At 41.8% G+C, this 63,851-nt stretch overlaps 3 protein-coding genes and 1 pseudogene across 10 annotated transcripts; 1 reads left to right on the forward strand and 3 right to left on the reverse strand.

Annotated features, from left to right (window-relative positions):
* Positions 1-2,701: 2,701 nt before the first annotated feature.
* On the reverse strand, positions 2,702-22,034 carry epsti1 (epithelial stromal interaction 1). The gene is made up of 10 exons (XM_006805947.3): positions 21,742-22,034; positions 19,459-19,517; positions 19,290-19,373; positions 19,122-19,195; positions 18,808-18,891; positions 14,412-14,485; positions 12,852-12,930; positions 6,683-6,753; positions 6,130-6,287; positions 2,702-4,009 (listed from the first exon to the last, which is right to left on the reverse strand). Exons 1-10 carry the CDS (start codon positions 21,900-21,902, stop codon positions 3,864-3,866), a joined length of 990 nt encoding a protein of 329 aa, XP_006806010.2. The 5' UTR covers positions 21,903-22,034; the 3' UTR covers positions 2,702-3,863.
* Positions 22,035-24,147: 2,113 nt separating this feature from the next.
* Positions 24,148-32,718, reverse strand: idh1 (isocitrate dehydrogenase (NADP(+)) 1). Its single transcript, XM_035914409.2, has 10 exons — positions 32,606-32,718; positions 32,492-32,574; positions 31,834-31,955; positions 28,902-29,193; positions 27,665-27,767; positions 26,877-27,054; positions 26,633-26,784; positions 26,346-26,486; positions 26,076-26,238; positions 24,148-25,112 (listed from the first exon to the last, which is right to left on the reverse strand). The coding sequence occupies exons 1-10, from the start codon at positions 32,694-32,696 to the stop codon at positions 25,019-25,021; spliced, it is 1,419 nt and encodes a 472-aa protein (XP_035770302.2). The 5' UTR covers positions 32,697-32,718; the 3' UTR covers positions 24,148-25,018.
* Positions 32,719-34,032: 1,314 nt separating this feature from the next.
* Positions 34,033-59,852, reverse strand: LOC148098189 (serine/threonine-protein phosphatase 4 regulatory subunit 4-like). 8 transcript variants are annotated; one of them, XR_015716551.1, is made up of 19 exons: positions 58,739-59,850; positions 51,292-51,365; positions 45,800-45,921; positions 45,580-45,702; positions 44,821-44,963; positions 44,612-44,731; positions 44,391-44,468; positions 44,166-44,249; positions 43,930-44,103; positions 43,719-43,824; positions 43,464-43,611; positions 43,239-43,383; positions 43,093-43,131; positions 42,932-43,003; positions 42,793-42,856; positions 42,641-42,718; positions 42,486-42,576; positions 37,065-37,606; positions 34,033-36,833 (listed from the first exon to the last, which is right to left on the reverse strand). XR_015716551.1 is itself a non-coding variant. In XM_087829555.1 (19 exons), exons 1-18 carry the CDS (start codon positions 58,844-58,846, stop codon positions 37,082-37,084), a joined length of 1,791 nt encoding a protein of 596 aa, XP_087685681.1. In that variant the 5' UTR covers positions 58,847-59,850; the 3' UTR covers positions 34,033-36,833; positions 37,065-37,081. The 8 variants fall into 8 exon arrangements, 7 of the variants coding, with proteins under 7 accessions (XP_087685681.1, XP_087685680.1, XP_087685679.1 ...); XM_087829555.1 differs by having other exon boundaries at positions 37,065-37,103; XM_087829554.1 differs by having other exon boundaries at positions 34,033-37,103.
* Positions 47,145-48,477, forward strand: LOC148098190 (uncharacterized; annotated as a pseudogene).
* Positions 59,853-63,851: the final 3,999 nt, after the last annotated feature.

Genomic DNA, 63,851 nt, shown 5'->3' on the forward strand with positions numbered 1-63,851 from the left:
TAGAGTCTTACTTAATACAGCTTATTGTTCATGTTCATTTTGCAAATGATGGTCTACATTAAATCTTTATTTTTCGCAAAGGACAATAAAGTGAGGTATGCTTTGGTGGCGACTGACAAGTTGCTACCATATGTGCATGCAGTGTTCCTTGATTTCTCCTTCACATCTACCCCTTGGCCATGTCTAGAGCCAAAAACTACTTCACAACATGAATTCAGTAGTGGAGCCTACATCTATTTTATACAGAGTCTATCATTTCAAAGCTGTGCTAACATAGAGAGTGAGAGCTAGAATGGCCAAATTGCAATTACCATTCAACCAAACTTGCATGTCTTTAGACTGTGGGAGGAAACCAGCCAAGCACATGGAGAACATACACATACATCTAGGGCCATTGGCCCTAGATGACCAGGAGGATCTCCAACTCCTGGGCAAAATATTTACCTCTTCAAGGGTAACTCAAACAATACCCTTAAAGACGTAATTGTTATATGACTGACTGGCTAATCTGTTTTAGTTACAGTGTATCAGCTAAACACGGAGTTCAGTTGTGACTAAATGTAAGAAACGTTTTGTACATATAAACTGGCCGACCAAACAGCTGGGTAAAATTTTCTCCCTAATTAACTTTCTGTTTTGCTTTGGTGTTTCCCGTGATATTTGTCAAAAGTGTGAATCAACCTGACATGTCTTTGGAGCTGAAGTCATGCACTCTGCGTGCCCATCCATTCATCCAAGCACCCTTCTCTAATATAAAAGTCACGCTACCTTCTGCTTTGGCACTGAATATAGACACAGTTGTTTTCAGCTGTCTGAACGAATGACTAATGCCGGTGCCTTTTTTTTCTTTCTCAAGAGGCCAGTCTTAAACAGACATTAATTCATTGCAGCAGACACAAAGATTGCCCAATACCCAATGTTTCCCTATATATGATATCATAAAGTGCACGACCCTGCAACTCAGAAAAAAACATCCAGTTTCTTTTCCAAGCAGCAGGTTGACTGATTTATTACTTTCCAAAGTAAAACAAATCATTCCACATCCATCTATTTTGTGTTTTGGACTAGAAAACATAACTGTAACTGTAAACGTACTGCTATGATCTGCTCTCTGCTGTTTACATTTGATGTGAGCGAACAGTCCTGTAAGAGATCCACACGAGGAGCCCGAGGAGACATCACCCGATACCTTCCCACACCAGTGTCTCATCAGCTCCCAGATGTTCACTGAACTGTATTGATTAGGCAACATATAAGTGGTGTTTCCCCGCCTCTCACCCACACAGATATAGCCAGTTCATTTCAAGATTTTTCCTGTTTTCTTGATAGTGATACACTCAAAAGGCCTCAAGGCTTTCCAAAAGCATTTTCTCTTACTGTATTTGTGACTGTTGCACATTATGATCTAACCTCATCATTCCCCACCCAGAATTAACCGGCACTCAAACAAAAAAAACTTTAATCCAGCTGTTCCTCTAAGCAGCCTTTAACACAGTCTGCTGTAGAAAACCGATTTGGGGATTAAATAAAAATATGATTGAGTGGTTGCAATTTTTTGTGGTTTTACAAGTGAATTATAACGTTTTGTTAATTAAATAATACATTTTAGGCAGAGCATATTTCTTTCTATTTATAAATATGCGTACTGCAATGCGACACTCGCTAGCTAGAATTGGTGATTCTTTTAGCACCTAATTTCACTGCAGGTGTAAACTTTGCATGTAACAAATAAAGGTTTGATTGATTGATTGATTGTATAGCACAAGGACCGTAAACCTTGGCTGGCTCACTAATTAACATGACAAGTTGTGGAGTTTTTTTCCTTTCTCAGGTTTTAAATTAGTCTAATCACGTTCTAGCGTAGACATATGGATTCAAGAATGGTATCCATTTAATTAGTTTTTTAAAGGTCTTTGATGAAGGAGAGGTCTTAGTAAGGCATGAAATGGTCCGCTTCAGAGGCATTCACACAACTGGAAATACCCTGTGTGGTTTAAATGCTGGAGCTGCCTGGAGAGAATGCTGCAAATATAATGATGCTTGGGCAGGATTTACGTGGATGCATTTCAGGCTTCAACACTCTCAATTCGTATTCACTTTGAATGGGGTGATCTGAACTCACCTGCTGCTGAACTGATCTGGGGATCTGTTGTTTGCTTTAGCTGCTTGCTTAGACAGTGACAAAACATGACCATAGCTACCTGGTTGGAAAAATTAGGCCAGTGCAGAAGAGCCTGAAACTTGCATTCTTCCTGAAATCCACAGGGCAATAGCTATGGTTGCAAAAAAAGGTCTTCTTTCCTTACCTCTGTAAACACGTTGCTGTTAAGTTTATATCTTGGTCACTTATTTTGAATCATATTGAATAAAAAAAAAAATTTGTTTTGTCATATCATGTTTCAAAAAGGAGGATTATCAATGGTATATTACACTTGCTCATTGGCTAATGACTTGTCAGTAACAAGTCATTAGCCAATGTGCCTTGCCATGATTGGATATTCTTACTTTGACAATTGTACCAGCAAAGGAATGTCTGACTAGCTCGCTTGCTAGCAGTAAATAAACTAGAATATGAGCAGCTTTATGCTCTATGTCTCTGTGATCTTCTTTGATATACTACTGAAATGCACAATACAAAACTGTAATATCTGTCTACACAGAAATGAAAATTTACTGACTTTGATTTAAATAGATGAGTTTATTTAGGGGTATACCACACAGTTAATATTTTTCACTGAAATTTAAATCCATCACCTTTATGACTAAGTGTAAAACTGATGCAATAATATGTGATTTCTTGGTGTTCTCCAAAGGGAAGACATTTCCTGGATGACTCTGTAGCACTCCTCATGACTTCATGCTTTAGTAAAAGGGGATTTTCAGCCCCTCGTGTTGAGAGCAACGCCCTTTGTTCTTTTGTTGCCGCCACCAAGTGATAACCACCTGTGCTGTCCAGTTCATTGATGTTATGAGGTTAAATTTTACTGCACCACCAGCAGCTCACTGCCCACTGTGTAACACAGTGATGAGAAGCAAAGGGATTAAATGGCTACAACACATGAATATAAACAGTGATGAACATTCAACCAAACAGTGTTTCCCTGCAGTTCCCTGAACTGAAACTAATAACAAAAAGGCTTTCTACAAAAAACCTCAGCTTTAAAAAAGGATAACTGGACTTCTTTGGAAAAATGTCATTTTTGTATGTGCCTGTTAGAACGTTTCTGTCCCGACTGGCACAATGTGACAGAACAATTTTCTAAAGTCAAAAATGACATACTTAAATATTATTTTTTTTGCTATAGAGGCATTACAAACAACTTTAATTATAAAACAGAACAAAAAGCATCATGCATGTTGCTAGTGCTTTCTTCCATTTGCACACACTGATTTAATCAAGAGCTCCAAATATAAGCTGAAGATTTTGAGTCATTGCGATGACCTTTAACCAAACTGGTGAAAACGAGCATCAATTCTACTCGATGTCAAGACAAAACCACAACATGACTCACTACTGAATGCAGACAGATACACAACATCAAACACTCAGTGATTAATAGCATAATCAAAAACAGATCCCATAGAGCACATATTATGTAGGTATGTTTTCAGAGGAGTCTAATGCATTGTAGTCAGCTCTGCTTTGTATACTGATCTACCATCAAAGTAGATAAACTTTGTCTTTGCCAATTCTCTACCATCTGCACCCTGAGTAAATATGCTTATTTGGCCCATGGCCTAAAGTGTTAAACAGAAAATTAAGGACAAACAGCTCCTGCATTAACTCTTTTCTCTCTAGATGCCTGTAGGAGCTGTTGTAAATTGTTGTGTTTATGGGGGAAAAAATTTATAATACATGAAGTTCAACTCAGTGTGCTGATAAGTAGTGTGGACGCCTCCTCGTAATCCCTGTTACACTGGGTAAGGATGTCCTCTAGGAAGTCTCTGTCACAGTTTGGAAAGCTCTTGATGAGCTTCATCAGGGCCTGGTCATACTCAGCCCGCGGGCCTGGAAAACACACAGGAAAGAATACACATAAAGTTTAATTTGTTGTTCTCTTGAGACCCCGGTGGAAAGAGGGCTCCTTGATTGTCCTGAAATATACTTTCTTTCCTTCTCATGTATAGCTGGAGGCCTTATCATACCATGTTTTCATATTTTCTTTTTCAGCTAGCATCTGTTTTGCAGAACATTTGTACACATGATTGGTTACCAAAAGCTCTAGAACCAATCCCCAAAATGTTGATTTGCTTAGATATTTTGTTAATAATATAGTCAAACAAAGGAAAGGGGGATTCCAATGTTTACAGTCATTTCTTTCAGGCAGCATAGAGACTCTCCTGTCTGATCACTTTAGCAACTATTCCTCTAGAGTCCCCCATCGTTCATTATGATGCTGCTGGGGTATGATGACGCCGATTATCACAGTAATAATAGGGCATTATCATTGTAAAACATAGCAGATTCATGACTAAAAAATTTATATAATGATCTTCTCTTTAATAAATCTCATTGATGGTGACATTGTAAGAGCTTACACGAGGCTGGTTTCTATTCCCATCTGTAGCAATGAATGGTTGTAGACATTCCCTAAATTAATCATTTGCATGTAAAAACACAGTCTGCACCACAAATTATTGGACTGGGTAATAAAAACAAGAGCAAAGAAGAAGCACACTTTCGCCAAACCATTCATCGGCGAAGTCGAGAAAAAGGCGGTGGGTTTTTTTTTAGTTGATGGTCTTTGATGAGTTGGGCTGGCAAATAGTGAGGGACAGACAGGAGAGGCCTTCACCCAAACAGGTTCTGGCAGAGTGGAAAGACATGATCATCGGGCTAGTTGGCAGATAGGGCTGGTGGCTAGTGTTCAGACAGCAATTAGCAAAGAATGAAAAGCAACTGAGTGGTAGGACAAGACACTGTTTACTACCAATACCAGATTCCAATACATCCTTAGCCCTTCCTTTGTCAAGAGCAATTACACCACATACAGATCTTAGCTTATTTGTCCTTTGTTCAAGTTTTGTCATCTGTGCACTGTGGTCTAACTCAAAACAGAATATGAGGTCAACGGGGCATGCATTAGGTCAATCTGAGAGTTTCAGGAGTGCCCTCCAGTGGACCGCTAGGCAAACTACTTTCAACGGAGTGAAAAGTGGCACAGAAGGTTTGAATAAAGATGACACTATTAAAATGGGCGTGTGCTCAGCGTTGTCCACAGACTGTATGTAAAACATGGACATAGCCTCCTGATCTAAAACCCTACGAAGTCCGATTGTAATACGAGAAAAACTGCCGTGTTGCCTGAGTTATGTCAACAAACATTTTCTTGATGCCTTTATGGTTTCAAAGCTCCACGTCTCAATTAATTATTTCATTATGGGGTTTTTTGTAAATTATGATCCCACATAGTTACTCTGTATGGGATAACATTCTCTAACAAATAATAAAGAAAGTTAGGGTGTGACCATCTAATGAGATTTTCTGCGTTCATAACACGAGTTATTCATATCTGCATTGTATCCAGTCAGGTATCAATCCAGAACAATTGTATAAGGGCGGCATTGCCCCTTGGCACATCTGCCTGGCTCCAGGCCTAGAGTCTGTCAGTCTAGCCTTGCTTCAGCGCAAGTAGAGAATTTACCTCGAAGACTGCCAGAATTGTAATAACAAACAGTAGAAGTTTGCGTGTGTCAAGCTTTGATCCTCTCAGTGCCCTGTCTGCTAAGTCACACATTTAAATGTCTTTGATATTTGGCATCATCCGTGCTAACTGCCAGGCAGAAGTGGAAAATACTTTGTTACTCACACTTACAGTATAGAGACACACACACATTTACGGCTCCTCCTTACTAAAAGCACAAGTTTCAGCAGGTTTTGAATGCCCGGAGCTACAGTATCACAATGTACCACACATAGTTTCCTACCTACATTTTTGAAGCATGTAAAGCACCTACACCTAACATAGACTAAACAGGAAGTCAGAGTCCACTGAAAAAGGATGAGGTGGGCAAGTCTTCTCAAATGTCCGATTTAGGTTTGGTTAACCAGTGCTGAGCCAGACTAAAAAAAAAAGGCATTGAGAAACAGAACAATGAGCATTATTTACAGGTCCAGTCTCAGCTCACCAGCTTCTTTTGTCCAGCCGGAGCAGCTCTGTTCTGGATCTGGTTTCAGGTGTGACAACGGGGCTTGACTTTCTGCCTCCTGAGTACTTTCGAATTTTGGCTCTCTCTCGCTCCCTCTGGCTTGACCTTCAAGCTTGTCCAAAAAGGCCGCGTTCACCCTGTCAAAGCATAGTGAACTTAACAAAATGCTTCACATAAAACTTGCAAATGTTCTATTTTACAACTTCACATGCCTGCAGGCTCCAAATGTCAGTGAGCGGGAAGTGTTTGACAGCTTTTTAAACTTCTGTACCCACTAAAATATAGTGGAAGTTGCAGCCACTTAACATCCATCAACCCAGCCAGTCTACACTGGTTTTGTTCCAAAAGGAATGAACAAAAACACACTATTAATCTTACTGAGATCATTCTTGCATGGGTAGTTTGTATTTAGTTGCAACATTTTTTTAATATTGAGTGAGTCTTTCATCAAGTGGCTCAGCACCGTTTCTTCCAAATTGTGTGCTTTTATGTTAACTTTATATAAGATATAAGATATAAAGGGTCTTCATACCTCCTGTGTTCCAGCTGCACTTCTCTCAGATTTTTTGATTCCTTTGTCTGTTTACTCTCCACATCTGTGCTCTGACAAAAAAAAAGGAAAAAAAGAAAATGTCATATTTCCTCCCGCTAAGACTGAAGAATCTGTATTATTGTAAAGGTCATAGGTCAGACAGTTGGGGAAAAAAAACATTCCTCTCTCCCACTGACATCACCTCCTGCTGTCCTCATGGTGCCTCTTTGAGGTGAGGATAATTTCTCAACTCCCACTATGTTGTTCTGCTGTAATAAATCACTTTAAATGGATCTGTGCGGTTGGAATACATACAAAATGTGGTTTGTTGTTATCTTGCTGAAATAAGCAAGACCTTCTCTACACTGTAAAAAAAAAATTGTAATATAAAAGTAGTTTACTGTGTATTTTACAGTTTTGTACTGTTCTTCTAGAATATCATTAAATTTACATAAATAGACTGATTTTACATTTCAAATGTAAATTAACGTAAAATCACTGTAAATGTAATAAAACATAATTTTCTTGTTTTTTAAATGTATTTGTCTGTACACATGCATATTTAGATTGTTAAAATACATTCACAAATGCATCAAAATTTCACAAATATTTGTCTGTTATTTGAAAGATTGAACTGTTAAATTCAAATGTAATGCTATGGAAAAGTATATAAAATGATTTGTATAAACTTTTTTTACATCAAATAATAATAATTATTATTGCTCTTTAGGGCAATCGTGGCTCAAGAGTTGGCAGTTCACCTTGTAATCAGAAGGTTGCCAGTTCGAGCCCCGGCTCGGACACTCTAAGTCGTTGTGTCCTTGGGCAAGACTCTTCACCTACCACCTACTGGTGATGGCCAGAGGGGAATTGAAAAGTGGAATTGTAAAGCGCTTTGAGGGTCTCATGAAGCACTATATGAATGCAATCCATTATTATTTAAACCAACTGTTAACTGTATATTTCTGTACATTTAAGTATTATTATTCATATTGCCGCATTCATTGACCTTGTTTATAGGTAATTTCATTGTTCAATCACATTAAATTGTTCCTAATTTAATGTTTAAAAGCACTTGAAAAAGGCAAAATCCCATGTAAAATTAGGGCAACAAACTGTATTGTCATTACTGAAAATAACCGTATTTTCATGGGAAAGTTCTTTGCTGTTATTTTATGGTATTACTTTGGTGCCCCAGCTGCCAGAATATTACTGTTTTTTAGGACTTTTATTTTTTACAGTGTAGAAATTTAAACTCTGTTTAAATCCTAATGGTTAATGTATCAGATTATCATAAAGCTAGTATGGCCATTGGCAGATTTTAAGATTAGGTAAATACAACCTTAGAACTAAGCCAAAATGCAGAAGCATTGTGTGAGAAAGTCCACACTTACTGCTACCGTAGGCATTAGGTAGCAGGAGTATTAGGAGTCGCAGCTAGGTGCATTTGATCATAGTTAGCCGAAGTAAATAACTGGCTCTTATATGAGACATGCTGTTTATACAACATATCTCATTCACCTATTCTCATACACACTTTTTTTCTACATCTAAGTGCTTTCTACATCTAAGAACATCATCTCCTCCTCCATCCCAGACACCACAGATCCGCTGCAGTTCGCCTACCGATCCAACAGATCCACAGAGGACGCCATCGCCCATGTCCTGCACACCACCCTCAGCCACGTGGACAAGAAACAGGGTAACTATGTGAGAATGCTGTTTGTTGATTACAGTTCAGCGTTTAACACAATAGTGCCCTGCAGACTGTTCACAAAGCTGAGGGATCTGGGACTCAACAGCCGTCTGTGTGCATGGGTGTTGGACTTCCTCACTGGCAGAACTCAGGTGGTGAGGGTGGGAAGATGCGTCTCTAACAGCATCACCATCAACACAGGAGCACCTTAGGGATGTGTCCTCTCGCCACTGCTCTACTCCCTCTACACTTCAGACTGTGTGGCCACCCACGGCTCCAACACCATTGTGAAGTTTGGTGACGACAGTGGTGTTGGGCACCATCTCCAACAACGATGAGGCGGCCTACATGGACGAAGTGAAGAGTCTGGCATCATGGTGCCAGGACAACCACCTCCAGCTGAACGTCGGCAAGACCAAGGAGCTGGTGGTGGACTTCAGAAGGAGTCAGCACAGAGACTACAAGCCCATTATCATCAATGGAGCTCCAGTGGAGAGGGTGCAGTCCTTCAAGTATCTTGGTGTCCACATCTCCTCAGACCTGACATGGTCTGCCCACATTCAGGTCCAGACCAAAAAGGCTAGGCAGCGCCTGTATCACCTACGACAACTGAGGAAGTTCAGGGTACCTTTCTATTTAATAATTACACTCAAGCAACTGTTTGTTAACACAATGCCAATTAGGAGAAATGTCAGTGAAAATTCTACAACAATTCCTTCTTTAAAAAGGAATTGCTACTGCCCATACTTAGGTTCGCAATGCTGCTTTTGAAAAAAAAAAAAAAGCCCCACAAGATTTGCAGAACAATGTCTTTCAGACAGACAAAACAAAAGTGGAGAGTTTGTCCACAATGCACAGCACCCTGTTGTGAGAAAACTAAACATAGCATATCAGCACACACACCTGATATAAACTGTCCAGCACAGTGGTGGAAGGTGATGATTTGAGCATTATTCATTTTGTAGCCGCGGGACCTGGGCAGCAGGTCAAACATGAACTCCTCTGAATACCCAAGTATTTTAGAGTCAAATGTGAGGATAATTTAAATTGGGTTATGCAACAGGACAATGACCCCAAAGCACAGCAGCACATCTGCAACAGAATGGCTAAAAAGGAGTCAAGGTGTTGTAAGTTTGATTTAGATTGAGTTTTACACCGGATGCCCTTCCTGAAAGAAAGATTTGTGTCTTTGGCTAGAATCAAAGCAGCACTCTTTTCTTGCCAAGAAAATACATCAGCCACTATACCACTGGAGGAGTTTACACTGGAGTTTGCTTAATTACTGACAAGAAATGAATTCAACACATTCATCTCACTCGTTTTTACTCTGTTTTTCTTCCCAGGAGAGTTAATGGGTCAGTGAGGGGAAGACGGAGCACAGCCCACCTGTGTCAGCCCTCTGCTGCATCAAAGCTTAGTATCAAATCTCCCACTCAAACACACAAGCACCCGCCTACAAATAGAGGATATGAAGGGGAGATCAATGTGTCTTATGGAGCCAATGCTGAAAGAACAACAGTTCCCAGGGTCTTGGTCAGAACCACATGAAGAAGTTTGCCTTTTGCTGCTCTGTGGCTGCAAGCTTTCATCTCTTAATCTGTGACGTCGATCTGAAAGAGCTGAAGCCTGGGAGTATCAGCAGAAAGAGAGGAGAGGAAAGTCAGGGAAAAGAAAAGAATAGAAAAGAGAGGGGGAAAAAGCATAGCAAGAGCACAGGAGCAGAGAAGATGGGAAAGGATGTGGAATGAGACATGAGACAGGGAAAGGAAAGAAACTAGTGGTAAAAACAGACAACTAAAGAAGAGAAATGTAGGAGACACAATGAAAATTGTGAAAATTGGAGAAAGCAGGGAAGACAAGAGGTGATGACATGATATGATGGGAGAAGGTTCTGTGAGATGAGAAAGTAGAACACCAGGATGAGGTGATGCTTTGATACTGTCTGTGACCCTACTGTCACAGACAGTATCAAATCATCTATTTATCATCTATGTATCCGGTCTGTTTGTTTCTGTGTGTATCCCACCCTAAAATAGAGACTCCTTTATCAGAACTGCTTTCTGTGTCTTTCTGCACCAAGGTCTGACCTACAGTCTCCTTTTCCCAATCTCTCTCACCACTAATTTTCCTGGTGAAAGATTTGCATCAGCTCTACAAGATTCAAAAAGAGGCAGAGAGAACGTAAAACAGTGAGAGAAGCCCACAAAGAAAACATTTCCAAGGTTATTCCTCACGAAAAAACTGCTGCTATTTTAGGAGGAAATGAGGGTCTCTTTCTCAATGTTTGGTCCCCTTTGCTTTCTTATTTGCCAAATGATTTGTCCCAACTGTTGAGGGGGGGTGGTTGCGATTAAGATGTTCTCAGTTAAATAGGAAGTAAGCGTAAAGGACAACAATTCACTCTTGGAGTTTATCTTTTTCTCTTTCTAAATCTGTGGGTAATTGAGCAAAAATATGTTTGTTTGTTTTTTTGTTTGTTTTTTTCTCTCTCTCCTCTTTACCCCATATGTGTATTTGTACAGGTATATAATGACTTTGACTTTTTTTGCCTGCTTTGTTATGTTTTATGATTTTCTTGATAATGAATAAAAACTGTTTAAAAAAACAAACAAACAAAAAAAGAAGAAAACATTTCCCCGCTTCTTCTCCTGTGTAACATCACTGACAGGCCGGGTAGAGAGCACGCATGTTATTAGCACTATGTTTTACTTTCTGACAGAAGCTTTCAACACTTTGGAATAAAAGCAGAATTTCTGAGCTAAAAATAGCCTTGAATTTTCAGAGGCTTACAGCATCTACTTGTTGTAAGACATTAAGCCATTGCCCCTGCAATGATTAAGAGAAATGGTATTTAGAGTTATTTATAGCCAGAGTAAATGATCGCCTGAGGACATTTTCAAAGTAGAATAATTATGGGATAATTTTATAATTACCATTCAGAATTATGTGGTCGAAAGGTAATTTTATTTTTCTATCTTGTATTGAATTAAGTAGCCCTGCGGCACACATGTGACCTGCTCAGAGTGTCCCCCGGCGAAAGGCGGGGTACACTTGAACCACATAAATGGAGGAAAGATGGAATTCATTCAAAAATACATGGATGGAATTATTGATTTAAATTACATTTTTATATAAGTTTGGAATTTTTTCACTATTTTTTTTAACTTAATGATCTTTACTTACAAAGACAGTTTTGACATGTTGTTTTGTATTTGTTTCACGTTTTACTGTTTACTCACAATACTCAGATGCTACATTAAAAGTTTGATGTGCAATCTTATGACCTGACATTATTATTGTGTAATTTTTTTAGCCACTACATCAGTCTTATAAATTTATAAATTTTTGGACACTTGCATTTTTGGTATAATTATCTTCTCTTAGTGACTCAGAATTTACACATAAGTGAAAATGTATTACTTTTTATACCATTTATTTACTTTTATTTCAGAATTTAGCTTTTTTAAACCTCAGTTTTGAATTTTGTATCTTCTAATACCGACTTGGGGAGTCAATGTTTCAAAGTAAATATGTTTTTTTAATCTGCCATTTTTATACACCCCCATTTAAGTGATTGTCTAATGATTTATGTCTCATTAGAATGCTGGTCATTACTTCCACCAAGAACGTAATGACTAGCTAACTAGTTATTCGTGTCTAGCTGCCTTGGCAGAGGTTTGCAGTCTTTGAGCATTTCTTGTTGGTAATCTGGAAAGGAAGGAAATTGTTTTCCATTCACATTATTAGACTGACAAGACAAGTGATCCGTTAGGTAGGAACAGGTTTTTTTGGTTTTTATTTTTCCCTCTACATACTTCTTCCAGCACACGTTATACAACCCTGTTCTGTCTTCTGCAGAAAACCTTGCAGTCATGTCATGTTGTGTCTCTGTCTCTGCTCAGTGTGAACTCTGGGAAGTCCCTTGAACTTTCCTAGCCTTCCACCACTTCCCTTCTAAGAAAACCAACATTCAGAGAAGAGAGGCTGAGAAAAGACAAAAGGAAGCAGACATTTAAAAACAACAGAGGCTCAAAGAGGTAGAAAGACAATACTGACAAGTAACAAGAATATAAAAAAACAAACAAAACAAAAAAAATTATAGGAAACTCCCCCAAAAACACTGGCATATTTATCGGTGTATTTTTTTCCTTTTACTCATCTGTGATCTTACTGTACCGGTGTGTGCTCCATGTATGACCAGTAGATAAGCGTAAGCTCCCGACTCCTACCCGACCTACATGGGATACAGTTTAATATCCGTGTGGCCTCAGACGATGAAAATTCTGCACCTAAGGGTATTTACTCAGAAAACAGTCTACAAATGTAGATCTACTTGTGTGAAATACCACACAGATTCTCTGACGCCACACATATGAGAGTTTGCACTGACTCCTAGGATGCATAGAGCACATGCATGCATAGGCCCACTGCTGCACAGAGTAAGCAAAACATATGATTTGGACACCACCTTACCCTGGATGACGTGCGTATGGCAGTGGTGGACGCTGATGAAGCTTTCCTCTCGAAATTCTGAAGAAACCTCTCCTGTGTTCTGCAATAGATAAACACTTTATTTCCTCTGTCGTGCAGCAGACATGGTCACACACACACACACACACACACACACACACACACACACACACACACACACACACACAGAAATAATAAGGCCTTAAGTATTATTTTAATCTGCAAGACACTCCACAGACCTGAAAAGCTGACAGTCTGACAAAGGCTGACCATGTTTGTTTGTCCCCGTGTGACACTGTCCCGACTGTGCACAGAGCATCTGCTCTGCTACTCTGTCTCCATTAGCCCCATTTCTAAATATCATCATTGTTTCTTCAGTTCTGTACACTGGTCTGCTGTCTCCTGTTTTTGTTTACCTTGTAAGGAAACCAGGGATGCTACTTGACAAGCAATTACCTTGGGAGTCAGCCAGGGATCATATTCCAGTAACATCGTGGCTGTTGGGGTAATGGATTTAAAGTGGTCAGACAAAAAGGAATGAAGGGGCTGTAGTTACAGTAGATGCTCTGAATCATTAGTCTGTCTATATTGAATAAACTCTCATGACTTTTTTTAGAGAGCATGGAAAAATGTTTCTGTTTTTCTCGGCTTTAATTTGTAAGACATATTTTGAAAGGAAAATATATATTAAAGTCAGGCTAGGAAGTATGTGGAGCAAACCTTACAGCATGTTGTAATTCAAGATGTCTGAGAGAGAGAGTCCTTTCAGAAAAAGAAAAAATTACACTACATTAAAACTATGGTGGCACAGAACTTTCACCTGCAATTTTGGGGTTTAAATCCTGTACCAAAGGTTTCCACTGGCTTATATTTATTTAGTAGTTATGAGAAGCATGCTCTGTCTGTGCTTGTGTGCTGGGAGACACTGAAAAACATTTTGACACTTTCTTCACTTTCTCTATTATACCCTCCACAAGTACTACTGTAATTTGTGGAATTTGACAGGGCTGTTGTTTTTCTCCAGCTCAATGCTTAAGCTGCATCAACCTTGCAAATGTTTTCCAGTGCCGTGGCAACCAGAGACTATAGAAAGTGAATGACATTCAGCAACTTCAAGCAACTTTGGGCCAAATAACCAATGGCAGCAGGAAGTGGGCAGGACCCAAGATAAACCTTTAGGTCAACTTCCAGACAAGTGATTTTAGTTGCTACCATTGAGAGTGCAGAATACCATTGATTGATATAACCTAGTAGTGAATGGGTTAGAGCAGTGATTCCCAAAATGTTGGCTGGGGCCACCTGGTGGGCTGTACTGTACTGTAGTTGTACTTTTATTATTGAATTGACAGCATGCTGCCTCGGTGAATGCTCAATGTCAAGTCATATTTTACTGGGACACATATAGGAAATTAGACACATATCAGCACTCCGCCTGCTCGTGTGACATCTGATGCTGAATATAACTGACAGAGATCCATGTTAGAGCATGACAGAACACAACACTGCACACAATACCAGAAGGCAACAGCAATGAAACCCAAGCGACCCCGATCCAGGGCTAACCTGAGGCGGTCCTGCTCAAATTCCTCCCTCCTCCTCTGATCTTCCTGCCGCTCCTTCTCCAGTAGATGCTCAGCCTGCAATACATCACACTCAGTTGTCGTGCCACGAACCTGCTTTCCCCCAAATGTGCAAGTGACATTAACCAAAGTGACTAACGGAGCCATTACATTAGAGCAGGCTATATGGACTGTAACATTCATGCATACACATGCTAGTCATGCTTGTTGGGCACGAACAACATGACACAAGTTCATGATATTTTAACAGTAAAATCCACTGTACCATCTTGTGAAGATTAATTGATGATTCATTTTACAATATTAGAGGTATAAGTTGCAGAACTGGAAGCTTATTTTACTCTGAAGAGGTGAAAATAGGGCTGGGCCATATTATACCGTTCACGGTAATACCGGTATAATGTTGGGCAACGATAAGAAAATGAAACGTCGCGATAGAATATGGGTAAAACACGCATGCACAGTGCCTTTGTTTTCATATGCACATGGCGGAAAAAGCACGGCAGCAACAGAGAATGAGAAGGGCGAAAGCGGATCATTGAATGAAACGGATGAACCAGAATTGGTTTGTAAAAATGCTGCAACTTCAGTGGTGTGGAACTGGTTTAGCTTTCGTCCGTCAGATACACAACAAAAGACATGCAGACATGGAACACATAAGCATGCTCTGTTTTTGGTAGAGCATGCTAGCGGGCCATCGTTATTACCGTGTTTTTTGGAAAATACGGCACACTTAAAATCAATCCTTTGATTTTTCTGAAAATCGCCAGCGCCCCTTATAATCCCGTGTGCCTTATGTATGAATTCTGGTTGTGTTTACTCACCTCGAAATGATTTTATGTGGTACACGGCGCTCGGAATTCTGTCAAATGTTTTAGTACGACTTTGCTAAGCTACGAAGCCGCACCGCTTGATGGATTGTCGGAGCATTACGGCTATCGTAGGCAGGCGCCTTGCAGATTGATACGTACTGTGCTTCAACGTAATATTACCGTATTGCGTGTGTATAACCTCTTTTTAAGTTTTGTGGATATTATACGTGGTTATGCTGAGGATATGTCGGCCAATTTCCACTGGAAATGCCTTTTGGTTAAACTGTCAGCAAGAAATTTGCACTGTAAAATTTTTATAGAACTTTAATGCAAAAAACAGCTGCTTGTTTAAGTGAAAATACATTGACGGGGGTTTTTTTTGCATTAATAAAGTTGTGGAGTTGTAAAGTATTTTGTCTAGTGTCAATTATATCGTCAGTTATATCGTTATCGCAAATTTTCAAATGTATATCGTGATAAATATTTTTGGTCATATCGCCCTGCTCTAGGTGAAAATCCCTCCTAGTACTGTCTATTTTAATTATCTTTTTCTGGCATCACAGATTTTATTTTCTCGTACCATGGTCTTACTGTAAAATAGGACATGGTGTGCTGTTTAAGATAAAGAGGGTGGTGGTGAGAGTCCAGAGACAGGGGTGAAATGTAGTGTGACCCAGCATGTTGTTTTATATGTATGTATTTATTTGCTGGATTACCAATACTCTGTTCTATGTTGTCACAGAGGTCATGGCACAACAGACAAAGATCTGTGGAATACCGGCTTGGTCTTTGCCATTAATCAGCCTTTCGCATTACTCTATCACCATTATTGGAAAGACAGCAGGGCCAAATGTTGAGTAGAACATGTCTGAGTGTGAGAGTTTCTTTGGGGGCTGAAAACCCCAAAGTCCATTAATCTGTTAGTTCTCACATAGCTTTAGTGCCAAGTGTGTGTGAGAGAAACTCTCGCTACAGCTCATGTTGATGCTTGTCTCTACTGACATCTGCAGGGTAAGCACGATATTACTCCTCACTAAGGGAAGAAAAATTAGTTCCATGGGGTAGATTTATAAGCTTCTAAGCACTAACATAACAGTAATAAAAAGTAACTTGTCATGCTCACTGGTGAGGAAATGTGATTGATTTAGCTATATGTCTGTGAGTAGGATTTGCATGGGAATTTCACCAAAAATGGGGTTTGGACTTACTTAGAAGTGAATAACTCTATGGTGGTGATACTATTGGATCCAGGAAATCAGTTTTTACATGTGGATGGAATTGGTAGAAGAACACGAGTTCTTGCTGTTCTCTGCCTGCTCTAGTTTACAATGTGCTGTGTTGTGTTTTACCTGTTTGCATCTGTTGTTTTAGGCTAACCTGGGAATACAGTACCACTGTAGGCAATGGCCTCAGCCTTGTATTCACTCTAATCAAATCCATCAGATCTTTTGTTTTTAGCATTAAAGCATTACAAATGGTTTGCTACAAGACATTAGTACATACTAGAGATGGCACAATACCACTTTTTTATGTCCGATACCGATATCATAAATTTGGATATCGGCTGATACCGATATGAATCCGATATAGTGTGTTTTTTAATCAATAAAACTGTTGTTTTTTTTTAAACATCGACATTGTATAAGTTCAAACTCAAGTTTAAAAAAAAAAAAAACCACTAAAGCTATTCTGTTATACCTGTATGCAAAAAACACACTGCACCCAAAATATTTCATAGATCAGCAACACTGATCAATCTAATAAACTTAGACCTACTCCATCCTCCCTATCCTGGTATTTTAAAGAGTACTTAGCAGAATTATTAAGCAACCTAACTAATAGGGTTGCAAACTCCCAGCAAAAAAATAAATAAAAATAGTGAACCACCCTCCACCTCATGATGCTTAATTGACGTAATCAACTTTAATTTGATGCAGTGTGAAAAAAAATGCACAGAAATAAATTATTTTTTAAGAATAATTAAATAGATTCAACATCTTTCTTCAACAGAACTGCAGACTGCACAGATGGTACCTTCCCAAAGGAAAAAGTACTAGCTTGCTAGCATATATTAGACTTAATGGTTACTATATACAGTAATGGACTTCTATACATTTTACATTAGATTAAAACTTTGGGTGTAAGATTCAGATAATTATTTATTAAAAGCTAGACATTTTATATGAGAATAAGAAAGAAAAGTATGTCTTTGTGCCCCCCTTTTCCCTGTTCATGCCCTATCGGCCCCCCTGGCTAAACTTTGCTAGATCCGCCCCTGCACAGTTACCAGCCGTCAGCTACGTAGAAAACGATCCTGGTGTAGAAAGTAATATTAAATAAATTCTAACAACAGATTATCAAGGTTAAACTTGCTGCTGTTGTTCAGCCGCTGGTTTCCTCTTTCTGGTGCGAAGTGGGCGATAAACAAACAAGAGATACGGACTCGCAACAGAAAAGCCGATCAGCTGATCATTAATCAGTTTCATGATTGAAGTAGCAGCAAGAAGAGGCAGTCACTCCATATATTGGTTGTTAAGCTTAATGCTGGAATGCTTTACAAACATTCAGAGATGAACTTACACACTTGCTTTACTTCTCTCTGGGATAACTTCTTCGGAGATGAAATGCCGGTGTTGTGCCAAAAAGTGATTGCCTGCCAAAAACTGATTTCCGATGTTTCCTTGTACTTTTTATGTGTAATATCTTTACGTATGTTGGTAAATAGACTTCGGTGAACAGCGTTTACAAAGGGGTTATATATAGAATTAAAAGATTATCTGTTTTTTCAAGTATCTTTATAACTCTGTGTTATTGTACTCACATTATAACCAATCCGGTCCTTTATCCCCACTTAAAATATTTTTACAGAACTATTGTAATATTTGCTGCCATTTCTGCTGTCCTCCTGGCCAGCTTACTCTTACAAAAGACATTTTTAATGTTAATGAGATTTTATTAACTGCATAAATAAAGGTTCTATAAAAGTCGCTGCCAAAAACTGATTGCGGCTTCTACCTTGTTATACGAATGTTGTTTGTGGCTCAATATGACTTTGTGTCATCCATGAGGGATGCATTTGACATATGTTTCACATATTATAGGCCAACAAGCTACTTATAGCAGTTTAAATACAAGCAATCAGTTTTTGGCAAATACCGGAAATCAGTTTTTGGCAGACAATCACTTTTTGGCACAACACCGGATTGGTAGCGAGGCTCCGAATGCTCAACCAGACAACAGGTCTCACACGCCACAGCCGCTCTATCACGTGACCACACTGCTCCGACGTGCTACGGTTATGAGCCGAGTTACGCCGTGTCGCAAGTTTTGTGAGGTGCTTTTTTGATATTTAATGGATCGGATTACATTTTTTTATTTCTCTCCGATATCCGATCCAGTAATTTAGGTCAGTAGCGGATACCGATACGTAATATCGGATCGGTCCATCTCTAGTACATACCCTTGATTTAATTCAATTATTCAGCAACAGTTACCTTTACATGGTAAACTAAAGACAACAACAATAATCTGATAATAATCTGCTTGATGTTTTGATCTTATGCTTACCTTCTCCCTCTGTATTGCTTTCATCTTCTGCCACTTTTCCTCCTGTTCTTGTTTCCTCCTCTTGTCATCCTCAGCCTTTTTTATCTAGAAAGAGCATTTGAAATGAAATATTTTATTTTTGGACGAACAGGAGAGCTAAAGTAGAAATGCATTACTGCATCTCAAACATGGCATATTTTCATGCACTGTCTGCTTTTTTTTATGGCAGCAGACAAAAATGGTATGTGTAAATAATTTGCTGTAATATTTAGATATATGTAAAGCTCCACAGAAAATAAATGGATGGTTTCCAGAGTGAATAACTTGGCATGTACTTTCTTCTGCAGTTTCATGGATTGATGATTTATTTGCTGTTTTTGCCTGACTTCAGCCAGTGTGACATCACCACCTGGATAAAAGATCAGAATGCCAAATGTCAGTAAGTGAGGATGTGAAGATAAATATAGAAATGGTGAAGGTAGTAGAGGGTAAGGACAGATTACCAAGCCTCTCTGGATTCACACATACAGAGGGGACTCTCTGTGTTTCTTTCCATCTGTTAAGAGCCTCTTCTTCTTTTTGAGCAACTGCAGCAACAACAACAGACCTCTCATTTCATTCATTTGGAGAGAAATGTCAAATAAATGAAGATCAAATTGGTGTCATAGTTACTTGTTTTCATCTCGTTTCGCTTAGATTCATTTGGTGGGATAATGGTGTATCCATCTGAGCTGAAACAAGGACAGAGACACAGTGTGACTGTTGGTATTAAGGCAGGAGAAGAACAATGCAAAACCTGAGTGCTTCTGGTGTCGAATATTTCCTTTGTTCACTTATAATGAGGTATTTTGAAAGTATTTAGAAAACGTTGCAGTTTCACCTCCGCTAACAAATTAATTTAACTTGATCAGTAGTTTAAGTTTATTCATACACTTCATTTAAGCTTTATTAAAATAATGTACTTTTTTTTTTTAAATAGTATAGGTAAAATATTGTCAATAAGGTATATCCAAGTACAGTTTGAGTATCTTTTTCTCATCAGTGTGGTACAATTTGCAATGCTACACTGGTCTAGAAATTATTATTATTAATACTAATAATAATGTAGACTGCAGTGTAATGAGCACTATGCAGAACACAGTGATGAAGTCTTAATGTCAGTGGCTCCTTTAGCCAGCCTTATTATCCCAGCAGGGTACCTGATCACAGGCAGAATGTAGGTGTTGATAGCCCGGATCTTGTTTTTACCATTCAGCTGACTCCTTCAGGACTTGCCTGACCCTCTGTAGGTACTTGGTGGTTGCAGCTTCCTAGCCGCTTTTCGTGGTTCCCATTTGCTTGTGGGAATCCCAGGTATTTGTAGCTGTCTGCATTGTTGCTTTCTGGTAGCTCATTTACCTCCAGTCTGACTACCTTCCCTCTCTATGTTACTATCTGACCACACTTCTCAAATCTGAATGACATTCCGATGTCGTCCTGGTGGTTTGGATCGGTGAATCGATATCTCGTTAACTCTTGGCATACAGCTTGATGTCATCCATGTAGAGGAGGTGGCTGACAGTATCTGTAGCCAGTCTTGTCAATGACCTCACTGAGGGGATTCAGGCCTATGCAAAACAGTAGTGGGAACAGCGCATCTACTTTTTAGATCCCGCGACTTGACAGTGATTTGTGCTATGGGCTTGAAGTTGGCCTTAATAAGGATGTGGCGAACAACACTAGAGTTCCAAAAGAAGGCTCTTAGGGTCCTGTTGATCTTGTGCAAGAGAGTACACCTTGGATGGTTTTGTGGAGAACAGCTGGTTTATTTTCCTGCCTTCTATTTCTGTGGTGTACCTCGTGAATTTCTAGCCGCGAGAGCAGTTCCTTCTTCCCAATGTTGTAACACTGAGCTACTAGTTGTTTCGCTGTCAATCTGGATGCTGGGTATTGAGGATTCCATAGGTCCCCTCATTCTATTCATGTAACCTCTTCTGCTGGGATTAACTTACATAGTAGCATTCCAACAGCGCCCTATTTTCATCTCTTGCCCAGCTGTGGCTTCTTGTTCCAGTAGCCCACTTCTCATCAGTGTGTCCTGGTTCCTCAACACCTTGTTAATCCGGGCAACATCTGAGCTGTCATGACTTAATTTCTATGTCTCTCGTTCATGTCTGAGGTTTGGTTAGGCTAGGTTACACAGCAGTAGCTAAAAACTTACTGCATACATTTAGCTGAAAACAATTCAAGTGAAAATTTCCAGTAGTTATGTAAGGGATATCATTTTGCATTCCATCATTTTTTTTCTTGTTTTGTTTGTATTTCTGTATTTGAGGAGATTTTGCACTGAAGTCTTAAAAAGCATAAAAAAAGAATAAAGGATAAATGTTATGTATGGCCAAAAAGCCACTCAAAAGCAAAACCACCAGCAGTTTAAGAATATCCAAAAGTATGTGGTAATGAAACTAATATGATGCTGCTTTGAAGGGACAAAGTAAATTGCACTGCTATGGTTTTAAAATCATCTGTTTCCTTTCTAATCCCATAGCAAAATCACAAACCGTGTTCATGTGATTTCTGTTTACTTGAGTAAAATCAAGACATCTTTACAGACTGCACTTTGATAAAACGCCTATTTACTTTGCTCAACACAGTCACTGCTTATAAAAGATGCTTTCTTCGTATACATAGAAGCTGTGCTTTACCACGAACACTGAAGGCAACGTTTCACTCTCCGATTCCGTGAAACGAAAGTGAAAGTCAGCTCTGTAGGAAAACAGAAATCTACTCCAGTAAATAAAATGTAACACAAATAGAATAAATGTTAGGCAATGAAGAAATTTGCACATAAGAGGCGGTTTATTCAGCCTCCTCTGTGGATCTATAAATGACAACATGAGCTGTGTGTGTGTGAGTCTTTTGCTTTGTTTTTCAGTTTTCAGTTCTTTGTTTTATCAACACAAACTTTGTACTTACTACCGTAGCTGTCCAGTTGGCACTTGTGGATTTCCGTGAATATTTGGATTTGGAAGTGTTTGATCCTGTCCAGACACATCTGTCATCTGTCTCGGGTGTCTGGTGTTTTGGTTTCCCTCGGGGTTTCCCTGGTTCCTTTTGTATCTTTGGTCGTAATCCATCGTGTAACCTGCACACCGACAGCCTCGGAGAAGATGTCTGCCTGAAGCTAGTTAGTCTGCGGGCACCAGTTAATGTGTTTCTATTCTAAGCTCAGTTTTCTTTTCCAAGTGTAGTCAGGCGACGTGAGGGCACAGTGGAGTGGGAGGATTTTTTTTTTTAACCAACAGCGCCATCTGCCGAGGACAAATGGCAGAGGAGAATTTTAAAAGACCTCTCAAGACCTCTTAAAAGGAACCGAGACTATTATGACAAGTTACTCTAAATATGTTACAAATTATCTCCACTACATAAAAAACGTACTTTAGAATACCTACAGTTTTTTTTGTTATTCATTCTTCGTTGTTTAAAACTATTTTGGAGCCTTGAGAGCGGCCATGTTTTTTTGCACACAATGCATTCTGGGACAATGACATGTATTGGTTGTTCTCAGTATAGGTGCTTTCGTTCAGCTAACCTGTTTTGTTTTGTTAAAGTGTAGCAACGGTAATTAATTAATTAATTTGCCTATTAGTGACCTGGTTATGACTTGGTAGACCAGCACTATCCGGTCTTTGACTCTGATTTTATTAGCCGTGTCTGGGCCCAAACTCCGCTGCAGGTCCCAAAGTCAAATGATAACTGCAGCAATAATGAGATTTGAAAATCTTGCTAAATTTGTTCATCTGTAATAAAATGATCAGTGTGACTGTAATTAACTAATTAGAATCTGTCTCTGTTTATATGAAAAACAAGGGAGAGCTTGGACATTAATGCTTTACTGATACAGAGAAACAGACAGACTGAAAAAACTGAAATCCAGTGATGATAGATCCTTGTTTTCAGCTTCCTTTTTCCCCATCACTGAACAAGCCTCTCCATTTAGTCTGTTGAATCCAAACTAAACGTTTATCCTTGAAACACAGTGCTGAGGATAATGCTGCTGAATGTAAGAGAGGGTTAGGGTTAGTGGCATCATTGGTGGAATCATTCCTCTTTCTGTTGACGTTGATAAAGTAATTGCATGTCACAGTTCAAAAACTAGGGCTGAGTTTGAAAACAGGTTTTATGCAGCAGCTCCATCTGCTGTTCAAATCAAGTAGGGATGAAATTCTCTCCAGCATCAGACAATTTGCTGCTAAAGCTAACCGAGCCACAAGGTTGTGCTCTGTTATTTTTTATTTGATATATGAAAATGTAATCTATCAACAATCCTGCATACTGCTGCTGGCCTGCATCTACAAGTTGTTCTGTAATCCTTGCTACCATTTTTTAAATCCTTTTTGACAAAGCTCACAGTTAGGGTTGGATCAGGTGACCCTGAATTCAGTTATGCTGCAATAGGTCTAGGCTGCTGGGGGCTTCCCATGATCTTTGTTCATCATTAACCTTTTCACTCACTATGTGTTTATACATGACTCTAGATTTAATAATTGGCTGTCTTGAATGACCTGTGAATGAGTGAATAAGGCAAGTTGTGGAGAGTGCTTTGCAGAGTAGCAAAGCGCGATATAACACAGTCCTTATACTATCTCTTGCGCCGTCTTTCTTTTCTTTTGTCTCCCAGCAGTTGGCCACCCCTCTATGAGCCTGGTTCTGCTGGAGGTTTTTTTCCCCACTGTTGCCAAGGAACTTGCTGATAGGGGATCATATCTTTGTATTAGGGTCTTTACCTGACAATATAAAGCACCTTGAGACAACTGTTGCTGTGATTTGGCACTATAGATATAAAACTGAATTCAATTGAATTGCTATTTCTGACAATCAGATATGTATTGTCTGTGCTGGCTTTTCTGGTGTGCAAAGAGGTCTTGCTGCACCTGCTGCTGTTCTGCCTGACTTGAGGCTTTCAATGTATGCACATGCAACCAAATAAATCACTGCAGAAGTGGATAAAATGGGCCGCCATTTAAATAGCAACTCTAAAGATGTAAAGAAATGCATTTCAATAAAATTGTGATCTTCAGAGCAGCTAAATACATGCTACAGAAATCATCTTGCAGTAGGTTACTTATAAATGAGTGACAGCAACTGTGTGTGACACTGTGATTGTAAGTTGATATTTACTGACTAGTCTAACTTGTGGAGGTTCAAACAAGGGAACATTTTGTTTGTGATAACAGTCAATGACCACCACCTTTTACTTTATACTACAGTATACTCTGTTTTGTTTATGCCACTTTTGGTGCACACTACATACTATCTGCAGTTTGTGTATGTCAGTATAGACTTTGCACCCATGGGTTAAATATAAAATCCAAAACTCAATAACTGAAAAACTCATTTATTATGAGTTATCAAATTGGGAATGAATAAGTGTAATGTTTATAGCAAACTAACAGTTTTAATGTGGTTTTTTTTTTTGGCAAGATCTAATTATCTAATATACTGGGTCTAAATTGAGGAGCACAAAAACATGTACACACAAACAAAGGAGGAAAAATAAATACAGCTCTTTAAAAACTGACAATTAAAAATTCAGAAATTAAAAGCAAGTATTGTACTTAATACCATTTGTTTTCAAATCATAAACTCTGTGTATTCTAGTACAATTAGTGTAAAACCTTCACTGAATGCATTGTCACTCTCCTGCAGTGCAGAGAGATTTTCATTAGTTACATACAGGCTGACATTGCTCTGTTTTTCTGGCACTATTCCATAAACTCTTGCCTGAAGTATTGTTAAAAAATTACAAGGTGAAAGAGATGAAGAGAATTAACAGATGACAAAATGTATAAGGCAGTGAAGGTCCAGAGGCTCTTTCAGACCAATACTGTCCCCCTGCATGGTACAGATCACTTCAGGGGAACTGAGTGCAATTAGGGTAAACAAGGGAACTGAGATATCAGGTCACGGCCCAGCGTCACTGTCACAAGCATAATTTTATCTTGTAGCAATCCAAGGTTGTGATCAGAAGCCCCCCATTCTGCTTTCTTCTGGACAAGGCATTGTTCTTGACTGACCCTCTCTGACTGATGACTGACTTTGAGTCAATCCTGGAATTCTGAGTGCACTCTTCCCTTTCCATGGGGTGGTGGGGCCCAAACTTCCAGTAACTGTGTAGGTGTTTCTGTGGGTGAGCATGTGTCTGAATGCATATGTGTCTGTGTTGAACTGCTTTGAAGGCTGGGAGATGAAATCACAGCTTGGGATGGCTTGCCAACTTGATCTTCAGGTTCTCTGCCAATTTGTCCAGGAACTCAAAGGTGTTCAAGTAGTCAGCACGTTTCACACTGCAAACAGAGTCAGAAAACAGATTGCAAAAGTTCAGAGATCACCGAATATGACTAATTTTGACAAATATTCAGGCTGCATTTATGAAGCTCTGTTAAGTCAAGTTCACTGTAGTCAAAATAAGTTTTGACTGCAACAACTTAGTGCTCCTTTATGCCATCAAATCTAAGGCCCATTTCTCATATGAATAAATGCGTGGTCGCTGTTTCCAAGACGAGGAATGGTGCTGAAATTTTTTTTTATTATTACAGACATACTGAGCTGCTGTAAAGGCTTATGTGAGCATACGCTTTGCCACAGTTGGGCTCTATAAACGTAAGCATATGGCTGCATCTTTTTGTACTTTTAGTAAAAATTCACTGTAATTATTCAACAAGCTCATTTTTGAAATGCCAAACAATACTTAAGAGGTTGGGAGCTGTCACATCTCCCGTCACACATAACTTGGTTGATTAATACCCAATAATTATGATTATGTTACATAGGAAAAAGGACAATGGTGAGTAAATCATAGTAAGAGGTAAAATATATGAAACGAATATTTAATACATTACGAGTTTTTTTCCTTTGTTTTGTTCTTTCTGCATGCTTAGTTTCTAGAGTGTGTCAAAGACAATTTTGAACATCCACATTCCACAATTGTAATATTTTATATTTAGCAGAACACTATAGGAAAGAAAAAGCATAACTGCTCTATATTGAAAAGAGCTCAAACATATTTAAAAACCTGATTGAATTAAACTTTAATTTACGGATGCCCCAATCAGGTACATTTTGAAATGGAGCTGTCCTTTCCGGTCACTGTATGTGGTGGCTTCCACAAACTGGTGCCCACTCTTATGTATTTTTAATAGATTATTTCTAAGTTCTGAGACTGTATCAAGAATGTATTGTAAGATCTAATTACACACTAATCTAACAGCACAATATCCTTATATGAATGTACATTGCATATGACTAACTTTGCAAGGCCTTTGATGCAGATAGCCAAATCTTTGGTCATGAAACCAGCCTCAATGGTCTCGATGCAAACAGCCTCCAGCGCCTCAGAGAACACTCGCAGCTCGGCATTGTTATCAAGCTTTGCCCGGTGAAGCAGGCCCCGTGTCCATGCAAAGATGGAGGCTGTAGGAAACAGACACACAGTGAAAGAGCATGCATTAGATAACTAACCTAGAGATAACCTTAGAGATAAAATCACATACGATCACTTTTCCACAATCTGAGCCTACCAATAGGATTGGTGGAGGTTTCCTTTCCCTGCTGGTGTAGTCTGTAATGTCGAGTCACTGTGCCATGGGCAGCCTCTGACTCTACTGTACGTCCATCAGGACAGATAAGCACACTGGTCATCATACCCAGTGAGCCGTAGCCTAAAACACAGGGACAACCAAAATCTACATTAACATCTGAATATCATTAGTCTACAGTACACTGCAATTTTTTTAGGCTTTTATTATTTAAGTTTCTGCATGGTTTTTCACATAACTTCTGATCTGAACCTCCTTTTTAAACCAACCTTGTGCCACAGAGTCAGACTGTACATCTCCATCATAGTTCTTGCAGGCCCAAATGAAGCCTCCCTCAGATTTCATGGCTTGGGCCACCATGTCATCAATGAGACGGTGCTCATACCAGATGCCCTTGGCCTCAAACTGAGCACGATACTCTCTGAAGCACACAAGAAGGTGGACAACACAGTTCTGGCCCATGTCTGCTACAAGGATGTTTGCATAAGCTGCTTGTGCATGTGCTGTCCTTACTTCTCATAGATCTCCTGAAAGATGTCTTTGAAGCGTCCATCGTACTTCTTCAGGATGGTGTTCTTGGTGCTGAGGTATAGAGGCCAGCCTTTGGACAGAGCCATCTGGAAAGAGCTATTAGCAAAATCCCTGATGGACTTATCTGTGTTGTACATTCCCAAGGCCACACCACCTGTGCCTGGATAGACACAAACAAATAGACATACAGACAGACTAAATTCACACGAATTATCGACTTTAAAGGCAGACAATCTTGGACAAACTTGGAAAAGTACTCCATTTAAAATTTATTTCAGTTCATTCAGTGTTAAACCTGAACATATCAATATTTACAAGAGCATGAACAAAGATATCATCTTTCACAGTATTTCACAATAAAACCCATACAATATAAGGTTAATTGTACTAACAGACTTTTTGAATTTTCTACCAAACTCGCTAGTTTTGAAACTGTACTATAAAACAAATATGGAGGAAACAAGCTGTCAGCTTTTCTAAATCCTTATTTTATATACACTCTGTGGGGTGGACATGCAAGATATGGTTTTATACTACAGAGAAGCTTGATGATAAGATGGAGACAGTAAAGAGTAGATTCAACAGAATATTTGTTTATTTATTTATTTTAAACAATCAGACCTTTTGCATGTGGTAAATGGTTTGGATCTATCTATCTATCTATCTATCTATCTATCTATCTATCTATCTATCGAGAGAGAGAGAGAGAGAGAGAGAGAGAGAGAGAGAGAGAGAGAGAGAGAGAGAGAGAGATATGACTGGCTTCTTACCCTCAAACTCATGGACAACATATTTGACAGCCTCTCCATTTTTGGGTGTGTAGGTCATCTCCACTTTCCCAGGCCCAGGCACAACAAAGTCTGTGGCTTTGTACTGTAGGGAGAACAGTGAGTAAGAAAAAAGATACAATCCCCAACATATATAATAACAGCAAGAAAGACTGTCATAAACACCTAAAGAGGACTAGTCAGAGTGTACAGCATTGTTCTTTCTGACATCTAACAGATATTATGTAACCAGCAGCCATCTGATACGTCACCCAACTGGAAGCAGAACTGTTGACTTTGGCTATGCACCATGAACCAACCTGTGATTTACTTCTGTGGCTGTTGAGGTGGTACACTGTGGTCCAAAGGACAGCTGATGAAACCTAATTATTGACCAAGTCACTCCTAACAAGCCCACAACGTCCGATATAACTGTCAATTCCCTGAGCTCATACATCAGCTGACGGAGGGAAAGAGCAGTTACAGAAGTGTGGTAGAAAATTACAGGCAGCCCCCGAAATGGTAACAATAATTAAGATGAAGTTTTAGTTTAAAACACATTTTATTTTAACCTCATTTGGAAAACTTCAGAAAACTATGGGCATTATTTTTCTTTGCCAAAACATAAACCATGAAAATACTATTTCACACTAAACTAGATGAAGACAGACTCACTACTCTTTGCTCTTTGGTGTAGAATACACATCCTGCTTCTAATGCAAGGGTTTGAATAAATGTGTGGCTTTGCAAATGAATGTGATGTCTGGAGACACTTTCCTACAGGCTTGACTCTTTGTTCTTATCACCTTTTTCTTTCATTGTCACCTCCCTACCTCCTAAATGCTAATTTGCCTGAGCCATCTTACCTTCACAGACGCTCTATAAATCTGTAGGGCATAAACAGACTTCTACAGTAAACTAACTCTAGAACAGGACATTGAGTCATTTCCTCAACATCCTATTGACACAATAATATACACGACATGAAACTACAAAAATCTGAGTAGTTTTACATCTTAAAAGATGGAAAAAGGTGTCTTTGTGTCACATATTCATTTGTAGGTTGCAATTTTTAAATACTGTTGGAATGAAATCCTCTTTAATTACAATCTTATTTTTTTGGAGACTTTGAAAAACTTACATGAGATGTGTGAAATCTTGACTAGAGATTCACAGACCATATATCCCCACCTTAGCATGCATACTTCAAAGTTTTCAGTAAGTGGGACCGATAGGGTACCTGATCTCCATGGGCATGTCTGCCGATGATGATGGGCTTGGTCCAGCCGGACACCAGGCGGGGGATATTCTTACAAATGATGGCCTCCCTGAACACCGTGCCCCCGAGGATGTTACGGATGGTCCCGTTGGGTGAGCGCCACATCTGCTTCAGCTTGAACTCCTCCACACGTTTCTCGTCCGGCGTGATGGTGGCGCACTTGATGCCCACATTGTAACGGTGGACTGCCTCTGCTGCCTCAACTGTCACCCGGTCGTCAGTTGCATCTCGGTTCTCCATCCCAAGGTCATAGCTTTGCAAGGGGAGATAAAGAGAACATGATTAATGGTGCCGAGAGAAAGCTAATACATACTTTTATAATGTCTTGGAAATGTACCTAGACAATAAAAACCTCAAAGTTTTAGTACAAAAAGCAAAGAATACTTTAAGCATTTTAGCTGCTCCTTCACAAGGTGTCACCAGGACGCAGCTCCACATGTGTGACTTAGTAAGCTTTTATGCCCAATGCCCTTCATCACACATTGCCAAGGGTTTTTGCCTCTTTTTGCTTGTTAGGGTATGGTGTAAACCACTATACTGGGGAGCTAGTGGTAGTAACTACTACAGGGCTCAAAAGATTAGTAAATATAACTGATTAGTAATTATAATTGAGAATATTTGTGTGTAGGGCTGCACGATTTTGCATAAAATGAGAATCACAATTTTTTTGCTTAGAATTGAGATCACGATTCTCTCACGATTTTCTTTTCCAGTATAAATATTTATTGCGCTTATTAACTGCACATCAACTTCGTAACAGTTGAGACTCAACATAAAAACAACAAATGTCTCACATTTTGTTGTTGCCGCAAAATGTTGTACTGCTTGAAATTCCGTCTCCACCGTTGCTCGACACTGCGTGTATAGAGCAGGTAGTGCAACAATAGAAAAATAGTTGCGGGACGGCACTGTGTAGCGTTTGTCTAGGGTGTTGATCATTTTCCTAAATCCCTCGTTTTGCACAGTGTTGATGGGAGCCATATCAGGTCAGGTGATAAGTAATAGCCTCCGTAATTTCTTTGTGCCTGCAGGAGTTTGACAGGTATAGGGAAGCGCTGTATAAGGTTCCCGTTATTGATGTTTGGGTGGTTGACCGGGACGGATTTTCTCCTGTCACTTTCTCGTCATCCCTGACGTGCTCTCCGTTGTTTTTTCCCTGCCAATTTTAGCAGCCAGCTTCTGTATCACGTGGTATAAGGCTCCGCCCTCGTCATTTGTTGAGCAGGAAGAGTGAGCGCTTGTTTTCATGCAGATTACGTCCCGGATCAAAATGCGATACAATCGCCGTCGTCTTTTTTTCTTTTTTTTAAATCGTTGTCATTTTGAAATGAGATCGCACATAAGTATGAATTAAGATTGCGATTTTCTAACGATTAATCGTGCAGCCCTATTTGTGTGCTTCTAAGAATTAGAGTATGAGATTAGGAATGAAGACAGGGACCAAACACACACAGAGAACATTATTAATTATTAATCTCAGCAGCAGTGGCACTGAATGTTATGAGCGTTACACGTATTTACACATAACTTAGCAGCAGACCCCAGTGCACTAACTACCGAACACTATGCTATTGATTTAGCTGAGTGAAAAGCAAAGCGGAGAATGTCAAAGTGTACCTGCTGTGATGTGGAACACAATAACTGTGTCAAAGGACATGAATGACTTGAATGAGTGGTGAAAGTGAATCTGATTATGGAATAATTTGAACTGCTGCCAGAGCTTTTTGCACTTCATTATGAAGGCAATTTTCTTGCCTGCAGGCCCTGACACAGCATTCTTATGAAGGAGACTTTCTATTAACCCTCTGTTCCATTTTCTTTTAGGCACTGCCACTGTAACAAAGCAACACAAAGAAAGCAAAAAAAGGAATCAGTTGTGCAACGAAAGCAGGCACTCTGCCAGCATAACTGGATCGGTTTGCTCCACTTGTTATACTTGAGAAACCTCACAGCTTTAACAAACAGTTAGAGGAGGGGCTGAAAACCAGCTCAGTGTCCTTAAACTTCTCTTTGGCAATTATCTTGTGTGCTGGCTTTGTATGAAAGTGGCCTTGACCTTTTACCTACTTCCCTCCTCCCTCAACTGAAAATCCAAGCCACATGAATGAACCGATGAGGGGAGAGGCAGACAGGAAAGACTGTTGACTTGAGTGGTTTGATGTGATGTTGCTTTTCTCCACATTCTTTGGAATCTGGAATCTGGAATTCTTGGAATATGTGCTTCCAAGAATTCCGTGCCCAGCATAGTGAACCACCTGACTGTGTGGTGGGAGTTCTAACCATTGTACTATCGTGGATGGTTAACAACAGTGCAAAGTCCATGAAACAGATAAGTAGAGGAAGGTCAAATTAAGAAACCGATGACGCAAATGGATGTTATATTACCAATTATTGTTGTTACTTTTTTGGACATTTCTGATCTACAATATCACCCATCATTGCATTTGATTTAATAATACTTGTTGAAACTTTTCATTGTCTTCTTGATTACAAGACTTTTGTAAACAGCTTTTAATGCAATGGTGATTTTTTTTCTGAGGTGGCAGCTGCAGTTAGTATATTCTGCTTTGCAGCTGAACCATTAGACACCTTTCGGGTGGGGGGGGAATGTATTTTCAGGGCAAAGGTCAATGATGGGGGATGCATTAAAGCAAGAATTCAAACAATAACAACAACAAACAATAAGTACCAGGCATGCAGAAAGTGTTGCTTGAATTCCGTTTTTGATTCTGTTTTACTAAGACTATCCCTGCTGGGAGTACTTACCACTGCACCACTGTCATGTAAACAAAAGTATATTTAAAAAGAAACCATTAAATCTAAGCAATCTGAGCGCACTGAGCTGCTAGAACAATGGGATCTTTACACAGTGTAGTAGTACAGGTGTATTCACCTGTGCACTTCAAGCTCCAGGTACGGAAAGATGAGTTTCTCCTTAATGAGCTCCCAGATGACCCGAGTCATTTCATCTCCTTGCATCTCCACCACAGAGCCAGCCTTGATCTTGGGAGACATCTGTCACAATAGAATGACCATGAAGAGGACAAAAACAAATAAGTTACTCTGACACTTATTCTGATTACTCAAGTGACTCGAGAGAGATTATTATTACACAACAATTTGTCAAATGATGATACCGATACCCAAGAGGGGGGAAAAGGTCTGTAGACTATGAATGAATTCATTCACAAGATGCTTAACGTATCCAGAGCTGTGACATGAAACATGAAACCAGGAAGGAGGTGTTGGCTGAGGATATCAGGCCTGAATGGCCACTATGTCGGTTTGCTTAAGCTACCCGCAATTTAATTTGAATGAACAGCCGACACAAAAGTGTATTTCATTGCAACGCAAACAGAAAAACGCGTTACTTCAACTTTGTCACCATCCCCCCTTTTATTTTTCTTCTTTGGACAGATGACGGCTAATCCCAGCAGCAACAACACAACAACAAAAAAGAAGGAGCCGCCGAGTATTTCTTTCTTTCCTGCACGACGCCATCATTGTGCTCTGCAGTAAGCGCTGTTTAATTCAGTACTACAAACGCCTACCGTATTGAGTTTAAGATCCACGACACAACCAGAGATGAGGAAGCCGAACGACGCACTGCCGGAGAAGACGGCGTATCTAGCTGCTAGATGCCAGTTTCTATTCTGCGAGCTCACTTGGCCAATCAGAGAAGAGCGGAAAACGTTTAACGCCAATCAGATAAATCCACACCGCAGAAGGGTAGGTCTGAAAGCGGTGATTGTCCATCTGATGAGGGTTTCCACGCCCACCGATACGCTTGTTTTATGCATGGACTGTTGCACAATGGGTGCTATAGAGATTGACAGACCACGTGACTTTCGCGCATTGCATGCCGGGAACTCGTGGCAAAACAATCCAAGTACCGCATCAAATGCAAGCATTTGCAGCACCGCAAAACGTTCATTCTCCGGTTCCAATACCTTCTTGCTTTTTCTTTGTCCCCCAAAAAAGTTATGTACAAAACGAAGGAGAACAATGCCGGTCCGTACAAAGACAGACTTGATGAAAAGTCAAAGGAAAGATACGAGGAAAAAATCAAAGGAGTGAAAGGTTTAGACCCTCACGAGCACACAGAGTGGACAAAATACGTTAGCGTGCTGCCCAACTTTCACCACGTTCATATTTATAGTTATACGGTCTTGGAGTGAGTGCATACACATGACGTTTAGTAACTTCAGGTCACTGCAACAAGCCCAGGTACAGCTTACCAACGGATGGGTACAGGACCTTGAAATGCACCTGTAGAACGAACTTTAGAACGAAAGTTTGCTGTTTCAGTGATAGTTGTATATCATATTATATCACTTCAAAAAGAGGTGATCCAGTAATGCTGCACTAATGAATTACACTAACTATTCACTTTAGCTAAAGTTATTAAGTTAGCTAAAGAGTTGGGATGCTGTGTAAGACATAAATAAAGCTCAAATACAAAGGTTTGGACACCGTTTTGCATGTTTCCCTACTGTAGGGGTCTCTACAAGCATACAGGGCTCTGACAGGGTCCAAGATGACAACTTTGGAATTCTACTAGAAACAGTCGATCATATTTGTTTGTCAAAGCTGAATCCAACGCAAACTACGCTAAATGAGCGTTTTTAGTTAACAGCTACAATAAGCGTAAAAGAAACTGTAAGGCTATCATTTGTTAACATAACGCTTGTTCTTATACATGTTATTAGTGATGGGTCCAGCAACACTGACGCACCGACGCTTGTATCAAGCTCACCTAGCAATGCCTGTATCGTGTGTCGCTTTAAGAAAAAGTCACGTGATCGATACAGCTGCTGTATCGCTCATTGCCAGCGCGCCAAACTGTGTTTAAAAGGTACCGCATCCGCCAACGGAATGAGTCGCCACCAAAAAAACACAAAATTACTCTCGCAAAGATTAAAAAAACAAAAACAAAACACATCTTTCCATAACAAAATGGAGCCCGAAATACAAAAAATGTTTCTGCTGTGTGGGATCATTTTGATCTTTTAACTGCAAATAAGGTAATAGTTTGTCTTTGTTTCAGTGTAATCTATCAGAATAGAAAAAAAAACAGCATTGTGACTTGAAGTGTAAATTATTTATTTCATTTTATGCAGGTTAAATGTCGCATTTGTTCTGCGGAGCTTTCTGACAAAAACAAAAGCACCTCCTCAGTGTTTAGGCATTACAGAGCCAAACATGAAAATGAGGAGACAAACACACCGAGAATGAACACTGGTAGGCCTATATAGACACTGAACATCTTTATCATCATTTTTTTTTAATTAATATGTGTTTTATTATTTTCAAATCAAGCATCTAGGAAGACTGCTCTGGACCAGGCAGTCCTGAATTTTATTATAAAGGACTGCCAACCCCTTAGTATTGTGGAGAGAGAGTGTAACTACTGAGGGAATAGGAAGACATCTTATCAGAACCTTATCCACCTGGCTTTACAGCTTTTGTGTTCCCCAGCTGTTCCTGTGAGTTTTCCAAAGCTGGGGAAATGGTGTAAAAACAAAAAATAAAAACACAATAGACCGAATGCAAAAACATTGGATAAACCTATTTTTCTGAATAGAAATTTATAATAAACTCTGAGTCAAATGGGCAATATTACATATGTCATTCATAATATATTTTAAAGATGTCTACAATATTTGTAATATAGAAGATATAAAATGATTCCATGGAAAGTACAATACCTTACAGTGTATACAAGTGTGACTAGGTCATTGAATCAGTGTCTGTTGTGAGTCAAGTAAGTTGCCTGCAATGATATTTAAGGTCCAGCAGGTGTCAGTATGGAGCAAAAGAGCAAAACTGTGTCGACACAGTGTCGATACAGTTTGGGGAATGTGCTGAGACGCTTCACGAGGCCTCATCTACCCATCACTACATGTTATACATTTATTACCAACTTGAGAGTTTATCCGCTGGTCATTCGACATGACGAATGACTTCTGAAGTCTTAATTCAGCTCAAGACCTGTAGATTCCCGTCAGTAACATTTTCGGTCCGCTAGTAAAATGTAGTTCTATTAATCTGCGGTCATTACTCTTGAACCGGAACCAGATGTAAGTCACAAAAAACTGAATTTTGGAACTGAAATTGAATTGTAGAACTGAAACTGAATGGTGAGAAGTGAATCTGAAATTATTCGAGAGCTAAATTTTTAAAGGATAAAATACGGTTTCAAAGCAAATTAATTCATTTTCAAAATATAAAATTCAATTTCAATTTAGTGAAGATCATTTTCAAACCAATAAATTGAATTTCAAATTAGGATAATTCATATTCAGTTTTTAAAAGCATTTATTCAAGTTACAATTCAGATTCAATCTGAGCAATTCAAATTCAAATTTAACTTATTCATATTCAGTTTCTGATGGCACAGATTTCTGCCCACACGTTTCTCACTTTTACATGCATTTGAATGGAGTTCTCGCACGAAACAAAGTATAGGTTTTCATCTTGTGAATAACTTGAAAATCTTAACTCAAACAGCTGCAAAACCTGTTTACCCCACACGGGGATATTGGATTTTTATAAGATAACGCCATAAATATGTGTATCTGAGTCTTCTATCAAAAGTTACAGCTATCTTTATGAAGTTGTACAAAAACGCTTTCTTTCGCCAAGACAGTGCGTTTCTCACTGCTACATGCATTTGAATGGCGTTCTCGCACGGAACAAAGTATAGGTTTTGTGGTGGATTTTTGTGTGATATGTATAACTATATAACTATATATGTGTAACTATATTTACTATATATCTATGTGGACTGAACATATATATTTTAACTTTCATGTAGAGTCTTAAGCACAAGACATTTTGCTTCACCGAGGTTTATTAAGGTGGTACAGTAACAGGGCAGTTAATGTAAGGGGAGAGTTCTCCTGAATAATTTACTCTCCAGTAACTAACCTTCCCAAATACACACTCAACGTCTTTCATGCAGCACAACCAAAACAGTAACATTGCCTGAACACATCACAATAAAATATCATCACACACACGCACATATTTATGGCTTTATCTTATAGAATTCAATATCCTCGTGTTGGGCAAACAGGTTTTGCAGGTGTTTGAGCTAAGATTTTCAAGTTATTCACAAGATGAAAACCTATGCTTTGTTTCGGGCGAGAACTCCATTCAAATGCATGTAATAGTCAGAAACGCACTGTCTTGGCGAAATAACGCATTTTTGTACAACTTCATGAAGTTAGCTGTAACTTTTGATAGTAGGCTCAGATATACGTATTTATGGCTTTATCTTATAGAATTCAATATCCCCGTGTTGAGCAAACAGGTTTTGCAGTTGTTTGAGCTAAGAAAGTGTCTTTTCAACACTGAAAAGCACAGAGGCCAACTTTAACATTAAAAGGTATAAAAACAATTACAAGATATTAAAAATAAGCAGACCTCAGTACAAGAAAGAGTCTTTCCAGCAAAGAGAAGCACAAAGGCCAAATTTAACATTAAAAGGTGTTCAAACAATCCATCCATCCATCCATCCATTCACTTCCGCTTATCCTTTTCAGGGTTGCGGGGGGTGCTGGAGCCTATCCCAGCTGTCATAGGGCGAGAGGCGGGGTACACCCTGGACAGGTCGCCAGTCTGTTGCAGGGCTAACACACAGGAACAGACAACCATTCGCACTCACATTCACTCACACATTCACACCTAGTGGCAATTTGGATTAGCCAGTTAACCTATCCCCACAAACTGCATGTTGTTGGACAGTGGGAGGAAGCCGGAGTACCCGGAGGGAACCCATGCTAACACGAGGAGAACACGCAAACTCCACACAGAAAGACCCCGGCCTGATGGTGGAATTGAAGTAAGGACCTTCTTGCTGTGCGGCAACACTGCTAACCACCGTGCTGCCTGTGTTCAAACAATTACAAGATATTTACAATAAGCAGACCTCAATGCAAGAAAGTGTCTATTCAACACTGAAAAAAACAAAGGAAAATTTTAACATTAAAAGGTGTAAAAGCAACTACAAGATATTTACAATAAGCAGACCTCAGTGCAAGAAAGTGTCTATTCAACACTGAAAAAAACAAAGGAAAATTTAGGCATTAAAAGTTGTAAAAACAACAACGAGATACTTACAATAAGCAGACCTCAGTTCAAGAAAGAGTCTTTCCAACACTGAAAACACAGAGGCCGACTTTAACATTAAAAGGTGTTCAAACAAGTACAAGATATTAAAAATAAGCAGACCTCAGTACAAGAAAGAGTCTTTCCAGCACTGAAAAAAACAAAGGAAAACTTTAGCATTAAAAGTTGTAAAAACAACTACAAGATATTTACAATAAGCAGACCTCAGTGCAAGAAAGTGTCTATTCAACACTGAAAAAAACAAAGGAAAATTTAGGCATTAAAAGTTGTAAAAACAACAACAAGATATTTACAATAAGCAGACCTCGATACAAGAAAGAGTCTTTTCAACACTGAAAAAAAAAAGGAAAACTTTAACATTAGAAGGTGTTCAAACAAGTACAAGATATTGAAAATAAGCAGACCTCAATACAAGAAAGTGTCTTTGCAGCACTGAAAAGCACAGAGGCCGACTTTAACATTAAAAGGTGTTCAAACAACTACAAGATATTTACAATGAGCAGACCTCAGTTCAAGAAAGAGTCTTTCCAACACTGAAAGAAACAAAGGAAAACTTTAGCATTAAAAGTTGTAAAAACAACTACAAGATATTTACAATAAACAGACCTCAGTACAAGAAAGAGTCTTTCCAACACTGAAAAAAACAAAGGAAAACTTTATCATTAAAAGGTATAAAAACAAGTACAAGATATTTACAATAAGCAGACCTGAGTACAAGAAAGTGTCTTTCCAGCACTGAAAAGCACAGAGGCCGACTTTAACATTAAAAGGTGTAAAAACAAGTACAAGTACTGTTTTGAAAATGTGAAGCTGGGTGTGCTAGCTAGCAAAGTGTGGAGTAAGGTCTTTCTCAGAGCTTGTTTAGAGTTAAAAAAAAAGTTTCTAATTAAAAGAGCTAATTTTATACAAACCAACCTAAAAACTTTCCAACACACACAAAGACACTAACAAGATACATGTTCATCTGTGGATTAATCAGTGCCATAGAATTATAAGTCTTTACAGTCCAAATTAATGAAAATACAGTCCAAATCAAAAGTTTAAGACCACTTAAAAATGGCATAAAATCGCATTTTGCATTGTTGGATCTTAATAAGGTTCTAAGTAGAGCTTTAACATGCAACAAGAAGAAATGGAAGTGAGACAAAACATTCTTTGAACATGCAATTTATTGAAAACAACGCCTAAACTGAAACAGGCTGTTTTACAGCTGATCAAAAGTTTAAGACCACACCTGCAAAGAACCCCGTAAACCCCCCAAAACAGAAATCAAATTCCAAACATGAACTCAGTAATGAGTAGCTTCACCGTTATTGCTGATCATTTCAAATATTCGTTGCAGCATGCTTGATGCAAGAGTTTCCATGAGGTGTCTGGGACCATTCTCCAAGTGGTGAAGATGGCCACACGAAGGGCATCTACTGTCTGGAACTGTTGTCCATTTTTGTTAACTACCCTTGCCATCCATCCCAAAAGGTTCTCAATTGGATTTAGATCAGGGGAACACACATGATAGTTCAAAAGAGTGATGTTATTTTACTGGAAGAAGTACCTTGTCCTGCGGACATTGTGTACTATAGCATTGTCTTGATGAAAAATACCGATCATTAGTACACAGACGAGTGCTCTCAGTCATGAAGGATGCTCTCTGCAACATCTGGACATAGCCAATGGCCGTTTGACGCTCCTGCACCTCCTGAAGCTCCATTGTTCCACTGAAGGAAAAAGCACCCCAGACCATTATGGCGCCCCCTCCACTGTGGCATGTAGAAAACATCACAGGTGGGATCTGCTTGTCATGCCAGTAATATTACAACCATCAGGACCATGAAGGTTAAATTTTTTCTCATCAGAGAATAAAACTTTCTTCCACCTTTCAATGTCCCATGTTTGGTGCTCTCTTGCAAAGTCCAACTGGTCAGTTCTGTAGCGTTCAAGGAGACGAGGCCTTTGAAGACATTTTTTGTTTTTGAAGCCCTTCAGTCTCAGATGTCATCTGATGATTATGGGGCTGCAGTCGGCACCAGTAACGCCTTAATTTGGGTCGAGGATCTTCCAGTGTCTTGACGGACAGCCAATTGGATCCTCCAGCTCAGTGCTAGTGAAATTTATTTGGGTTTTCCACTTGACTCTTCTGCTCCATAAATCTCAGGATCATTTAAGAAATTCCAAATGACCGTCTTACTGCGTCCCACCTCAGCAGTGATGGCGAGCAGCAAGAGACCCTGCTTATGCAGTTCAACAACGTGACCACGTTCAAAAAGGGAAAGTTTTTTTACCTTTGCAATCAGAATGTCATGACAGTGTGACCTCCTGACAAAAAATGACAATGAATCCACATTTTTGGCCTTTTAAAGGCATGTGGTCCTAAACTTTTGATCAGCTGTAAAACAGCCTGTTTCAGTTTAAGCATTGTTCTCAATAAATTTAATGCTCAAAAAAATGTTTTGTCTCACTCCCATTTCTTCTTGTTGCATGTTGAAGTTCTACATGGAACCTTGTTAAGCTCCAGCCATACGTAATATGAGTTTTTGCCATTTTTCAAGTGGTTTTAAACGTTTGATCAGGATTGTATGAAGCAGGGACCCTGACATTACACACGGGATACTGAGATGGTGTCTACTGCTACCCCTGATAAGGTACCTGTTGAATATCATTTAGATAAGAAGGTATCGGGTCCGCGAAATCTTCAACGCACACCTCTGGAAGAGCTTCAACAGCATTCCGAGGGAGACTGGGGACATTGAATCCAAATGGACTGTGGGACTCCGGAGGCAGTCGACAGGTATCGACAGGCCAAGCGGAATGCGGCTCGGGCAGTGGCTGAAGCAAAAACTCGGGTGTGGGAGGAGTTCGGAGAGGCCATGGAAAAAGACTTTCGGACTGCCTCGAAGAGATTCTGGCAAACCGTCAGGCGTCTCAGGAGGGGAAAGCGGTGCTCTACCTGCACTGTGTATAGTGCTGGCGGAGCGCTGCTGACGTCAACTGAGAAAATTGTCAGGCGATGGAAAGAATACTTCGAGGACCTACTTAATCCCACTGACACTTCTTCTTCTGAGGAAGAAGAGTCTGAGGATGAGGGGAATGACCCGCCAATTTCCGGGGGCGAGGTCACTGAGGCAGTTAAACAACTCCTTGGTGGCAGAGCCCCTGGTGTTGATGAGGTCCGCCCCGAGTTCCTGAAGGCTCTGGACGTTGTAGGGCTGTCCTGGTTGACACGCCTCTACAATGTTGTGTGGAGATCAGGGGCTGTACCCCTGGACTGGCAGACCGGGGTGGTGGTCCCCATCTTTAAGAAGGGAGACCGGAGGGTGTGTTTCAACTACAGGGGGATCACACTCCTCAGCCTCCCTGGGAAAGTCTATGCCAGGGTGCTGGAAAGGAGAGTTTGTCCGCTAGTTCAACCTCGGATACAGGAAGAACAATGCGGTTTTCATCCTGGTTGCGGAACACTGGACCAGCTCTTTATCCTCTCAAGGATACTTGAGGGTGCATGGGAGTTTGCGCAACCAGTCTACATGTGTTTTGTGGACTTGGAGAAGGCATTCGACCGTGTCCCTCGGGGTGTCCTGTTGGAGGTGTTGCGGGAGTATGGGGTGTCTGGCCCATTGCTATGGGCCATTCGATCCCTATACAACCGTTGCAAGAGCTTGGTTCACATTGCCGGCAATAAGTCTGACTCGTTCCCGGTGGGTGATGGGCTCCGCCAGGGCTGCCCTTTGTCACCGGTTCTGTTCATAATTTTTATGGACAGGATTTCTAGGCGCAGCCAAGTGGCGGAGGGCTTTCACTTCAGTGGCCTCAGAATCTCATCTCTGCTTTTTGCGGATGATGTGGTTCTGTTGGCTTCATCGGGTGAGGGCCTCCAGCTCGCACTGGAACGGTTCGCAGCCGAGTGTGAAGCAGCGGGAATGAGGATCAGCACCTCCAAATCTGAGGCCATGGTTATCAGCCGGAAAAGGGTGGAGTGCCCACTCCGGGTCGGGGATGACTTCCTGCCCCAAGTAGAGGAGTTCAAGTATCTCGGGGTCTTGTTCGCGAGTGATGGGAGAAGGGAGCCGGAGATTGACAGATGGATTGGGGCTGTGGCTGCAGTGATGCGGATGCTGCACCCGTCCATCGTGGTGAAGAGCGAGCTGAGTGTAAAAGTGAAGCTCTCAATTTACCGGTCGATCTACGTCCCTACCCTCACCTATGGCCACGAGCTGTGGGTAGTGACTGAAAGAACGAGATTGCGGATACAAGCGGCAGAAATGAGCTTCCTCCGAAGGGTGGCTGGCCTCTCCCTTAGAGATAGGGTGAGAAGTTCGGCCATCCGGGAGGGGCTCAGAGTAGAGCCGCTGCTGCTCCACATCGAAAGGAGCCAGCTGAGGTGGTTCGGGCATTTGACAAGGATGCCTCCTGGGCGCCTCTTGGGTGAGGTGTTCCGGGCATGTCCCACCGGGAGGAGGCCCCGGGGCAGACCTAGGACATGCTGGAGAGATTATATCTCTCGGCTGCCCTGGGAACGCCTTGGTGTTCCCCCGGATAAGCTGGAGGAGGTGGCTGGGGAGAGGGAGATCTGGGCCTCTCTGCTTAGGCTGCTGCCCCCGCGACCCGGCCTCGGATAAAGCGGATGAAGATGGATGGATGGATGATATCGGGTCTTCAAGATAAGATGGAGCATGATTATTCAAGGCTTTTATGTGTTAAGTAAGGATTTTAAGCTTGATTCTGGAAGCCAGTGAAGGGAAGCCAATACAGGAGAAATATGCTCTCTCTTTCTAGTCCCTATCAGTACTCTTGCAGCAGCATTTTGGATTAACTGAAGGTTTTTCATGGAATTTTTAGGACATCCTGATAATAATGAATTACAGTAGTCCAGCCTTGAAGTAATAAATGCATAAACTAGTTTTTTAGCGTCACTCTGAGACAGGATATTTCAAATTTTAGAGATATTACACAAATGGAAGAAAGCAGTCCTAAATATTTGTTTAATATGTAAATTGAAGGACATATCCTGGTTAAAAATAACTCCAAGGTCCTCACAGTGTTACTGGAGGCCAAGGTAGTGCCATCCATTGTTTATCTCTTGCCATAAGGATAATGTTTATATAATTTTTTGTCAATGTCATAGCTGTAATTGCAAGTGGAATCTGTTACTTTTTATTTTATTTAGTTGAAATGGTGCTGATTTTATTTTGAAGGTCAAGCTTGCCTAAACAATTATTGCACTGCTCGTGTGTGAGAGTGAACATGTATAATATTCACAGTTGGTCACAGATGAGATCTTTGTATAGCAGAATTCAAACCTCAGGCTAGACTCAGACTGACCTTTGTATCAGCCTTGTTAATACAGAGACACACATTTTTTCTGTGCTGCAGAAGGTTTATGTAACTAAGGGTGAGGGTGGAGGAAGTTGATGTTCTTACAGAGATCTGTCTGAGGTCACAGGTTTAGATGTCGTTGGCTGACTGGTGAGGGACCGACTCCGGGACAGCTTTGCCTTTCTCATCTCTTTACCTGCACAGAGAGGAGATCATCATCACCGTCATCACCATCATTAACATCATCATCATCGTCTCACCATAGGAGGATGAGGCGCCTGCAGATGAGGACACAGACATGGACTTGGTGGCAGATAGATTGGTCTTGCTGTCTCTTCCTGTCAAAGAAACATGGTTTACAGACTGAACTGCAGGTCTAAATTTCTGCTGAGACTCCCCCCCCCCAGCTTACTTTTTCTCTCTGGGTGTTTGTCAGAGTTCAGTTTTCCTTCATTCTGCTGCCTCTCCAGCTGTTCCTGACAACACAAAGACGTTTTTATAACAAAGCAAGGCAGCTCAGGCTGTAGTCTAGTAGCAGGTCTCAGACTCACCATCTCCAGCAACAGCGTCTCCTCCTTCTCCTTCTTCTGGTCCAACAAGTCCCTCTCCTGCCTCTTATGAAACTGTCCACAGACACAAGACATGAAGGAGGTTAGAGGTCAGCAGTAAACCTGTATTCTCATTTCAGCTCCATGTTAAAGCAACTTCTTACAGGTTCTGAGAGGTCTAGTTTGTCCAGTTCCAAGACTGTCTGGAAAAGACGATGGAAACATTGATCACCTTCATCAACAACACAGTCAGAATCCGAAGTCTGCAGACCTGAATATCTGGACTAGTCTGGACTCTGGTAGGCGTTACCTTGCGAATCATGGCCACCACATCTTTGTCTTTCTCTTTGCAAAGCAGCTTCTGGACGCAGAAGTCAAGTTTCTGTAGCAGCTGTTTGTCAGCTGGAAGACGAAGCGAAGAACGCAACCTGGGCAGCAACTGGCACAGCTTGTACCTGAGAGCCAGACAGGTGTGTTTAGTAGGATGTCGGACAGATTTGCCAATGTCTCATTGGACAGAATGAGTATGATGTACCTGACATTGGCAACTGGGTCATGGACTAGCTCCAGTGCTGGAATCAGGAAATGTTTGTTGAAGTATTTTCTGGAGAAAATCTCTGTGGCAGTTTCACAAACATCTAGGAACCTCAGACGATGCCAGTAGCTGCGTCCCTGAGCCAGATCTGAAATGATCAGATTGTCAACATTTACATGTTAGCTGCATTCCTATTGATGTTCTGCTGTTCAAATATCAGAGTAAAAGCACCAGAAGAACCAGAAATGTTCTGACCTTGTATGAGTCGCCCCATCATCTCCTGACGCTGCTCCTGTTTGCGGTTGTAGCGCAGGAATGTGCAGAATGTGCGAGCTGCTGCCTTCTGTACCGGCAACACTTTCTGCAACCAAAACAGCAGTGTTATTGTCACAGGTTCACCTGTGGGATGCTATGGGATGTTGTATGTAGCATGCTGTGACGTGGTGTGGCATGTGGCAGTGCTCACATTGGTGGTGAGGATAATGAAGATGCGAGGGGAGAAGCTCTGGTGTAGCAGCTCTCCAGGTAGCAGTCTTGCCAGGCAGCTATAACGTTGCAGCAGCTTCTCGTGAAGCCGCCAACGTAAGGAACGTCCAATCTTCTGTTCAGCTAACAGTAGTCCTGCCATCAGATCTGGGAACTTGATTAAAGGAAGCAATGAGAGATAAGCTAAAGTGAAAATGAAAATTTTTATTTTCTCACCTTGTTGTCCAGCGTCTGGTTCTCTCCTCGTGACAGAACTGCCTCCAAAGTTTCTTCTACATGAGTCATCAGAGCATCCAGCACCTCAAGAGAAAATCCAACATAACACTTTATTCAAATAAAACCTGATGTATGATTTTCTAAACTGTGACATCACGGAAAGTTATTGGCATTTGGCCCTAAATCCTGATTGGTGAAACAGTGATAGTGGGCATTGCCGCTCACCTCCAGTGCATCATCCTGAAGCAGACACAGAAGTTCTTTGTGGACCAGCTGGACTTTTGAACCAAGCAACTTGACCACCTGACAGCAAGGCAGGAAAGGAAGCAGTCAATCAGAGTGAGGCAATCATTTAGCAATTTTATTTGATCATTTATGTCTTTCTTTCTCAGCCAAAAGGCCCAATCCCTGAGGATAGACCATCTGGAATCAGGCCTGGATCTCACCTGGTGGAAACTGGCTGCTGCGCTGCGCCGGACACAGACCTCTGGGTCACTACAAAGACTAGAGAAAGAAGGGTACAGCTCCGATAGGAAATGAGCTGTGTCTGCAAAAACCACCATAGCCTGGATGGAGAGAACAGGAAGTGACCCCACCACCTAAAGAGCTGACGAACTGTGAGTGTTTGTCTGTGGATTTGTGTGCACGTGTGTACCGGCAGGTTGTAGCAGCAGTTGCAGCGGATAAGTGTGGATTCGTTGTTGCTATCAGTCTGGTTTCCATCAGTCTGCAGTCCAGTGGTACACATCTCCTTAAATGTCTGCAGTAAATGACTCTTCTGCTCATCTGACAGTGAGCCTGAAACACGATCATCAAACAGTATGATCCACAGAAGTGATCTAAAACAGTGTTTCAGATCACTTCTGTGGATCACAACAGACTGCTCTTTTCAAGCACTCCTTCCAGGTTCCTGTCCCTCAGCAGGCAGTGTTCAGATATTCTGCAGTGCTGGTGTTCTATAGGGGCAAGGCTTTCACACCGGGTAACTTTAGAAGTGTAGAGCTCACTGAACTCCCAGACTTGCTGCTATTTGCAACCTTTCACATTCCTGATATGTCTTAACCTCCTAAGACCCAAACTCTTCCACGGCATGCGTTTTTAATTTCTCTTTGATATTTGGGTTGATTGGGACCTGATGAATGTAAAAACAAAGAATTACCAGATTTTTTTTTTTTTTACCTAATTTTTGTTTCTAAGAAAAATGAGAGCCACATATGAGGATATTCATTTAAAATTTCGATAGAACAGTAGCAGTATAATGTCCTCGTAAGTGGATATCAGGCCCTTGTAGAGCAAAATTGAGTATTTTGGTCTAAATAACCCAAAATGTGATGTCCATATATGTGGACACCAGGTCCTTGGAGGTTAACAAAAAATAATTTAAACAAATGACTTTTGTTTCTACTGGTCCTACCTGCCAATTCATTGCAGAGCTTCCCAAACTGGAATGACAAAGATGCCATAATTGCTTCATCCTCCTGCAGCGAGGCCTCACACACCGCCATCACCAAAGGAATGACAACGTGGAGTTGGTCATCTGAGAAGAAGAATTTTTAAACCAGCTGTTTACAAATACACACTGAATAGACTAAAATACTGGGCCACCTATGCATACTGCATGAAATCTGACTTACCGCTGTCCATCATCTCCATTAGGTTGATGATTGTGTCAAAGGCAGCAAGGCGGACACTGCTGTCCTCGTCTCCAGCAAGTTCCACTAGATCAGGAAGAAGCTCTGTCCTGGTGTCATCCACCCTGAAAGAAAAACAGCACATATGTTTGGTAGGTGTTGGGTTTTGTTTGATTTTTGGTTGCTTGGTTATTGTCTGGCTAGTGGTTGGTTAGTGGTGAGATTTCATCTGATCGGTGCAGGGCTTTTGATTGGTCAGTGTTGTGTTTTACCCAATGATTGTTTATTCAATATTTGCTTGCAATTACCCAGTGGCTCTCGCAATGCTCTCCAGCTGACGGCACATACAAGCTCGGACTTCAAATTCCGGGTCCTGACTGTTCAGTTTCATCTTCTACTGCTGTTACTACTGCTGAAACACAACAAACTACTGCTCTTTATTTTAAGCAGGGAAAAGGGAAAACAACTAAGCAGCTAAGCTGACTAGCCGCATGGAGGAAGATGTCTTACTGAGTCAATGTATGACACCATGCTAACACCATGCTCTAAAGCCTTAAACACAAAATTTGACGGGACTGCTCTGATCAGTGGTCACAACACTGTCTACCTGACTATATAATAAATGATCACAGTGGACATAGATAGCTTCTTTCACTGCTCTTTCAAACTTTGTCTTTGTTTTCCAGTTTGTGTCCCAGATGGTGGTGGGAGTCATAGTGTGGGCTTCAGGTAAGCTTCAGGTAAATTTCAATGTTGAGGTTTCTATTCTCTTCAATGCACACGGCGCAGTCCAAAAACAGCAAACTATTATCCTTTGTGTCTTCCTGGTGAACCTTGTATCCACAGACTTATTGTGAGCAAAACCACATTGTGCGCTGTCGATAATACAATAATATTCAATATTTAGTATTTACTGTTATATACACAGATTATCGTGATGATGTTGTTTATTATATTGCTCTCTTTTTTTTGCTTGTTTTCTCTTTTTTCTTTCTCAACAGGTGATCCAGGTGATTGATATATGTATTTTTTTGTCTGTTTGTTTTGTTGGTTTTTGTTTTTTTGCCCTTTATCACCATTCCTCTTCCCTGCCGTTTTTCTTTCCCTACCTCTCTTTCTTTCTCCCTTTTCTTTCCCCTGTCCCATGTGTAGCAAGTGAAAATAGAATAAAATAAACAATTGTGGTGGACCACTGGAGGGCTCCACTCACACCCAGTTCTCAGGAAGTGTTGTTGCTGTGTTTTGGAGGGAAAAGTATTCAGTTGTGTGGTGATGAGTAATAAACGAGCAGTGTTAATCGAGAGCTCTCGTGTCGTCTGTGTTTACCTCCACATTGGTGACCCCTGACTCGAACATGCTGCAGTCCGATGGTGGCACCAACTCCGCTCTGGATGCATCAGCAGCCGCCAGCCCTCTGCCTCCGGCTGCAGCTGCGTTTGCTGTGGCGCTCGAGCTGCCGGACTTTTGGCTTCACGATCCCCCGTCGTGGTTCGTGCACGTGGAGGCTCAGTTCGCCCTTCGTGGCATCTCGGCTGACGACACGAAATATCACCATGTGGTGGCCTCTCTCGACCCACTAGCCACCCGTCGTGCGTTGGCTCTCTTCCGGGACCCACCCACCTGAGGGAAGTACGCCGCCCTTAAGGAGCTGCTTCTTCGGCGCTATGCCCTCTCCGACGCAGAGCGAGCCGAGAAGCTCCTCTCCCTCTCAGGCCTGGCGGTACGGCTCTCGAACTGATGGAGCACATGCTATCCTTTCTCGGACCGGACGACGGGGGATTCCTCTTTGCCCACATATTCCTCCGACAGCTGCCGGCGGCCGTGAGAGCCGGCCTCGCCAACTCTCCGCTTCTTGGCACAAAGGATTATCGCTCCCTGGCTGAGGACGCGGATTGTATTCTCCTGGCTACCCGCACTTTCCACGATCACGACCTAGTTTCAGCCTCGCTGGCAGCGCCTTCCACTTCCCTGCTGACCTGCCCCAACGTATCCGATCCTTCACTGATGGCAAAGATCGCGGCACAGCGACACCACGGACGGGACCTCTGTTTCTACCATCAGCGTTTTGGCGCCGGAGCGCGCCGCTGCCTGCTGCCTTGTGCCTGGGACGCGGGCCCCACCAGCGCGCTGTAGCGGCCGCGACCGCTGGCGACAAAGAAAAACTGCTCTTCATAGAAGACTCGTGCTCTGGGAGACGTTTGCTGGTCGACTCCGGCTCCCAGAAGAGCCTCCTTCCCCTGTCTGGAGCTGACAGTTTAGCAGCGGGCTGCGGACTGCAGCTTATTGCGGCTAATGGCTCTCCCATCGCAACGTTCGGGGAAAGGTTCGTGACTGTTTGTTTTCATGGTCGGGATTTCCAATGGACCTTTGTTGTTGCCGCTAGCTCTGTACCTATTTTGGGCGCCGATTTTCTTTGTGCCCACGGACTGCTGGTCGATGTCGCTAACAGACGCTTAATCGATGCCCTGTCTTTTTCTTCAATACCCTGTTTCACTCGCGCCATCGAGCCCCTGAATCGGGCTAATTTAGTGACTTCAGGGAATGTTTTTCAGCGTTTGCTCTTGGAGTTCCCTTCACTGACTGTTCCTAATTTCTCGAACACGGTAACAAAGCACAAGGTTGAACATTAATCGTCAACCCCTCCAAGTGCCAGTTCAGCTTGCCGGTTCTGGATTTCTTGGGCCACCGCATTTCCGCTGACAGTGTGGTTCCATTGCCAGACAAGGTCCGGGCCGTTTCGGCTTTTCCGCGTCCCACGTCCGTTAAAGCGCTGCAGGAGTTCTTGGGGATGGTCAATTTCTACAACCGCTTTCTCCCCAGAGCTGCGCACCTGCTGCAGCCTCTCTATGCTGCCTTGAAGGGTAAAATAGCTAAGGACCCGATTAATTGGCTCCCTGAACGCATCCAGGCATTTTCTGGGGCCAAGACCATGCTGGCAAACGCCACCCTGCTGGCCCACCCATTTCCATCAGTGGAGATTGCGTTGACCTCCGACGCGTCGGACGTGGCGGTGGGCGCAGTGTTAGAACAGCGGGTCTCCGTTGTCTGGCAACCGCTCGCTTTTTTTAGTCGCATGCTTAGGGACAGTGAGCGCAAATATAGCGTTTTTGACAGGGAGTTGCTGGCCCTGCACCTCGCGACGCACCATTTTCATTTTTTTCTCGAGGGTCGGAGCTTCACCGCATACGTCGATCATAAACCCTTGACATTCGCGATGTCCAAGGTCTCTGATCCGTGGAGCGGGCGCCAGCAGCACCAGTTGGCAGCCATTTCCGAGTTCACAACTGACATTCAGCACGTGGTTGGTAAGTCCAACTGCGTGGCTGACTGTCTATCCCGCGTGCTGGTTTCTCCCGTTTATGTGGGCATAGACTTTGAGGCTATGGCCGCTGACCAACAGGCCGACCCGGACGTCCTTGCCCTTCGGTCTGCGCAAATGGGCCTTGTACTGGAGGACAGACCCGTGCGGAACGGTGGGCCTAGCCTGCTTTGTGATGTTTCCACCAGCCGTCCACGCCCTGTAGTTCCCCTTTCGTGGCGTCGTTGCGTTTTCGACTCCGTACACGCCCTCTCTCATCCAGGCATCTGGGCCTCGGTCAAGCTGGTCAGCTCTAGGTTCGTTTGGCCGGGCCTTCGTAAATCGGTGAAAGACTGGGCAGCCGCGTGCATCCCATGCCAACGTGCTAAGATCCATAGGCACACACAGGCGCCCCTCGAATCCTTCCGCTTTCCAGGGAGGCGTTTTGATCATGTGCATGTGGATCTGGTTGGTCCTCTGCGCAGTCACAAGGTTTCACGCACCTTTTGACTGTAGTGGACCGCACAACCCGCTGGCCCGAGGCAGTGCCTCTGGCGTCCACTACAGCAGCAGCAGTGGCCAGGGTATTTTTGTCAATGTGGGTTTCGCGTTTCGGTCCCCCTGCCGACATCACCGCAGACAGGGGCCCCCAGTTTGTTTCCGAGCTCTGGTCTGCCATGGCTGACGGCCTGGGGGGTCAAGGTCCACCGAACCACTGCGTACCACCCGCAGGCCAACGGGATGCGCGAACGTTCCCACCGGTCGCTTAAGGCCGCGTTCCGTGCTTCTCTCACAGATGGAAACTGGGTTGACCGCCTTCCATGGGTTTTACTGGGGTTGCGCTGCGCGGTTAAAGAAGATCTCGGGGTTTCCCCGGCTGAACTTGTCCTCGGTCAGCCCCTCCGGGTCCCTGGGGAATTCTTGCCCGAGAGCCCACCCCCGTGCTCCGCTCCCTCTGTGCTGTCTCTCCGTCCCCCAAGAGACTCGTTTTCTCTTCCTGGCCCAGTGCACCATTGTCTGCCCGACACCTTTGTTCCAAGGTCATTGGACTCTTCCCAGTTTGTTTTTGTCAGGCATGACGCTCATAGGCCTCCGCTGCATCCACTGTATGACGGCCCCTTTAGGGTTATTCAACCGGGCCGGAAGCATTTCCTTTTGGATTTTGGGGGTCGGCAGGAGGCTGTTTCTATTGACAGACTTAAACCAGCACATGTGCTTCTGGATGATCAGGTGGTGCCAGCTCAGGCCCCCCGCCGTGGCTGCCCGCCTTCCACTGGACTGGACAACCCTGCTTCTTCCTCTGGGAGCGCCCCCCACCTGGCGGGGCCCGAGCTATCTTCAGCTTTTCCTGACCGCCCATGCCAGCCTGGCCCTCAGGCTCGTTTCCCCTCCACCAGCTCTCCACCTCCCCGGTTCAGCCGTTCTGGACGTTTAATTAAAGCAAGGGTTCTGGACTCAATCAAATAGACCAATACGGCAAGGCCGGGATGGTCCATTTGGTAAAGTAAATCCATTGGGTATCTTTCTTTGCCTTTAGACAATAATTCTGATGGCAAAATAACCAAACGGGACAGGCCGGGGGGGGGGGTCTGTTTCTTTACTTGATACTTTACTTAATATTTATTTGAGAATAATAAAAAGTATTGTTGATTTAAAAAATAACAAGCAAACAAACGAAGACGACCTGAACAGGGCAGGTTTATGGGTTCAGATCTGCTCCAGACTCCAGTCTGAGTCCTGTAGACTCAAGTCCTGTTTATGAATGAGTTCAGTGAACAAATTTAAACCCTCTGGGATTGGACTGCTGATTACTTCCATTGTTCAATTAGCTCTGCAGTTTACTGGATCACAGCAAAGGAGGACGGGTGGAGGACAACGCTTTCAGCTCCACCCAAGGCATCCAGAAATCCACATACCTACAAAAGCTTTTGTATTTGTTCTTTACTGTAAATATAGCTGAACTTATTTTAACCTTTAACTCATTGTAACCTATTTAACTTAGAGAAAAAGAAACTCTGTGGCAGGTTAAAAAGGATTATGGTAACAGTCTCAGCTTGAACTCTGCTCCAGTTTCTTCATTTCCCCACAGGAATGAACAGATCTGCACCTGGAGCTGTCTGACAAACCTGGGGCACTAGGTGGGGTTTCAGTTTGAAGTGCTGTGTTGACCTGCGCATAAACCTTTGCTGAGACTCACCTGAGGAGGTAGACAGCTCTCTCAATGTCATTTAGGTCTTCATCCACAGTCAGCTGATCAATCTCTTCTGCAGTCTGATGGGAAAAACAAAAATACAAAGTCAGCTGATCAGAGTCACCTGTTTGATATGATTGTGCTGTCCTTAGGTGAGCTTTAATGACAGTTGACCCAACACAGACCCTAATCATATATGAGACCATCAGAGGTAAATATGACATTAAAAATCTCTAAAACTGCATTCAGCTTATGAAGCGTAGTCTTCGTAAGATTACATCTTTGTGTCTGCAGTCTCTGGTGGTCTTTCCTGACAACCTCTGTGGTGGATATGCAAATGTGACTCCAGGAAAATGTTTGTCGTGAGGTTGAGCTTAGACTGACTGACTTCTAAATTCTTCTAAATTCTGTTCCTTGGGACTACTTGTTTTAGTTTTTGAGGCATTTGGAGTGGGGAAAACACCAAACAAGGTGATCATTATAACGATCACCTTGTTTTCATGCAGTTGCAGCACATTGGAAACAGTTGTGTTGGGACATGGATTGGGATAATTTTTTGAGAACATTGAGTGGTAGGATGTAAAAGCAAAAAAATAATGCATTATAATGAGCATGCGCAAACTTGCAGGAAACAAGCACAAGAGCAGTTTATGGCAGGAAAGAATTTGATTGGACAATTAGGGTCATAAGGTCACTGCCTCGGTGAGAGTGATTATGAGTACGAGAGGATCCCAGAATCAGGTCTGAGCAACAGTTAGTAGTTCAGAGGTCAGTTAAGGGCTATACATATGTGAGGGAGGAGGGGGTAGTATTTGTTAACAGTCTGAATGGCCCAGTGGAAGAAGCTGTTTGAGAGGTGCTTGTATGCACAATAAATTTCTGGTGCAGAGATGTGGGGGTCTGATTTATTTGACTAAACAAGGGGGCTCAAGCTCCCATAAAGTAGGGCAAAATATTTTTTCTCGGAAAAAATATCATTCATGCCATAGAGTAACTATTACTACAAAGGTCCCACAGGGTAGTAATAATAAATAACGTTAACTGCATGTTAGCACAGTAAGTACTAATACAGTAAAATTACTTCTCTGTAAAGTACACATTTTGCATTAAAATGTTTGCTGTCATCATATGATAACATGACAAGATGTGAGAAGTTAATGATAAGTCTGTGATATTGCCTGCCACACAGACTAAAGCTAATCAGACCTCTGAGAGACCTTTGTCAAAGATCATAGCCACAGCCTTTTAAGGACCTGGGTATTAATACCTGTGGTAACTACAACCAAAAAAACAAAACAACACAAAAAAACCCCACCTGTGCTTAGAGCAAGCCATAAAGAATGAGAAACAGCAACTCCAACTCTGACCCTATGATTCTCAGCTGGAAAAAACAATGGAGTGCCAACTCCGGGTCAGGGATGAGTTCAAGTATCTTGGGATCTTGTTTATGTATAACTGTATAGATTAGTGTTTCCCAACCACTGTGCTGTGGCACATAGGTGTGGCGTGAGAAATGATTAGGTGTGCCGTGGAAGATTATCTGGTTCCACCTGATTGGTACTCTGAGCAATCGGTGTAACAGGCAGAACAATTACATTCTCTTCCACTAGAGAGCAGTACAACTCCCTGCTCTAATTAAATGGGTTGCCAACTGCCAGTAAAACAGGCGAAGATGAAGAAGAAATTAACCCTTTAACTACTGCACCAAGATAAAAAGCAATGGAAAAATATTTTGTTTGTATTCCTTATTGACTTGAGTGAGTAATAACAACAATCATTTATTTTTCAATAGACCCTATAGTTTTTAAAATATTGACCTCTACTAAATGAGATGCCATTTAATGGTTTACGTATTTGTCATGCAAACACAAGTACAGTAGAATTTACAGTTGAAGAAAAATCAAATAAAGTGCCAAATTATAATTAAATTAATAACAAAAACTATCCAGGGCATTGGATACAGATTATTTCAAGTAGCATGCCAGCAAACATTGCTGGTTTTCGTTCCATCAAAGGAAAGTATTATATCAAAAAACAAAATATATATATTTTTAAATCTGCAACTATGAAAAAGTGCAAAACACTCACATTCAGGCCATTTCTGATTGAATGCTACTGTGCAAAATCATTTTTGCTTTGCAAAAAAATAAAACAAAAACAGTGCAAATCTGGTTTGTTGACTTGGTTCAGACACAGCCAGGTGGAACCTTTTGAGAGCCATTGGTTTCTGGTTCTGTAGGGCACAGGAACTCTTGTAGACCAGGAATTCAAGTCAACGATGAACGACGAACAGCAGAATATGCCATCTCCTTAACTTGTAACTTTTAACTTATAACTTGTCTTATACAGGTGTAATAGCATATCAGAAAACTCAGTTCCTCCCATATGCTAATTATATGTAAGGATGAGTGATGGGCATGCAATGGTGATCTTTGCATTGGAGTTTTTGCTCCACCTTTTGACAGATGAAAGAGGCATGAACCCACAGGCATTGTTTAGAGGGTTGACACATTTGTTGTCAAACCATTTTACTGCAATTAGACCTTCTTCAGATCTGTAACCACAGGCTCCATGGCCCTTCTTCATTAGGTTTTGGTCTGCCATCAGGGGAGCTCCATCAGTGCAGTTTGGCCATACAGTACCAATGCACCTGATAGCCAAGGAGGTGTGCAAGTTCTGGGCCAAGCTGAAACTTGTGAAGAGCTGAGGTTCTTTTTATCAGTTTGCATAGTGCTTTTTACAACTTTCACTTCTAGAGGTAGCTTCTGTTCCTCTTCACTGAGGGCAACATATGCAAAGGGGACAGAACGTGGACGGAAGAAGTGTGGGGTGACATCACTGTTCACATGAATAGCAGCTTTCCAAACATGAGAAGCTGGTGAAGTACCAAGGGTTCAGAGAAGAGCTCAAGAAGATGTGGAGGGTGAAGGTAACAGTGGTCCAAGCAGTAATCAGAGCACTAGGTGTAGTGACTCCCAAGCTAGACAAGTGGCTCCAGAGATCCCAGGAACAACATTTGAGATCTCTTTCCAGAAGAGCGCAGTGCTAGTAACAGCTAAGATACTGCGCAGGAGCCTCAATCTCCCAGGCCTCTGGTAGAGGACCCGAGATTGGAGGATAGACCAACCGCAGGGGTGAGAGGGGAATTTTGGTTTTTTGGTTTTTTTTAAAGTTCCCATCTCGTCCTGTCAGCTTGAGGGTCCACCACTTCTATGTCTGGTTGGTTAGCCATCACCAACTTGTCTGTCTATCTGGAAGTCCGTCAGGATCTTAGCTCGGTCATTCTCGACCAGAGATGGGCAGTAATGCGGTACAAGTAACATGTTACTGTAATCCGATTACTTTTTCAAGTAACGAGTAATGTAAGGGATTAGTATTGCAAAAAAGTAATTAGATAACTGTTACTTTCCTGTAAGCACGCTGCGTTACTGTGTTACTAAACTGTTGTGATTTTGTTTGTGAGAGTGTCTCATGACAATGATGCAAGCACGTGCGGTGCACGTGGCAGCAACAGGCGTGTGTCGATCAACAATGGATAATATGGAGTGTGGGAGAGAGTACAACCATGCAGCGTTTAAAGGGTGGATGTACTGAAATTACTTTAAGTTTTAGTCCGTAAAAAGTGACAAAAACATTAGCGTCCGCTGTACACTCTGCGTGGGAAGAAAACTTCTTTCGACAGCAAAAAATTAAACTTCAAATCTCAAGCACCTAGCAAGCCGCCACGGGAGTGTGAAATTCACTGAGAAATCTCTAAATCCTCCCACTGACATGACACTGACAAACCTTCACCGGCCTCACTCCTGCTAAATGGGTGAAAATGCATTTAAGAGCAACAGGACTTAGTGCCACTGAATCTTTGATTTTATTTATTTTTTGCTGTGTTTTACTTGAATCTATTTGAAAGAGCAAGTGTTAACACAAAACATTATTTTATTTTATATGCTGGAATATGCAGAAAATAGGTTTAAATGTTAAAAGATTTCTTCAAGTCAAAGACAGTTGCATATAATTGAATTTTTGCTTAATGCAGTGTCCATCAATTAAAAGATTAAAACTCCTAAAACAATTTTAAAAAAAAGAGACTTTCCATTTGATTCAATTTTATATGACGGATTATGCATAAAATATAGATCTGGGCTGAAAGGTCTATTGCTTTATTATGTATTCAGGTTGTGTATCGTGTTTTTAAAAAGTAACTAAGTAACAAATTACTTTTGAAAATAAGTAATCAGTAAATTATTGGGATTACTTTTTTGGAGAAGTAATCAGTAATTAGTTACTAAATTACTTTTTTCAAGTAACTTGACCAACACTGTTCTCGACCACCCTAGGCGGTGTCTTCCATTTTTACCTTGGGACTTCCAGGCCATACACAGATGTTTCTGTATACTATGCTAGCCACTTGGTTATGGCGTCCCATGTATTCCCCGACTGCTAGCATCTTGCACGCTGCTGTTATGTGCTGGATTGTCTCTGGGACATCTTTACACAGCCTGCACCTGGGGTCTTGCCTGGTGTGATAGACCCCAGCCTCTATGAATTTTGTGCTTAGAGCTTGTTCCTGTGCTGCCATTAGTGATTCTGTGCTGTCATTCTGTCCAGCTTGGTACTGCCACTGGTAGGATTTCTCAGTATTAGATAGTTCTTCTGAGTGTGGTACATGCTGTGCAGGGTCCTGTCCTTCTGTGATGTTTGTCCTCCTTCTTCCTCCCCTTTTTGGGTTTCTGCTGCCTGAGTTATTCACTGACCACACTATCATTCCAGACTTCTGAACCTTCAGAGCTCCTTCTCCCTCTAACTGATTCAACATCACTGCCATAAAGAACACTTCAAGAAATCAGTCCTACTGTTCTCTATAAAGCCGTATATTAATTCTTCATTCTGTGACAGGTGAACACACCTGTCAGGCATAAGATCCCAAACATTATTTTGTATTATTATTATTATTATTATTATTATTATCGTTATTGTATATCTTCATGCAGCTGTTGTTCTTAGATTTTAAGTGAGCATGTTATTGCAATTTGCACTTTTCTCTTGCACATTGTCAGTTTTAAATATATAAATTCTTGCACTCATAGTATAAAGCCCTTACCAGACAACTGTGGCACATTTATTTTCACGGTGTTGGCAAATTGTTGTTTATTGTGGACAGTACAATTTTTACTCTTTATTATGCTGATGCAGGACAAAAGTTTCCCTTGTGGGATCAATAAAGTTCTCTCTCTCTCTGAGCTGATACTGATTTTCCTTCAGCCTCTTCTTTTTATTTAAAAAGATAGAAACACTTGTGTGAAACCTGAGCATAAAATTGATTTTTCAGCCACTAATGTACGCTGCTCTTGACAGAATGTTGATTTTTACCTGGCTGCATCTTTGTTACTAAATTACAGCCCATTGTTAATAAATCATCCTACAATTACAGGGATGAGGTCCAAAGACTGCTAGGGTAATGTGCAGACAACAACTTAATCCGTAACACCCCTAGACCAAAGAACTGATCATTGATTTCATGAGGGGGAAGTCCAACCTGCAGCCCATCTACGTCAATAGAGTGGGTGGGGAGGGTTTCCAGCTTCAAGTTCCTGGATGTGTATATCAGAATCAGAATCAGAATACTTTATTAATTCTGATTCTGATATGGACACAACCTCCAAATGGAGCTCAAACACCTTGGAAATTGTGAAGAAGGCCTTTGAGGGTGTGGTGATGTATTGCATCTCTGTGTAGTTCTTGAGCTGCAGCATGGCACACAAGAAGGCATTAAGGCATATTTATAATTGAGCTATTTGTAAATATAAGAGCTATTTCTTATATTATGTCAACTTTGGATTATATAGTATTATTTACTGTCTGTTACTGTTATTGTCTTGGATCAACTGTAACCCACACAATTTCCTTACGGATTATTAAAGTATTCTGATTTAAAAGGGTCGCTAACATGGCCTAGAAAATCACTGAAGGACCTCTGTAGCATCCGCTGTCTCAAAAAGGCACGCAACATCTTGCAGGACTGCACAAACCCAGGACACCAGGTGTTTAAGCTTCTGCCCTCTGGCAGTTATCTTGTGTATATGGTATTTATTTATTTGCTTGTCTACATCATCACTGATCCCACCTGACCTGAAGTAAACATGACTCCTAAAGCCTGTAATACAACAAAGGACATTACTAATGATTACTAATGATCACTGATTATACAGAACCTTACACACACTTTGATCTGTTTATATAGATCAGGGGTGAGGAACTCCAGGCCTGAAAGGCCGGTGAACCTGAAGGTTTTAGATCTCACCCTGGGCCAGCACACCTGAATGAAATGATTAGCTCATTACAAGGCCTCTGGAGAACTTCAAGACATGTTGAGGGGGTTATTAGCCATTTAAATCGACTGTGTTGGATCAAGGACACATCTAAAACCTGCAGCACACCAGCCCTTGAGGCCTGGAGTTTCCCCACCCCTGGTATAGATCATAATCTTGAGCTCATACAGCGTTCTGCATTCATGCAGTAACAACTCAACAGGAAGTAGTTTTATTCCAGCTGTGTGATGTTCAGATCTCAGCTGTGAGTTTAACAGCTATAAAAACTATAAATATATCAACGGGTTATGGATGAAAGCACATCATTTCCCCAGGGATTATTAAAGTATTCTGATCCTGAAATGGAAAATGCAGTTATGATGAATGTTCTCATGATCTGCTTCACTTTGTTTAATATGTTGACTGTTTTCATGAACGATCAGATGCTATGAATTAAAATTTGGTGTTTTCTGCTCCCTTTCCTAAAGGATGCTCCAGTGTCTCCTCTGCTAAAGGAAGCAATAAAGGAAGCACTGAAGCTCCTTTCCTTAGTGTTTGGGAAAATGGAACAGCTCTTGTTATGGGCGCAACACAGATCCGGGTCACGTCTGTCAATGAGGAACTGTCCTGAGCATTCACACGTGCAGGAAGGTCATAAGAGGACATGGAGAGGCTCACCTGAGGTCTGACTGACCACTGTCAACCATAACAACACATACACATCCACACAGTGCAAGTGTGTTTGTCGTCATCACATCAGCTTTCTCCCGTAAGAACACCAAAGCTCCGCCTTCTCTCTCAATGTCATCATGGTGAAACCCCGCCCACACAGCTACAGGTGTAAGAATCAGGCAGCGCGTTTATCTTTTCAGTTACTGATCAGTCATGATTAGCGACTGTCTTAAATTAGATCAGAGACAGCTTCACTCTGTTTCTCATGATTACTGGTTAATCGATCAGTTATCGGCCGTTTTTCTCGATGCACCTCAGACCTGTCTGTCTCTCTGCAGACAGACAGGCGGACAAACTGCGTCATGCTGCGGGTCTCCCTTCTGCTTCCTCCACTGAAGCTGCTGATCTTCCTCCCACTAACTCACCCTCCTCCTCATTACTTTACGTTTCTCTCTCACACACACACACACACCCACCTTCAGGCTCCTGCGGATCGGCCTCTCGATGAAGGCGAGTTCCTGCAGCTCCTCCAGCGGGCCACACAGCACGCCGGCCGGGCTCAGGGCCATCCTGCCGGGTAACATCTGGCTGTTAGAGGGGGAGCAGTCGTATCAGCTCCGACCATCCCTGTTGAGAGGGCGGGGGTTGCGGGGCTGTCACTAACCGTTTCCAAGGAGATCCCGGCTCGAGCTGAACGTCACTCCAGACTCCGTTCAAAAGTCTGACAAAGTCTCACGAACGCGCTCATTTGCACACGGTGCAGGCTATCAGAGATCCCAAACAAAACCCGTCCACACACTCACGGCACGATCGGCGGTTCGGCGCTCACAGAACTGCGATTCCTCCAGAAAAATCCCCCGTAACATCCCAAACTGTCACACCGTTACCGGGATGTGTCACACGTTTCCAAGCAGATCCAGTGCAGCGCAGAGAAGCCGCAGCCAGACTGCGTGTAAAAAGCTCCAGTTAACTCTTTTATTCCCCGAGGACTCTTCATTCACACCACACTCAGGCCAAAAGTCCGCACACGGAGTAAATCTAAAGACTGAATGTAGGAAACCGCACAAACCGGGCGCGGGATGAATCAGATGGACCTCCTCTCCGGTTCGGCGCACATCTCCAAATATTCTGACAAAGTCCAGATCTTCTCCACCTGCTTCAGCTCCTCAGGGCTGCGGTGGGAGCGTCACGCAGAACTGCGGCTGCGCTCCTCCGTGCTCCTTCGAGTCCGTCATCCTCGACAGTGCACAACCAAACCGAATCGCCCACTCTACGTTCAGTGCTGGTCTGTCATACGCAGACCGGTACCGGACAGCGTCAAAGTTCACAGACGGTATCAGACTGATTTTCACACCAAAGGACGAAGAGGAGGAGGCTTCATCGCCGTGAGTGACCCGTGGGCAGCAGAGCGGGCTGAGCGAACCTGAACGGAGTCATGAGGATGCAAGCCCGACCTGAACCGGGACCGAGAGATGAGCTGCAGGGCGTTAAGCTGGAGGCGCAATGCAGCAGCTGATCCGTCTCCATGGAAACGACTGTCCGTGCTCATTCATAAAGTCCAGAACGTGTCTTCGATCTAGAACCCGCTCTCATTCTGAGCTGTCCCATCAACTGTAAACGCAATAATCATCAAATAAAACTACCCACGTCACGTGCTTAAGATCCGCATTCATTTGTTTTATTTTGCAGGGTCAGGTGTTTCCTTCCTGCGTTCAGGGTTTTCTTCTTTTTTTCTGAAATGTTTCCTTTTTTCACGTGAACATGAAGCTCACAGCTTATGTGATGAATGCCTCACCTGTTAAGCTCTGAGATTGTTTCCTGCTCTGTGTTCAATCATCATTTTAGAGCAGGTAATCACAGGTTAGCCCTTAAGTTACACTATCATACCGAGACAAAAAAACACATAATGCAAACAGATGGGGACAGGTGAGACCAGACAGACAGGAGGAGGAGGAGGAGGAGAAGAAGGAGAACAGGGGCTGACCTTCAGCTGCAGTCTTAGTGTCAGAGTTGGCTGACAGTCCGGCTCATGAAAGCTCAGAGTTGATCAGACCCTCGGACTCTGAACCAGAACCTTCTGCTGCACACCAGAGAGTGCTGCTTCCTGATTGGATGGTTTCACAGGTAGTACCCAGTCAACAGTTTGTTTTATTTTATTTTTATATGTTTGAATTTGTGGAACTTCAAACCACACTTGAATCCACTTGAATGTTGTTTTGTTTTTATCATCAAATTTAGATTCAAATCAAACACTCAGTTCTGTGTTTACCAATTTTTTTCTTTAATGATTCTGATTTTGAATTAATTTAGGTTACATTTGTGTGTTTGAAATCATTGAATTTAAATGTGTGAGATGGGTTAGTAGTTGAGTCTTTTTTTTATTTTATCAGGCTGCTGTTGACTGACCGGGTTTAAACGATTGATACACAAATCAGTTAGTAGTTTTCTGGGCGGTTGTGAGTCTGGTTATGTGCATCGATCCTGTTTCCATCTGTGTTGTTGGTGAAGGCTGTTTTTCGGGTGCAGGACAGAAGATATTGCTGACAGCAGCTCTCGCAGTGTTTGAATTTTTGGCTTCAGCTTGGAGGAAACAAACACCGCTGACCCGCAGTCTTGACATCATTCAGCAGCAGCTGAGGCCAAAACGCCATCATCTTGGATGACCCGCTGCTGTCCACACGCTGCTGGCATTAACGAGAAACACAGAGAGCAAACCGTTTCCTGTTCTTCTGTCTGACATGGCAGTCTCTGAGCAGAACCTGGATGACTACAGTATCTACAGTCACCTGGCAGACGAGGAGCTGCTGCAGATCGCTGTTGAGAGAAGCTTGTCTGATAAACAGGCTTCATCATCATCATCATCATCATCATCATCAGGCCCAATCCAAACAAACCCTAACCCCACACACAGAGGTCCTGACCCCCCCCAAAAGTGTGCAAACGGTTCCTGCACCTGAACCTGCCCCCCACATCCAAAATTGTATAAACCCTCCCACAGCCCTGTCACAGTTTCTCTACAAGGTCTACAAGAGGTGAGTCAGTTCGCAATGAAATAGAGCTCAGAGGATGGAAACATCCACAAACATCAGAAAGCAGCAAGAGATCAATAGACGTTTCAGAGTGAGTGTCAGACAGTCTGGAGATGGTTGCAGGGTGTGTGTGTGTTGGGTGGGGGGTGGGGTTGTTTCTGACTTGCTCTGTGCTTGTGACTCTGTCGTTCTACTCTTGTTCTGTGTTTGTTCTGACTATCTGTTGGTTCTGTTATGGTGGTTTTAACTCTGTGTTGATTCCAGTGCAGCGGTTCTGTGTTGGATCTGACTCTGGTTCCAAGTCTGTGGTTCTGAAGGTTTGTGTGTTTCCTCAGAGAGGTCAGTCCATTACAGTCCATCATCACGAATGGGGATGCAGAGGCTCTGATGGAATTGGTCCGGAGGCGGTTAAGCAGCCTTATGGAGCCAAATGATGAAGGCTGGATTGCTCTTCATGAAGCTGCTTATTATGGACAGCTGCAGTGCATTAGGATCCTGGTCAGAGGTCAGGACACCTACTGCTTTCTGCTTCTCATTAAGCCTCTAACAACACCTCTTACCTGATTCAGCTGTTAAAGGTGATGTTAATCACCAATAAAGCTTTACTTTGTGTTTTGTTTGATTTGTCATTTTTATTTCACATTTTAAAAAAAAACTTCTGCTTGAACAGAAGCTTGAGCTACGGTTGGGCAAACCCTCCAGTTTTATGTCTGTAACATGACATCTGACTTCAGATGTTTCTTCTTCAGATTTTCAGCTTCATTCACCTGCTTATGTTTTTATGTCCACACGGTTCATTCATGATGGAAAAATGTGCTGATATGCAACACAATGTTAGGCTTCTTTATTAATTTACTGTAAGGGTGACATGATCATAACCTTCTGGGAAATCCAGATTTTTGTTTCCTGTACATGGACCCTTTGTACAGGTCCATGTACATGTAGTTAAAATAGTTAACTTGTTACAAGACGAGATAAACATTCATTCATAGCTCTCCTGAAACACCAAGTGCTGGCTATGTCCTCTAGAGAGGGTAAGGGACAGCTGATGATCTTTTGTGCTGTCTTAATGACTCTCTGCAGGTTCTTCTTGTCCACTACCAAGCAATTAACATACGAAACTGTGATTCAGTAGGTGAGGACACTCTCTGTGGTGCTGTGGTAAAAAGCTACCATTAGGTTCTTATCCAGATGGTTTCTCCTCAGCATCCTAAGGAAGTGGAGTCTTTGTTGCAGTTTGTCAGCCAGGATTCCATGAATGATTGTATTGACTGATGATGGTACTCAAGGTGGCAGAGTTCTTTTAAAAAAAATAACTCAGCTCTTATGTAAATACTAGGCCTCTTAGGTGAGTATGTTTATCCAATCAGTTTTCAGGAATCCCTACCAGCTTAACATTCTTACTTAAATATGGTCACTTTTTACTTAAAGGAAAAAAAACCCTGCAAACCAATAAGTGAGGTCAGAGAGGATATGCCTGTTATATAGTCAATGGTTTTTCACCACATTCACCCAGTGATCAGTCAATGTGAGATCTGACCTCTAAACCACAAGACAGACTCTTCAGGAGGTCATGTGGAAGTCAGTGATGCTTCAGCTTCATGTGTGATAATAGGACAGGATGCTTACATTAAAACAGTTGACTAATAATAATAATAATGGATTGGATTTATATAGCGCTTTTCAAGGCACCCAAAGCGCTTTACAATTCCACTATTCATTCACTCTCGCACTCACACACTGGTGGAAGCAAGCTACGGTTGTAGCCACAGCTGCCCTGGGGCAGACTGACAGAAGCGAGGCTGCCATATCGCGCCATCGGCCCCTCTGGCCAACACCAGTAGGCGGTAGGGTAAAGTGTCTTGCCCAAGGACACAACGACCAGGACAGAGAGCCCAGGGATCGAACCGGTGACAGATATGCTTCCCAACCCCCTGAGCCATGGTCGCCCCATAAACTTAGACTAAACTTGCTAAGAAATTAAAGACATCTGTAGACCTTGTTACTGAGAGCAGGTCATAACCGAAGGAAGTCTTGTAGAACAGACTGCTAAAAGAAGTAATACCATTAGTTAATGATTCAGTCTTGAATATGATCAACCTCTCTCTTATAATTTCCTATGTACCACAGGCCTTCAAGCCGGTAGTAAATAAACCATTACTTTAAAAGGCATCATTTGACCCTTTAAGTAAGGCCAATCTCTAACCTTCCTTTCATTCCAAAAATTCTTGAACGAGTAGTTGTCAAACAGCTAACAGATGATCTGCAGAGGAATGGCTTATTCGAAGAGTTTCAGAGCCCATCTCAGTACAGAAACAGCTTTAGTGAAGGTTCCAAATGACCTTCTTATGGCCTCTGACAGTGGACTCATCTCTGTGCTTGTCCTGCTAGACCTCAATGCAGTGTTCGATACTATCGACCATAATATCCTATTAGAGCGATTAGAGCATGGTGTAGGTATTACAGGTGCTGCAATGCAGTGATTTGTATCATATCTATCTAATAGACTCCAATTTGTTCATGTAAATGGAGAGTCCTCTTCCACAGAGTTCCACAGGGT

The sequence above is a fragment of the Neolamprologus brichardi genome, chromosome 16 (genome assembly GCF_056152115.1).
Source record: "Neolamprologus brichardi isolate AB-2024 chromosome 16, ASM5615211v1, whole genome shotgun sequence".
NCBI classification, from domain to species: domain Eukaryota; kingdom Metazoa; phylum Chordata; class Actinopteri; order Cichliformes; family Cichlidae; genus Neolamprologus; species Neolamprologus brichardi.

Excerpts from the sequence above, each read along its gene's own strand:
- idh1 (XM_035914409.2), bottom strand. The coding sequence starts at position 32,696 with ATGGACAATCACCGCTTTCAGACCTACCCTTCTGCGGTGTGGATTTAT. Across the intron at positions 29,194-31,833 it reads CTGGAGCTTGAAGTGCACAG|CTATGACCTTGGGATGGAGA; the intron begins GTGAATACACCT and ends CCCCTTGCAAAG. Across the intron at positions 25,113-26,075 it reads TGCATCAAAGGCCTTGCAAA|TGTGAAACGTGCTGACTACT; the intron begins GTTAGTCATATG and ends CTCTGTTTGCAG.
- epsti1 (XM_006805947.3), bottom strand. The coding sequence starts at position 21,902 with ATGGATTACGACCAAAGATACAAAAGGAACCAGGGAAACCCCGAGGGA. Across the intron at positions 12,931-14,411 it reads TTTGAGCAGGACCGCCTCAG|AACACAGGAGAGGTTTCTTC; the intron begins GTTAGCCCTGGA and ends TATCTATTGCAG. Across the intron at positions 6,754-12,851 it reads CCATACGCACGTCATCCAGG|AGCACAGATGTGGAGAGTAA; the intron begins GTAAGGTGGTGT and ends TTTTTTTGTCAG.
- LOC148098189 (XM_087829550.1), bottom strand. The coding sequence starts at position 58,846 with ATGTTACCCGGCAGGATGGCCCTGAGCCCGGCCGGCGTGCTGTGTGGC. Across the intron at positions 51,366-58,738 it reads CGATCCGCAGGAGCCTGAAG|ACTGCAGAAGAGATTGATCA; the intron begins GTGGGTGTGTGT and ends TTTTCCCATCAG. Across the intron at positions 45,922-51,291 it reads AGAGCTGTCTACCTCCTCAG|GGTGGATGACACCAGGACAG; the intron begins GTGAGTCTCAGC and ends TTTTTCTTTCAG.